Raw genomic sequence first — 60,983 nt, forward strand, 5'->3', positions numbered from 1 at the left:
CTAATAGTAAACACAATGAATTTCAGATGAAAGAAGGCTTAGAATATTTTGAATATGTCTTGCGCGTATATATGTTTCTTTTTCTTTTCTTCTAGCCGCTTCTTTCAATCTTCAGCCTCTATATATACTCCAAGGATTAGGGTTGAGCGTTGCATGGGAAATGCTACCGTTGGAGGGCAGTTCTGAAAAATCCAGCTTCTGCTGTGGCTGAGAACGTTAGGTAGGTCGTCAGGAAGGTACACTTGCTTTTGTACTTGGATAGCGACTTGACCTTTTAACCTAGGAGACTTCTGATCAGGGGAATACTTCATATTGGAACTTGTGAAGCCGGTTGATCAGAGTCAGAGGGAAAGCACAGATCCTCTGACCATTGTATCTTCTGATTCTGAACTCAGAGGGAAGAACATGGCCTTCAGAGTTTCTTGCTTCTGGACTTCAGAGTTTCCACTATTCAGCTTCTGGATCTTCAGAGTCTTCTACACCATCAGAACATCTGAACCTTCAGTGTTTCTTGGTTATCAGAACTTCTGGATCTTCAGAGCTTCTAGCGACTGAGTCCACATCAGAGTTTGTATTGCTTCAGAACTTCTGAAGCTTTTCCACTGTTCATACTGAACATGGTGAATGCGAAAGCGTTGCTTGGGTTACCCTTTATACACAGTGCTTCTGATTTGTGTGAGATTGAGTTGAGGTCAGAGCCTGTAAATAGCACACTCAGAAAAACACGTTAGAGTACCACAATTGTTCATATCAAAAGGTTAACTTGTAATCATCAAAACATAGAGTTGTACTACTAGATCAAAACTTGATCTTACAATCTCCCCCTTTTTGATGATGACAAAACTAAGATTTTTGATGAACAATTCTTAAACATTAAACTGAATTCACTCAGAGTTTAGAGATATATAATAAGACTTATCCTGATGTGAATAGTTTATCTTGCTCATTCTGAATTCAAGTCACTGCTTGATTCTGAGCTTAGCTCCCCCTGAATCTAATACTTGATGAAAACGTTAGTAAAGTCTAGATTCTGAGCTAAATGATATAAGAGTTCAGAGTGAAAAACTTATGACATAGATGAAAAACGAATAATCAGAGCGCATAAGTAATCAGAGTCATGGACAAGGTATCAGAGTCTTGGGTATCAGAGTCAACTTAGAATCACTTCAGAAGAAGTGAAATGTATTCCTTGTATTTGCCCAGTGACACATCTATGGTCATGAAGGTGGAACTCTTAAAATCTCCAAAAGAAAAATAAATCACACTAACACATCTTACACATCAAAAACTGGGTTTACTCCCCCTTTTTGTCATAAGCAAAAAGCTTGGGGTGTGAAAAACTTAGCTTGAAGTACAAGGTACTCCCCCTTAGAGAAGGTCTAAGTTTAAAGAAGATGAAAACGATGCAAGAATCAGAGTTAGGCGAAATAAATAGAAGAGTTAATGCAAGAGAAGAACGTTTACCACCGGTCAAGTGAGTAAAGAGAAGGGTCAGTTACCAAGAACTTAACCTCGAGAAACCGTAGGAGCATTAACTTTCAGAGAGAAAGTGAAGCCTATATAAAGCGTTGGAGAGAAAGGTAAGCTTCACACCGTGAACAATTTGTAGTGAAAAATGGCATCATACAACGTAGCACTAGAAGAGTTGAGGAAGAAGGCCTTTGAAGAGGACTTGTTCCTGAACATCAGGCATCCAGAGGGTACAACGACCATCGCGGAGCTGACACGGACACTGCTGGAAGAGGACCTGCGTCCAGAGTTGGAGAGAGACCTGAAGGAATTTCTTGCCTTCGTGGAGGAGGTGCAAGAACTCAGCCGGCTTGAACTCAAGCTGCTGGAAGAGAAAGAGAGTTTGGAAGAGAAGCTCAAGACTTCAGAAGAGATTCTGGAGAGGGATGAGCTAAAGATCAGGCTCAGCAACATCCAGCATGTACTGGAGCGTCTGGAGAAGGATAGGTCAGAGCAGCGCCAGGAGTGCAGAAGAATGAGGAGAGATCCTCCATTCTAGATTATATGATGGAAAGAAATATGATGTAAACACAAAGCAATTATGAATAAAACGAGTTTAGCAAACATATGTGACATAAGTATATAGTTATGCATATATAATCACAAACGGACAAAAGAGAATAAATAAATAAAAAGAAACAGAGTTTAATAAGAAGATAAAACAAAGGTAACGAAAAAGAAGGAAAAAGAAGAGATCCTAAAACTAAGGTTTGTCAGTGCGTCGCAGAAGTTCCATCATCATGTGCTTCATCTCAATCAGCATGGATTCATGAGTGTCAAGACGTTGTTCCATGATGTCGAGTCTGGATGAGCTTGTCTGAGTAGAACTGGAAGGAACATTCTGAGCAGCTTGAGGATCTGGAATGGAAGCAGAAGCAGCAGGAGTAAACACAACTGGTGCAAGTGCTTGGCATCTAAGAGCTTCAGCCTCAGCTTCAAGTCGCTCTGCCTCAAGTCTGGCTTGTTCAGCTTGAGCTGCTGCTTGACGTGCAGCTTCTTCTGCTTGTTCTTTCTTTCTCTTGGCTTCTTCAATAGCTTCAAGAAGCTTATTTCTCTGTTCTAGTTCATGAAGAGCCACCCTTCTAGCAAACCTTTGCTTTGCAGCCTCAATGCTCTGACTGCCCTCTGCATGCAGGAGCTGCATCATAATCGGAACTTGAGCCACTAGCCAAGTGCTCAGATTGTTCCACTCATCAGCCACATTTTTAGCATTCTCACTGAGATCAGTCTGACCGTGCACATTGCGGAGCCTCAAGGAGGCTTCATGATAGAAAATATTGATGCACTCAGAGAGAGATGTGGGTTGGAGGTGAGTATAGGGAATGATGGAGAGGTTGGTTTCAGGAGAGGCTGGGTGATTGCTGCTATGAGCTTCAGAGGCACCTTGTGGAGAACCAATGTGAATCATGGGAGCATTGGGTTCAGAGGTTCCAAGGTGAGGGTCTGAAGTTTCAACCAGAGGGTGAGGTGATCTAACCGAGGATTGGTTAGACACTGATTGTTCGGGTTCAGGGTCTGGTTGAATGGGCTCTTGTTGGTCAGGGACAGGGTGAACTTGTTGAACTAAGGGGTCTGCCTCTTGGATAGGATTGGCCAAGATAGGTTCATCTGGGTCAACTAGACGTTCAGGTCTAGGGCCAGAATATCTCCTAGGGCTTGGACACGTAAGGTAATATTCCTCTAAGGTAGACTCCTTTTCTTTTCTAACCTCCATGAATTTTCTAATAGATTCGGAGTTATTGGAGGGAGAAGAATCAGCAACATTGGTTGGAAAGGATACAGGTGTAAAGGCTGTTGAAGAGTCTGTATCCGTGGGTCTGACAGCAGGACGTTCTGATGCTCTGGGAACAGAGTGATCAGACGTTCTGGGTTGTGGTTCTGTTTGGTTTGGCTCGGGTTGGTCATGGATGATGGGTTCAGAAGATAATGGGTCGTATGGAATGGTAATGAGAGAGGTTGGATCTTCTGACCTAGAGGGTTGGTTCTGAAGCAAATTCCAGAGAGGTGCTTCAGTAGGGGAAGGTTGAAAGAAGGAAGATCTTGGGGAATATGGTGGAGTGGTGGTTTGTGCGGCTGGCTGGGATTCAGGAATAGGAGTGAGGGGATTTGAGGAGTGTTGAAGCAAGGCAGAAATAGGAAGTGCATCAAATAAATTCAAATCATCATCAGAAGCAAGTGCAGGCTTACTTGAATGTGCTGATGATCTAGTCACTCTGGCAGGAGGTTCAGTCCTTCTGACTACTTCAGCAGCTGGTTCCACCCGAGTAGGCTTCACCACGATTCTGACCTTCTTCTGCTTCTTCTTAGGAGGACCATCCTCACTATCACTATCATCACCATCATCAGGCTTTCTCTTCGTCTTCTTGACCAGAGGGACATCAGATTCTTCAGAGGATTCTTCCAGAACCATCTTCCTCTGAGCTTTCTTCTTGGGAGGAGAAGGAAACTCTGGAGCTGGCGGCAGTCTGCTGAAGAAATCATCAAGATCAATCTCGAATCCTTGAGCCCTGAGGTATTCAACATAGCATCTGATGGCTTCAGGATTGTCTGCTTGAGTCCACAGTGGGTAGTCATTCAGAGGCATCCGTCTGCTTCTGATCTCAGAGGATGTGTCTTCACGAGCAGGAGCAATCTTCTTCTGGATCAAACCCATCTTCTTCAGAGAGTTGGCAGTGAAGACATCGCTGACCATTGTACTCAAATCCTCTGTGCAACCAGCATTGATCAGGTCTTGAATGAAGTCACTCTCAATGAAGAGATCAGACAGCAGTCTCCCAAAGGGGATATACTTGATTGCTGACTTGATTGAGGCAGTAGTCCTAGACTTCCGGATACACTCCTTCAAGTAGGAGAACAGGAAGTAGGGAAGGCAGATCTTCCTCTTGTCTTGAATGAAAAACAGCATCGCCTTCTGGTTGAAGTTGATGTAATCTGGGGAACTGCCCTTCGGTCTCTGATTGATGCAGTTGAGCAGGATCTTGTGCCAGATCCTGAGTTTGGGGTGAAGGTCCATCACCTTGTAACTTGTCTTGCCCGGATTGAAAGTGGTGTACAGGGCCTGGTTGGTTTTGTCTTTGGTGCTGGGTTTCAGCTTCGACTCAGTGAATTGGAATCGAAACCCATAAGCGGTGTCTGCACCTAGCAGATTCACGAATGACTTCTCCGTGATGATGATCTTCCTGCCAAGAATATGAGATACCACTTGAGTATCATCGCAGTCGGCGTGCTTCCAGAATTCCTTGACCAACTTCTCATACACCGGTCCTCGAAGTCGGTTGAAGTAATTTCCCCAACCTTGAGCTTGGACTTCAGGACGAAGATCATACCCATTTGCAGCCAGGTTGTCGAGGTCGAATCTCCATTCTGCCAGGACTTGAAGTTCCTCGGGAGCAAATACGCAGTGAACGGCACAGCCCCGTTCTGCAATTGGAACGATCTGCTCTTGAGCTTGAACTTGTTCTTGTGTCGGATTCTCAGAGCCCCTTTGACCCGTTGCTAGACCAACTACCATGTGAGGGAACTGAGGTGCATCTGCAGTAGATCTTCTGGTTTGTCTCACCATTTTGAAGTGGTTGAAGGTTTGAGGTAGAAGATGAAGGTTGAAGGATGAAGAGAGATCGAGAGAGAAATCAAGAAAGAGGCGGTTTTGAAAAGCAGAGAGAGCGAGAGTGAAAACCGGAAGTGAACGAGAACGTGTGTGTATAGTGGGTTTTATCAAATAACCGTTGTTGATTCAAAAAGCATTTTAAGATCAACGGTTGAAGATTAAAGATAGATAGTAACAGTAAAATACACAATCACACACAGGAGATAAGCATATCTACACGCAATCATAACAGACTGTCACACGGGCACAAGGAATTATGCATCAGAAATTCTGACACACGTGTTGTTGTCTCAGCTTCAGAGTCAGTACCAGTGGGCACACACACTCTGATTGAGTTACCTTCTGGACTAGACATCTTCTGATCAAGAAGTATCATAGTCAGAGGTTCTGATCCATCTTCACTCTGGACAAAAGTCCATGTTTAGATTTTTCAGAATAAAATTAAATCTATCCTCTGCTAAGGGCTTTGTAAAGATATCTGCCCATTGATGGTCAGTATCAACAAACTTCAGAAGAAGTACGCCCTTCTGTACATAATCTCTAATAAAGTGATACTTTACCTCAATGTGCTTTGCCCTTGAATGCAAGATAGGATTCTTACTCAATGAGATTGCAGCAGTGTTATCACAATAGATTGGGATATTGCTCTCAAGGATCTGATAATCCTCCAGCTGATGTTTCATCCAGAGCATCTGAGTGCTGCATATAGCTGCTGAGATATATTCTGCCTCTGCAGTTGATAGTGCAATGGTTGATTGCCTCTTGCTTGCCCATGAGACTAGATTGCTTCCCAGAAATTGACAATTTCCAGAAGTACTTTTTCTCTCTGTTCTATCTCCAGCATAATCAGCATCATAATAACCTGAAAGCTTATACTCTGATGTTTTCTTATACATCAAGCCAAGGTTAGTGGTGCCTTTCAGATACCTTAGGATCCTCTTAACAGCAGTTAAGTGGGTTTCCCTTGGATCTGATTGGAAACGAGCACACAAGTGAACACTAAATAATATGTCTGGCCTAGATGCAGTTAAGTATAGAAGTGAACCTATCATTCCACGATAGAGCTTCTGACATACTTTACCACTTTTATCTTCTTTCTCCAAAATGCATGTAGGATGCATTGGAGTCTTGGCCACTGTAGATTCCAGCATATTGAACTTCTTCAGAAGTTCTTTAGTGTACTTGCTCTGATGGATATATGTTCCTTCTGGTGTTTGATCAACTTGTATTCCCAGAAAGTACTTTAATTCTCCCATCATACTCATCTCAAATTCAGCCTGCATCATCTCAGAAAATTCTTTGCATAGAGATTGATTAGCAGAACCAAATATAATATCATCAACATAAATTTGCACAATTAAGATATCATCTTTATAAGTCTTGCAAAAGAGAGTTGTATCTACTTTACCCCTTACAAACTCATTCTCCAGAAGGAATGAGCTAAGTCTCTCATACCATGCTCTGGGAGCTTGCTTCAGACCGTAGAGTGATTTCTTCAATTTGAACACATGGTCTGGTTTCTTTTCATCTTCAAAACCTGGGGGTTGATGAACATAGACTTCCTCTGAGATATAACCATTTAGGAAGGCACTCTTTACGTCCATCTGATGTAGAACTATGTTGTGATTTACTGAGAAGGAGATCAACAGTCTGATTGCCTCCAGTCTTGCTACCGGAGCAAATGTTTTAGTGTAGTCTATTCCTTCCTGCTGGCTGTAGCCTTGAGCAACTAGCCTTGCCTTGTTTCTGACTACATCTCCTTTCTCATTTAGCTTGTTTCTGAATACCCATTTCGTTCCAATAACATGGACATTCTCAGGCTTCTTCACTAAGCTCCAAACATCGTTCTTGGAGAATTGATTTAATTCTTCTTCCATGGCCAGAATCCAATCCTTGTCCTGAAGAGCTTCATCTATGGACTTGGGTTCAATTAAGGACACCAATCCTTTCAGACTCAGCAAGGTCTCTTCAGAAGGTCTGAAGGCAGATCTGGTTCTGACTGGTTCATCTTTGTTGCCCAGAATCAATTCCTTAGGGTGAGCTGCAGTGATTCTGCTCTTCTTCCGAGTTTGTGAGTTAGAGGGACCAGCTTCTTCCTCTGGTTCATCTTCCTCTGGCTCAACTTGCTCTGGAGCTTTGCCTTTGTTAGAAACATTAATGCTTAAATCTGCAAACTTTTCAACTAGCTTTGACTGGTCAGAGTCAAGCTTATCATCAAATCTAACATGAATAGATTCTTCAATAGTCTTAGCATCAGTATTATAAAATCTAAAACCTTTAGATCTATCAGAATAACCAAGTAATAGACACTTAGAAGACTTAGCATCAAATTTATGCAATCTATCCTTAGTATTGAGAACATAACAAACACAGCCAAAAGGATGAAAATAAGAAATGTTGGGTTTTATGTTCTTCCACAATTCATAAGGAGTCTTATTCAGAATTGGTCTCACAGAGATTCTGTTCTGAATGTAACATGCTGTATTTACTGCCTCTGCCCAAAAGTGCTTAGCCATGCCAGTTTCTTGGAGCATGGTTCTAGCCATCTCCTGAAGAGTTCTGTTCTTCCTCTCAACAACACCATTTTGTTGAGGAGTTCTGGGACAAGAGAAATCATGTGCAATTCCATAGGAATCAAACAGACTCTCAAACTTGTCATTCTCAAACTCTCCACCATGGTCACTTCTGACACGCACAATCCTACAAGCCTTCTCGTTTTGCACTTGAGCAATGAAGGTAGAGAACACAGCATGAGACTCATCCTTGCGGGTTAGAAACTTTACCCATGTCCAGCGGCTATAGTCATCAACGATAACCATCCCATATCTCTTGCCACCTATAGACTCAGTTTTCACTGGTCCAAAAAGGTCTATATGCAAAAGTTCCAACGGCCTTGAGGTTGAGACAACATTCTTTGCCTTGAAAGGGACTTTTGTGAATTTTCCTTTCTGACATGCTTCACAAAGAGCGTCTGAAGCGAACTTCAGATTGGGTAAGCCCCTGACAAGGTTTAGCTTGCTCAGCTGAGAAATCTTTCTCATACTGGCATGCCCTAACCGTCTATGCCATACCCACTGCTCTTCATTAACAGACAGAAGGCACTTCACATTCTGAGCCTCCAACTCAGATAATCTGATCTTATAAATGTTGTTCTTCCTCTTGCTGTTAAACAGAACAGAGCCATCGATCTGACTTACAGCCCGGCAGGACTTTTGATTGAATATAACATCATAACCCTTGTCAGCTAATTGACTTATAGACAATAAGTTATGTGTTAAGCCGTCTACCAATAAAACATTATCAATGCATGGACTACTATCTACACAAATAGTGCCAGTACCAATAATTTTACCCTTTTCATTTCCTCCGAAGCCAACTTCGCCTCCAGGCTTAAGTTTCAGCTCTCGGAACATACACTTTTCTCCCGTCATGTGACGCGAGCATCCACTGTCCAGATACCATGATTGGTGTTTCAGTGGAGCTATCAAGGATATCTGCAACATAGATAATCTTGTCCTTAGGTACCCACTTTCTGGGTCCTCTTTTGTTAGTTACCCCAGAGGTTCTGATCACCTTGGGTGTCTCAACATAATATTTTAAAGGAATGTTTGCATGATATTTAGTCATAGAGAAAGATCCCTTTTTAAGAGGGTTTTTAGCAACTTTAGCAGGTACAGGATCAGGCAATATGGTACCAGAGGGAACAAAGCATTCATACAAGGATTTAGCTTTAGACACAGAAGGCTCATTTCTAATTGGTTTAGAATAGCCAATGCCATGCATTCCATTTCTGCTTACGCCATAGATCATTGAAGCCATTAAGCTTCTATCCACGCTTTTAGCTAGGAATCTTTGAAAAGACTTTTCATACTTAGATTCATTTCTACAATCAGAGGCATCACAGGCAACAATTTCTTCTAACTTAGCAATCTGGTTCTTAAGTACAGAGTTAGAATTTACCAAAGCATGATTTTCATTTTTCAAATCAGAAATAATTTTCTCATGTTCAGAAGGAGTCTTGGAAACAGCAGATAAGTTCTTTTTCAACTTTTTATGCTTAGACAATAAAGAGTTATACTTATCCATGATATCAGACAAAGCATGTTTCAGTTCAGAGGTAGAGAAAGAAGAGAATACCTCATTTTCATCGTCTGAGTTAGGATCTCCTTCTGATTCTGAGTCAGAGTCAACAGCTTCCTTTGACTCTGCTCCTTTGTCTTTGACAATGGCCATGAGTCCTTGGACTTCACCATCAGAGTCAACATCCTCTGACTCTGATTCATCAAATGTCACCATCAGACTCTTCTTCGTCTTGAAGTGCTTCTTTGGCTTCTTGTCTTTCTTCAACTTTGGACAATCACTTTTGTAGTGCCCAGATTCTTTGCACTCAAAACATGTGACCTCCTTGATTGAAGACTTCTTCTGGCCTGAGGACTCATACTTTCCTTTTGCCTTTCCAGAGCCTTTGAACTTGCTCTGCCTGTGCTTCCAGATGCGGTTGAGTCTCTTGGAGATCAGAGTCAGCTCATCTTCATCAGAATCTTCTGATGCTTCTTCAGATTCTTCTTCTTCAGCTTGAAGAGCTTTTGACTTCTCAACCTTAGCCTTTTCAGATTTGGATTTCAAGGCTATGGACTTTTTCCTCAGATCTTGCATCTCTGAGCGCTTCAGCTCATGGCATTTCAAAATGCTGATGAGTTCTTCTAAACTCATATTCTCAACGTCTCTTGTGAGCTCTATTGAAGTCACCAAAGGCATCCAACTTTCAGGAAGACACCTGATGACCCTTATGACATGATCTTTTGTTGTGTAGCTCTTGTTGAGAGGTCGTATGCCAGCTACAAGCAATTGAAATCTGGAGAACATTTCTTCAATGGACTCATTTGGCTCCATGATGAAGGATTCATACTTTTGGATCAAAGACAATGCCTTTGATTCTTTGACTTTCTTGTTTCCTTCATGAGACATCTTCAGAGATTCAAAAATGCCTTTAGCAAACTCACGATCTGTAATCTTCTGGTACTCCTCATAGGAAATAGCACTTAGAAGAATTGCTCTTGCTTTGTGATGTTGTGAGTACAGCTTCTTTTGATCTGCAGTCATCTCTGACCTTGGGATCTCCTTGCCATCTGCATCAACTGGACGCTCATAGCCATCCACAATAATATCCCAGAGATCTGCATCGAAACCCAGAAAGAAACTTTCCAGTCTATCTTTCCAATATTCGAACCTTTGACCATCGAACATAGGAGGCTTTGCGTTGTAACCATCTCTTTGAGTTTCACTGGTGGTGGCAGCCATTGTTTTTCACACCGGCCCGGATCACTGAACACTGTTAGGTGTGGTAATCAGAACTTGCGCTCTGATACCAATTGAAGGTATGAAAAACGGTAGAAAGGGGGGGGTTTGAATAACGTTTTCAGAACAAAACTTCCACCTTAAAGATTTGGACAAATCTTTCGAGAACTTAAGTGCTAAAGATAAGAGATAGAAAAGCACACAAGGATTTTATCCTGGTTCACTTGATAAATCACTCAAGCTACTCCAGTCCACCCGTTAAGGTGATTTCTTCCTTCTTAGAATGAAGGCAATCCACTAATCAGGTAAGAGTTACAACTGCACTTGAAACCTACAAGTGACTAACAATTACACTGACTTAGCTCTCACTAAGATTCACTCTCTTAGTCTTCTCTAGGATCCGATCAACCTTGATCTCCTAAAGGAACTAAACAAACTGTTTATCAAAGAATTGTTTACAAGAGATTTGCTTCTAAAAAGCTAATAGTAAACACAATGAATTTCAGATGAAAGAAGGCTTAGAATATTTTGAATATGTCTTGCGCGTATATATGTTTCTTTTTCTTTTCTTCTAGCCGCTTCTTTCAATCTTCAGCCTCTATATATACTCCAAGGATTAGGGTTGAGCGTTGCATGGGAAATGCTACCGTTGGAGGGTAGTTCTGGAAAATCCAGCTTCTGCTGTGGCTGAGAACGTTAGGTAGGTCGTCAGGAAGGTACACTTGCTTTTGTACTTGGATAGCGACTTGACCTTTTAACCTAGGAGACTTCTGATCAGGGGAATACTTCATATTGGAACTTGTGAAGCCGGTTGATCAGAGTCAGAGGGAAAGCACAGATCCTCTGACCATTGTATCTTCTGATTCTGAACTCAGAGGGAAGAACATGGCCTTCAGAGTTTCTTGCTTCTGGACTTCAGAGTTTCCACTATTCAGCTTCTGGATCTTCAGAGTCTTCTACACCATCAGAACATCTGAACCTTCAGTGTTTCTTGGTTATCAGAACTTCTGGATCTTCAGAGCTTCTAGCGACTGAGTCCACATTAGAGTTTGTATTGCTTCAGAACTTCTGAAGCTTTTCCACTGTTCATACTGAACATGGTGAATGCGAAAGCGTTGCTTGGGTTACCCTTTATACACAGTGCTTCTGATTTGTGTGAGATTGAGTTGAGGTCAGAGCCTGTAAATAGCACACTCAGAAAAACACGTTAGAGTACCACAATTGTTCATATCAAAAGGTTAACTTGTAATCATCAAAACATAGAGTTGTACTACTAGATCAAAACTTGATCTTACAGTGTCGTCACTCCATCTTCTCCCTGTACTGGCTCTAAGAAATCAACAGGCAAAGGTTTTGGCTTATTCTTGCTACCTTTTGGGCGTCCCCGTTGCGAGCTTTTTTGTAAAGAGTTTGTATTTGGATATTGTTCCAAATCCGGTGATACAAGGACAGTTGATGCTTCACGTTCAGGGGAACTTACAGGTAATGTGAGTTATATATGTATGTATGAGTTTTATTAAAATTGAGTGTTGTTAATCGCGCACCGCGAAAACGGCGGAAATCTAATATTCTATGTCAAGCCCCCCATAGGGGTAAATATAGGATAACATTGTGCCCTCAGAGCGGTACGTTACATCCGCTAAGTGATAGCACATACACGATCACAACTACAAATTACCTATCAAAATGCACAACTCATTGTAACTTAATAATTTTCTTTCTAAAGTGCTCCTATGAGTTAAAATCTTGAGAGACCGAATATTATGCATCGTGATGGTCCTACCAATAACCTACTCATCATAATCTCAATCTCAATCATAACATTGGAAAACGTTAGACCACCCAACATAACCAATACAATGATATTCCAGTTAATTTAAATTTCGAAAACTATACCCCAAATAAAGTTACATCCAGAACCAAGATAAAATCCTAAGCCATATCAGTAGTTATTACTTCAAAGCCAATAACATCAGGGGAAAAAAAGTCAATGGTATAACCATAACTTCAATTTTCCTTTTCATGGTTTCTCCTACCAGTTCCGCCATGGAAGGAAGCTGCGAGGGTGCACGTTGCACTAACCCACCCATCTCCCTCACCAAAACAAAACAAATTGAACTCATTGCAATAAAAACATCATGGTTTGAAAGACGTAACTTACATGGATGTTGTCGTGTCTCCACTGTTATAGGCCGAAGAAGAAGAAGAAGAAGAAGAAGAAGAAGAAGAAGAAGAAGAAGAAGAAGAAGAAGAAGTAAAACCATAAATCGAAACTCTTTTGCTTTTATAAGTTTTAACGGGTTAAGTTGCGGGTTACCCATTCAACTATTTAACAAGAATATATTAATTGAACTGAAAACACCATAACCCAATATAATAACTTTCAAGCCCAAATGTGCTATCATTTTTTTGCTATGAATGAAAATGTTAGAACTAGGCTTAACACAACTAATAGATGGGCTACGCCCAAATTCTATGGATCAATATTTTACAACTTAGCAACTGCCCATAAGCTCGTCCATAGAAAAAAAACAACAACTTCCCAAAAGATATAACAAGTTCTTTTCAAAATAAAATATTTACAAATTTTTTTCCAGTGTTAATCATGTATTCCCACAGACCTCCCTCACCAAAATGAAAAAAATTGAACTCATTGCAATCAAAATATCATGGTTTGAAAGGTGTAACTTACATGGCTGCTACCGTGACTCCACTGTTATAGGCCGAAGGAAAAGAAGGAGAAGAAGTAAAACCCTAAATCGAAACTCTTTGTTTTTATCAGTTTCAACGGGTTGAGTTGCGAAATACTCATTCAACTATTTAACTCGAATATATTAACCTAATTAAAAACATTGTAACCCAATATAATAATTTTCAAGCCGAAATTTGCTCCTTTTTTGCTACGAATGAAAATGCTAAAACTAGGCTAAACACAACTTATACATGGGTTAAGCCCAACTTCTATGGACTAATATTTTACAACTTAGCAACTGCCCAAAACCTCGACCATAGAAACAAAAAACAACTTGCCAAAAGATATAACAAGATCTTAAAATATTTACAAATCTTTTTTGGTGTTAATCATGTATTCCCACAATCAATAAGATCAGAGGCTAGCCAATGAGTTATTTATGGTCGCAAGAGTTGAGTAATACATGGTCTCGCAAGAGTTGAGTCATTGTGGCTCACACCTCAATGTTAAAGACATACATGTCCGTACTGCAACCATGAAGACTTTGGTACTTAGTTTTCCCTTTGTGTGCTGTGAATTTCCAATGTTATTCTATGCTTATTGAATACTTGCTTACGAGGTACTCTTTATTTTTTTAATAGTGTGATACAAGGGTTGGGATGATGTCCACATCAAACAAACATGAGACCGATTTTTGCAGAAAAAAGTTGACTTCCACTCATGGCAATGGAAGGAACCAAGGGGTATACCAAACACTGGAAGCAGTGAGGATTCAGCTTTGTGGTTACTTAGTTGACTTGAAATGGAGATTACATTTAATCCCAGCAGGTTTGGAATAGTAAGACCTTTCCTTGGAAACATGAGACTTCTTTAAACTGTTTTTTATTAGATTTAAGTTATATTTTGTGGTTCCTAATTCAATTCTATATGTATTATCACATAGCCAAAAGAAGAACTTGTGCGGATGAAAATTGCAACAAGTTTGTTACGTGGGGAGCACAATGACTTGCGAAGAAGCTTGGATGAGAAGGCAAGTGTGTTATGCAACACACTTATTTCCGCTGTTGTGGTTGCTGATGTATCACATTTTTTGTCTATTGATGTAGTTCCAACGGAATGTGGCTAGCAATATGAGGCCACAACTCTTGAATGGATTCCAAATTTGATTGAATGTGCAAATTGATAATCTAAAATTTTGATATGTAATTATTAACACTTTTATTTGTTGATGATATTAAGACTATGCTACCACATGAATTTATTGTGGTAACTCAATGCTCTTATCTTCTTGTATAAGGAGTTGCATTATTTAACTGTTTTCAGAAATCTTTGTTGTATTCCAATTCTAAGTATCATGGTTGAACTCTGCTTATATACCCCAAACTCACTCTGCTTATTTTCATCTACTGAGGTGTTGCTTTAATTTTGGATCATTACCGTATACATGGGACATGGAATCCAGTTTGTCCATGATGTTGCAAAGGTAAAATGAATTTTGCTACATATCTTTCTTACTCTTTGATCATCTTCACCTCATCTAGTGAAATTCAAGTTTTATCAAAAAATGAATATGAAATTAATAAATTCCATTTCTTTGAATGCTACTAGAGAATTATTAATTACGTAACTGATTGGTTTGTTGGATCATACGATATTAAATGCCTTTTAAAACATGCCTAGTGGCTAACATTCCTGACAATTTGTTTTATGCAGATTTTCCACTTTTGTAGATCCAAATGCCACAAGAGCTTTAAAATGAAGAGGAATCCTCGTGAAGTAAAATGGACCAAGGCATATAGGCGAGTACATGGAAAGGATATGACAAAGGTAATAGGCATCTTGGTTATAGATATATGTTTGTCTGGATTTGTTCAAACTTCATAACTTGTATATTTTGCTTTAGGATTTAACATTTGAGTTTGAGAAAAAGCGAAATAGACCTGAGAAATATGACAGGAATGTTAAGGAGGATGTCCTCAAGGCCATTTCTAAGATTGCTAAGATTAGAGCCACCAGGGAGGAAACACACCATAAGAAAATTTCGTTCTTTAACTCAACTTTTAAATACATGTGTGTTCGAAAGCTTTACAAAATGTGTTGTCAACCTTTTTTCCTTCATGATCTTTGTGCAACATGCAATCAAATACTGCTGGAGTTTCTTCAGAATTACGATTATGCATTTCAAATATGTCCAAGATCTCTCCCATATGATAAAAATACTAGCGTTGGATTGTACCACTTCTATGCCAAGAAAATAATGCATCATACTAAGATCGGACATTTCAAATTCATCCATCATAGAATTCTTAAATTTTTTAAACATGGCATCATAATTTCTAGTAAATAAAAGGTCATCAACATATAAGGAAACAATTTGAATTTTCCCTTCATCCCTTGTTTTCATGAAAAGAGTATGCTCATAAGGGTATTTTGAAAAACCATATTTAATAAAATAGGATTCAATCCGACTATGCCAAGCCCGAGGGGCTTGTTTTAGTCCATAAAGAGCTTTCTTCAATTTTGTAAAATTTTGCTCACTTCCAATCTTTACATAACCAAGGGGTGACCAACATATACTTGTCCTTCCAAGTATCCACGCAAGAATGATGATTTGACATCCACCTAAGAAATTTGCCAAGATTTTTGTGGTACCAACGCAACCACCAATCTAATTGTGTCAGTTCTAGCAACCGGGGAGAACACTTATGTGTAATCGATCCCATATTTTTGCTTGTATCTCTTGGCGATCAAACGAGCCTTGTACTTGTCAACTTCACCTTTCTCATTAAACTTGGTTTTGAAGACCCATTTCACACCAATAGTTTTGTGTTCACTTGGAAGATCACACAACTCCCATGTGTCGTTCCTTTCAAAAGCATCAATCTCATCATTCATGGCTTTGCACCATTTTTCTTCTTTGACAACATTCTCAAAAGATGTAGTGTCATAATCAACAAACAAAGAAAAATGAGTAATTGGATTCTGAGTTCCAGATACATCATAATCTTCCATCCACGCTGACCTTTTTCTAACAAGGGGATGAGATTGAGGTTCTTTTTCATTGATGCTAGTGATTGTAGGTCAAGTTGCAGCAACTGTAGTAGTTGAATTTGAGGAATTTTTGGGCACACAAGGTGCTAATATTTGCTCATGTTCAGCATCATTATCATAAATGACTTGACTAGGTTGCTTCCTATCCCAACCCCAAGTGTTTTCTTCATAAAAAAACAACGTCCCTGCTGGTCACAATCTTCTCCGTTAATGGATTAAATAATTTATACGCTTTTGAGACATCACTTACACAAAGGGAGACACATTTTTCAGCCTTGTTATCCAGTTTCATTCTTTTAACATCTGGTACATGAGCATATGCTATGCATCCAAAGATTCTGAAATGATCTCATGTCGGTCTTCTCCCATTCCAAGCTTCTTCTGGCGTAATATTTTGAACATAGAAGGTTGGACTTCTATTCAAAACATGAATGCTCCAATTTACTGCTTCCGGCCAAAATCACTTTGGGACATTTTCTCTTGCTAACAAGCTTCTCACCATGTTGAAAACGGTTATGTTTTTCCTCTCCAACACACATTTTGTTGTGGTGTATATGCAGTTGTAAGCTCTCTTCGAATACCATGTTCTCCACAAAAATCTTCAAATTCTTTGGAACAATATTCACCACCACGATCTGTACGAAGAGTCTTAATGGACTTTCCTGCTTCATTTTCAACACGGGCATTGAGGTTTTTAAATGCAGAGAAAGCTTTTGACTTTTGCGGTAAAAAATAACCCCAAGTGTTTCTTGAAAAGTCATCAATGAAGCAAATTAAGTATCTTTTACCTAAATTAGAAGATGGATTTATTGGACCACAAATATCGAAATGCAGTAGCTCCAAGACACCCTTTGCTCTCTAAGACTTTTCTTTGGGAAATTAGGATCCATGTTGTTTGACAACAACACATTCTTCACGAACTTGGGAAGGAATGGTAATTTGAGGAAGGAATGTCACCATATTTTTCTGTTTTAGGGTCTTAAATCCGCTAAAGCTTAAGTGGCCATAGCGAAAATGCTACAACCATGATGGATCTGCCTTATCAGCCATAAAGCAAGTCTGAATACTTTCAATCTACAATGGAAACAATCTGTTTGAACTCATTTGGACAGTTGATATGGCACCTCTAATAGGATCATAAATTTCACAAGCTCCCTTCTGAATGGTGATAACATAACCCTTCTCTTGTAATGGACCAGCACTCAATAAATTACTTTTTAAAGCAGTAGCATGCATCACATTTGATATTGTTTCCACAAAAACATTCTTGGTTTTTATCTTGATATCACCTTTTTCCATTGCTTCTATAGAAGAGGAGTCACCAAAACTCATAGTAGAATGAAAATCTTCATTTAAATAAGAAAAAGAAGACTTACTTCCACTCATGTGGTTACTGCAACCTGTATCCAAATACCAAATATCTGACCCAGTTTCTTCCGCTAGAGTGGCCATCAACACTGCTTCCTTATTTTCAATAAAGTTTAAACTTTCTCCCTTTTCTTTGTCGTTAGGCAGCCTAGAGTAGCATTCAGAAGCATAGTGGCCAAATTTGTGACATCTAAAGCACTCTAGCTTGGATTTGTCCCTCTGCCTTTGCTTGTAATATTTGCCCTTGGATTCTTGTCAACATCTCTGTTTTCATGTTCTCCTCTTCCTCTACCCCTACCTCTTTCCCTTTCTCTAAAATTTGAGGAATGAGTATTAGTATTGGAAGAGGCCTTCAATGCTTGCTCCTCCGTTGTTGAACTTCTGTTTTTTTGTTTTGTTCATGAACCAGCAATGAGCTTTGATGCTCATCAAGGGAGAGTTCATCAGTGTCACTGGATTCTTCAATTGAGCACACCACATAGTCAAGTTTTGGTGCGAGTGAGCGTATAATTTTTTCAACGATAAGGGTGTATCCCATACTTTCTCCATGAACTCGCATGTTGTTTGCAATTCTCATGACCCTTGAACAATAGCTAGTAACTGACTCACCTTCCTTTATTTGTAGAGTTTCAAAGTCCCTTCTTAAAGCTTGAAGTTGAGCACGTTTGACTTTTGTGGAGCCTTCGTATTTGTTCTTCATTGAACCCCAAATATCCTTGGAAGTTTATTTGCAAATAATGGTTTCCAGGATAGAGCGATCAATGGCTTGAAAAAGTAATTTTTTGCTCTCAAGTCTTTCAACTTCATCGCATCAAGCTCTCTATGCTGTGTTGCAGTAAGTTGTACGCCTTCTTCTGGTGTTGCTACACCATTTCAACTACTTGCCAATACTCCTTAAATCTTAAAACATTTTCCATCGGCATGCTCCAGTGGTCATAGTGACCACCAAAATCGAGGAATTGTAGTTGTAATGGAAGACTTCTGTAGAAAAAATGAGGAAAAGCTCTTTTCCTCTCTTTTACGTATTTTGTCTCTCTCACTTTGGCTCTTGATACCACTGTTTGAACGTGTAAAACATAAACAAAAGAATAATATTAGAAGATTTGAAACTGAAACTTATCATTCACTCAACACTACAACAGGTATTTAAAAAAAACATAACTAAACACCTACTAAATAAGAGCCACTATTCCCATGATTTGCATAATTGATCAGTTACCTACTATCTCCTAAAAACTAGAGCATATATTTAACATATGACAAATATTTCCTCCTGAATTTCTACTTAAGGATTAATCACTGTTGTTAAATATCGGCCATGCCGTTTTTCTATGGCGGGTTTTCGACATACCACCAAAAACAATGTGTGGCATTGCGGTTCGGTTATGGTGGAAATAACGGGAAATGACAGAAATTCCCCAAATCAATATCTATCTATATAATATACTAAAGGAAGGTTTTTTTCTAGAAGGTTTTGCCACGTGTCACCCCCATATCATCTCAATAAAAAATATACAAATTTTGTTTTTCAATATTAAATCCTCATAAAAAAAACAAATTTTGTTTTTCAATCAATCACAGCATATAACAAATTTGTTTAGTAACTTTGAATACATATTCAATATTTTTTTTTGAAAGGGAATACATATTCAATATTAAATCTGTAAGATTTTATTTTTTCTTAACTTTTAATACATTTTCAATATTAAATCTGCATTAAAATAAAATATGTGTACACCCCCATCCATCCGTAAATATTTTATTTTTTCTTAACTTTGAATACATATTCAATTTCAATTTGGTTCTTAATTTTTTGAACATGGAGTTCTTCAATATTATATTTTATAATAACCAATCAATATATTTTAAAAAAACATATCCCTGTGATCACACTTTGGATTACATGTTTTTTTAAAAAAATTAGTAAAAAATACAATGTATTTGACCAAAGCATAAAAAAAAAATTTGGTTACACCAAAGCATAAATTTTAAAAACCAATCAATATATTTTTTAGAAAAAACATATTCGTGTGATCTCACTTTTTTTAAAACAATTTAGTAAAAAAAAAACATATCCATAAAGTCTTATGTAAAAAACTATAAATGCATTCTAAAAACATATCCGTGTGATTACACTTTAAAAAAAAAAAAACAGAAAAAAATACAACGGATATGACCAAAACATATCCATGTGATTACATTTTTTTTAAATAGTAAAAAAAAAAAACCTAATGGACCAAAATCATATTCGTGTGATTAACAAGCAATTAGCTTTTCAAAAAGAGGGCAAGGATAAGCTAGCAGGAAATGAAAAACACGAAATAAATAAGGAAGAAGGATTTACCAATCACACGGGCGCAGTCTAAAACCGGAAGTCTGGCCAGGAAATCGATGACAGCTTTGTCTTCAGGGGTCAGGGAGTCCCCGGGCGGGTCGATTACTTGGCACACTTCCTAGGTCCAGTAGAGGGGAAATCAGGCAGTGCCATCCCTGTGGGTGAAAACCTCGGGATACTCGGGGGACACTACGAACCTGAAGAACTTCCGAGCCAAGCCAACGGTAATGGTGGGCCAGAGAGGGTTAAAGCGTTGGCGACCCTCTCTGGCTTCCAGGGAAACCCAGCTGCGTGGTGGCGACGGTGGAGCAGACACACGGTAGAAATAAAAGAAGTGGGAAGGTTCAGGATCTTGCTGAATTGCATCGCAAAGGATCTCGAAACATCGCAAAAAAGCCCAACTGTTGGGATGAAGTTGACTAGGGGCAACATTGATGCTATGGAGCACGGAGCAAATGAAGAGGGAAAAAGGAAATTTGATGCCCAAGCTCGTGAACATATACCCGTACGCGTAGAAGAAATGGTCAGCACCCACGTAGTTGTCTTGAGGACGGATCCAAGGGCGTTCAGAGGTTGTGCAGACACCGTAGTACATAAGATTGTCAAGGGGTTTTTCGTGGCAAAACCCGCCAGATTCTGAAGAAATTTCCCAAATGGATGACTCCTTCTCTATGCTGGATCGTTGGTTAGGCATCGTTCCGGCGGGCAAAGCCCTTATGGCGGGAGTTTTCAGCGATTCCCAGGTCTTCGTCCGGAAGCCAATGATTTCTTCTTCTTTGAGGGGAGCCCCTCCCGGAGGGGGCGAGACGACGGGAGGAACGCATCGCAGGGGAGTGGCGATAGTAACTTTGCGCTTAGGATTTTTGGTCTGACGTTTTGGTGTCATTATGAAAAGGGTACGAGGGGTGAAGGTTATTCTGATGTGCGAGGGTTAGCCGAAAAAGGGATGATGAGCAGAAAGTCGCAAAAGCCACAGCAATGAACTATGGAGAGAGTTCGCGCAAGGAGCGGGAAACAAAAGATCAACACCTTTTTAAGCGAGGAATGACGTTTGGAAGGAAACGTGTGAGGAGAAGCTAAGGGAAGTTGTTGTGAGACATGGAGGAAAAGTGGGGAATCGTGCCCCATGACGTCAGGAAATGATATGATGGCAGTTGCGGGATTTTGGGGAGTGGGAAGGACGCATTAAATGAAAAGTTACCATAGTTGAAGCCTATTGGTTTAAATTCAGGTTGTTAGGCTTCGCAAAGATTCGAAGAGACATCTCAAAGGCAGTAGTTGGGATTTGGGGGATTTGCTGACCTTAGCGCTACTTCAAGGCGCGACGCGTGGCGAAGACTCGACACATGTCAAAAGTGTCACGATTCAAAGCACGTGCGTAGCAGTGATGGGGCGAGCGGACCAAATGTCATTGACACAATACTGCTTGTGGACTCTGCTCGCCCGGGAAAGGGGGAACACAACAAGAAGTCTAAAATATAGATTTTAAAAGCTTTACTCACCAGGCCATGTTGGCTACTGTTGCTCATTTTGCTAAACGCTTTAGGTTTTAGCATTGGTTAGTTTCTTATGGTTTTGGCCTTGAGTTTTTTCTGCTTAAAGACACACTTAGCTCTCATGCTTCGAGCTCGGTGTCTTGTGGACTGGGCAAGACCCCAAGGTCCCTCGCCCAGGGGCATTTGGCCTTAGGCGGGGAGCGCGCCAGGGACTTGGGCCTCTCTCCCCGAGGCCCAACTGGCCCATTAAGATACATTAGCAGTGCCAAGCCCAACTCCACACCTATAAATAGGGGACGGTAACCAATTGTAAGGGACTCTTGGCTCATTTGAGAAATATTCAGATTGAAATTCAGTTATTCTCTCTCTCTAGCGGTTAGAACTTCTCTCTCTCAAACACTCATATCACTTTCCTCACACTTTAGGTACTCTACCCCCATTCAATGTTCTTAGGATAGAACAGCAATCCTTTCAAATTCTGCAACTGTTATTCTGAATGCAAGTTTAGGATGGTATGAATCATGAATTTTTAGTTGGAGATGATAAGTTAATCACCGTCCTAAACGTGATGATAAGTTAAATCAAAACATTTGCCAAGATTTCATATTTGTATTTTTAGCGCGCAGCTTCTTTTATTTACTTTATAAGTTTTAGTCCCATTCACTCTCACACTTTGATTGATGTAATCAGGAAAAGAGGTAAATTTTGATGAAGTGGAAGTGATCAAGACGCAGTTCTTTTTGTTCAAAAGATAAAATACCTCTAGAAATCCAGAAGTCAAATCCATCAAAGCCACTCCTTTTCCATAAGGATCTTTCTGAGAGAATTCTACTGCTGTCATGAAGCAACTTTCCTCTTCAGTTCTACTGGGTAAGAGAAAACTTAATTTAGATGGCATTATTTGATTAATGTATTTGTTGGAAGCTACTTCTTATTTGTATGTTTGATTCTTCATTATACCTAATAAACTCTGTTCTGCAGCCAAATATTGATTAATTATGATGTGAGTCTCAATAATACTTGATTTCTGATACAAAGGATTATAAGTATTGTTGCCTCTTGGAACTTGAAAATTTGATTCTGCATTTTTTTTTTTGCATCTTTTGCAAGAATAGAATCCTTGTGCATGAGTTTTACAATGAATTTTGCTTACTGCATTAATAGATTAATAGATTTACAACCTTCTGCTCCAAGTATAAATCAATAATTTTCTTAATGGAGTAAACACTTAATAGATCCCTACTAGATGTAGAATGTTGATCACACAAATTATTAATGATTGAATGCTCTCATAGCTAAAATTTTGTCTTCTGCAGACATGTGACCTGCACAAAATGTACTTTTTTCTTGGTTTTGTGGAAGTGTACTGCTTAAAGATAGCATTAGCATTACTTTACTTGAACTAATAGTGACTAAGCTCCAAGATAGGCAACGAGATACAACTGAATTAGAGGATAAAGTGAGATCTCAAACTGATTTGTTGGTTGCTAAAGACCAAGGTGGGTATTGTGTGATTCTTTGTGCAGGTTCTACTTGGTGATTCTGATTCATTATTCTGAGAAAGGGAATATTGTATAGCCATTGTAAGGGATTATGCTATCTCATTCTCCCTTTTGCATGTGCTGCAGTAAACTATTGGTTATTTGTTAATTTTGTTTTCTCTTGATGCTTTGTTATGAAATGGATGATTGAAAATTCAAAATTATATCGTTGTGAGAGTGTAGTGACTTCTCCAAAATCTTGCTTCTATGACTTTGGATGTCTAGGATTTAAATGTTGATTCCTTTTTATCTCTTTATCAGGTATAGATAAAAAAAAATCATCATGCAACTTAAGAAGATAAATATAAGGAGACCAATATCAAGTGCTTCAACAATTGGAAAGGAGAGAATAGTTATATCTGGAATGGTATAGCAGAAGAAGAATTGAATCTTATTCCCATAAATCAAGTAAAGTTAAACATCTCTTTTCTTTTTACTTCATACTTATCCTAAGCTTGCAAAAATCACTGTGGGGTAGTTTATTTTACTCTATAGTTCCAATATGGGTAATTCTAATATAGGTATGTGCTCCATGTGAATACTTCTTAGCAACAAAATATTTACTACTGTAACACAAAGAATCAGATGCAAAAACAGTTCAATTTCTCAACCAATAAACTAAGAAGTTCAAATTAATTCCCGTTATACTCACCCTTTGTTTGGCCTGTCCTTTTTATCTTTTCGACAGCAGCTGAATGACTGTGAAGAAGATGTTGGATAAAGTGGATGATCTTGACATGGACAAAGTGATAGAGGAATTTGAGAGGCTTACAAAGGATGCTGATCTGGTTTAGAATACTTATGGATCTCTATTCTTGGCTTCCCTTCAGGACTTTTCTTTTTACTTCATTGGATTCTAATATAACTGATAGAGATTCAATCTATAAACAATTTTAAATATGAACGCTTCTGTAATATAAAAGGAACGGAGGTACCATTAAGAAGAGAATGAAATCACTAACATGGATGTCATAAGAAATGATATACATTGTAGTTGTTCTCTGAAATTGTCTCCCGTACGAAAATAAGTCCCTGAAATTTTTTTTTCCGATTCCGAATCCCTGGAAATTTTTTTAATCAAAATAAGTCTCTACTCGTGTTTCCAGCATATGTGGCACAATTTTTGCTGAGTCATTTATTCCACGTGGCTTTTCTATTTTTTTTAAATACATATGGATTAAAAAAATAAAATTAAATATTTCAATTTTAATTTAAAATCTTTTTAGGATTAATTAGATTTAGGGATTTAGGGTTAATTAGGTTAATAAGATTTTAATTTTAAATTTAAACATTTAAATTTAATTTAAACATTTAAATTTAAAAATAAAATCATTTTAGGGATTTAGGGTTAATTAGATTTAGGGTTAATTAGGTTAATAACATTTTAATTTTAAATTTAAATGCTTAATTTTATTTTTTTAATATATGTGTATTTAAAAAAATAGAAAAGCCACGTGAAATAAATGACTCAGCAAAAATTGAGCCACATATGCTGGAAACACGAGTAGGGACTTATTCTGATTAAAAAAATAATTTCAGGAATTCGGAATCGGAAAAAAAAATTTCAGGGACTTATTTTCGTACGGCATACAATTTTAGAGACCTCCATAGTATTTAAACCTTATTATAATGCTAAAAGATATAGTTAGTTTGCTTTTACTAAAGGAGTGAGAGATGATTGTTGTGCTAAAAAAAGATTTTCACCTCTATAAATATAGAAGGGTTTATGGCATGATAGGTTCACACCGGATTTTTTATCGTTGCATGACAGTTAATAAAGAGACTAACCACTTACCAGCAAGTTCTTTAACAAAAAAAGGAAATAAAAATGTATAGGTTGATAATAAGGTAGCTGATCGATGGGTTGCTACTGATTATCCTTCTAAAGTATCCTTTAGACAATTGTGTTTTCCCTTATGAGAATAAGATCTTCTATTGTGTACCTACCCCATAGATCTCAAAGGCAATAGAAAGATTTGGTATGAGGATGCACACAATTTTGTGTGGACGATGGTAAAGGAGAATGATATAATGAAACGTTAACATTTAATTTAATCTCTTTTCATTTGTAACATGTAACTTTATTTGCTACTTTGTTTTTATGATGATTTTAATTTTTAATCTGGAGATTGATATTTACTGATCTAAGTTATCTATGTGTATAATCTCTTTTTTTTTTTTTGAACGTGTGTATATTCAAAGTTTGCTACTTTTTTATTTGCTACTTTTGTACATGACTTCAAATGAACAAGAGGTAGAATCCATTTTTATTCAAAGTTATCATCCATTTTCAAAAAAAAAAAGTTATGATTGTATTAAGGGGTGGAATCACGTTGTGGTAATAGGGCCAGTCGCTACCCTTAGCCAAAAAATTGTTACTTAATTTACTATAAAAGATACTAAACTCCCTATGTATTTCAGCCCTCAACCCTTAAAAGACAAACTTCACTTAGACTAATCAATATATATCTCTTACATATTTTATTATTATATGCAAGTAAAGTAGTAGCATCAAACTACTAATAAAAAAAAAATTTCATTACACTATTACGTATTATATTCAATTAAAGAATGTTAGAAATATGCATATGGAGTGTCTTTAAATTAGCTTATGTAATTGTTCCAGGCTAAACGTAGTTGAGATATAAGACTGTTCACAATTTAATCTTAATCTTATTTTAATTAATTTAATTTTCCATGCTATTAATTGTTTATTTGCTCCATCGGAAAATAATTTTTTATTTGATGCATGATGTAGATCTCCAAATCGACGACAATAAGCTGATGAATATGTGCCTAATTGAAATCGAAAAGGAGCTACAATGCAATGCTATATCTCTTAAAGATTTTTCATGTTTGCCATATCCTACTATTTCTGAAATTATAAATTTTGAAAATAACTTTGTTGCAAGCGAGCTCAATTACAATAAGAAAGAGATGAAAAAAATTCATGTAGAGTTGGTTGGCTCACTTACTATAGAACAAAAGGGTGTATATATGCAGGTGTTGGATGCAGTTATGTCTAATAAGGGAGACTTCTTTTTTCTTTTATGGTTTTGGAGGAACGAGTAAAACTTAGTCTGCTGCGGTGCGACGAAAACATGAGATTACAGAATGTTTCATCCTCAACGCCTGCTGTAGAAATAAGAGAATTTGCGGAATGGATTCTTAAGGTGGGCAACAGAACAATTAACACTATCGACAAGGCTGAAACCACAATTGAGATACCGTCAGATTTGTTGATTGGACAAGGTCTTGATCCTCTTATTGAATTGGTTAATTTTACTTATTCGAACTAAGTGGTGAACTTGAAAAGTGATTCATACTTCCAAGAAAGAGCAATTCTCACCTCGATCATCGAGAGTGTCGAACAAGTCAACAACTTTATGTTGTCAAAGCTTCCTGGTGTTGAGAGAGAGTATTTGAGCTATGATACTCCATGTAGATCAGATGAAGATTCTGAGCGTGATGCAGAATGGTTCACCTCTGAGTTTTTAAACGATGTGCGATGTTCAGGAATTCCAAACCACAGACTAATATTGAAGATAATTCCACTGATACCCTAAAAAGAGTACGTGATACTGATTGAATGAATTTGGAGAGGACAACGGTAAATAGTAACGAAATCATGAGCATAAGGGTGTAATTACTCATGCAATCATTTTAAAGTGAATTTTTTTAAAAATAATTTAATTTATGTTTATTTACAAATGCAAGATTGTTTTTCACTTTAAAAAAAATTGCAAAAATAATTGATTATTTCAAAAGAAACTAAAAACTGGAATATAACAAAAGTCACCCGTGCTTTGCACGGGTAATTCCACTAGTATATTAGAAAAGAAGAACTTCCTCAGGCTGATTTAGTGACGTGTCATTCTCACGTTAACTCTTGGTGACGTGTCGTTCTCACGTTAATTCTCATTAAAAAAATTCCACGTGTCATTCTCAGGTTAATTCTCATAAAAAAAACTATTTTTAAATTTTAGATTTGATTATGATTTAGGTTGTTTATTTCTTGATTTAATCTTAATTTATTTTTGATTTTTTTAGAGCATTAATTAATTTTTATGGTATTTTTATTGAATTTTCGGATTTTTAATTAATTCACGATTTTATGAGTTTTTATTGTGATTTGCTAGATTTTGATAGTTTTTATCTATATTTATTTAGTACCTTAAATGAAGATTTTTTTCTAGAAGATTTTGTCACGTGTCACTCTCATATCATTCCAATTCCCTCTATATAAAAAAATATATCTATCGGTAAATATTTTGTTTTTTCTTAACTTTGACATACATATTTTTTTAAAAAAATTATATCCATTGTTTTAACACATAATTCATATGTACCAAAAAAAAAACACATAATTCATAACTTTTTTATGATTAACTAGTACTTTTACCCGTGCGATGCACGGGGGTTATTCATTTGTGTTTATCGTGTATATTTTTTCTTTTTAAATTTGTGTTTTTTTTTATGTTTATTGATAGAAAATTTATTATGAGTTAAAAGAATAAAATTAATTTTAGATATTATTAAACATAAATTTGTATTCTTTTTCAAGTGATGAATGTATTTGTTTTTATTTTGTAGAAGCCGTACATTTTTTTTTTGGTTTTTGTCCTGACTTTTTTTGTATGAGCTTGGATTAAATATGTACTTACCACTACGTTGCGTAATAAGTCTTCGTCTATATGTAAAATATCATCACTTAAATACTCTCAGGTTTCTTTCCATACAAATTATGCCCTTAAAAGCAGATATGATAATAGTAATGTAGCAAAAAGTTTTATAAGATTGTTTGTTGTGCCGCAATGCAAAGTTTCTGTTACTTCATCAATGTATTCTTTATCATCTTCAAGTAAACTCATTATAGCACACGTCCTTGAATGTGTCATATATAAATTTATATACTTTTCTTATTCTTTGAAATGAATGAGTCCCTTTGTAAAATTTAGCAATAACCTTAGATAATATTAACTTTTTTATAGCCTATAATTTGTCAAAATCTGTGTTAATTTTGTTACATTTATCAAAAGAAATTATGAATTAAAAGCTTTAAATTAAATTTAGATATAAAAAATCATAAATTTGGAAGTTTTGTTTTATCGTGAAAAAAACATGAAAATAAACCTATTTGTAAACCATGGAAACTGTCCAATATTAAGTAGGATGGAATCAATAGGAAATCATTACAAAATTAAAGAGCAAGTTATAGCACATTTAGACATTCTAAGCTAAAAAATCAGTATCTAGCCTCTGGGTATATGCACTTGCAAAATGACTAAAAGTTCGAGCCTTAATTCATTGCAAATATGTTAACGCAGACTATATGAAGTGCACATTTTGAATGAGCGTTGCTGCTAATTTATATAGTTGTAGGGCCGGTTAGTGGAAAATTTATTTTTTAGAGTGATATCATATTTAGTATTAAAACCACCACCTTTAATTTTTATATTCTAATATTAATATTAATTATTAACTGCTTAATAATTCTCTAGATCAAAACATATTAATTGTGACCTATGGAATTCCCTAAAGTATATGAACTAAATAGTAATGAGCTAAATAATAATACACTCATTTACAAAAATTTCAAGGTAAATAATTAATGTTTTAATAAAATTAAAAACCATTAATTTAATACTTATATAGTTTCAGGGAAAAGGGATAATGAGAAGGTTGTTTTCTACATTGATATGATATTAAACCCACTATCTTTATCTTTTATGGATTAATATTAAGATTAATTTTTATTTAACTAATAATTCAATAAACCAAAACTAACTTTATGTGCTCTATGGAATTTCCTAACTCATATGAACCAAATACTAATAAACACTTTTTATATATTTTAAGGTAAATTGAAGGATATAGCATGACATTAATGAGAGGATTGAAACCGTTAGATAATGAGAAGGTTATTCTTTCATCGATATCATATTTAATATTAAAATCATCTCCTCCAACTTTTAAGGATTAATATTAATATGAATTATTGTTTAATTAATTATTCTATAAATTAAAACTAATTATGTGTGTCTATTTAAATTTGTAACTGATATTTATTTGGCGTGTAACTATTATTAACTATGATCCTTTTTTAGGTAAAGCTCATAGACTTTTATTTAATTACTAATATAGTAATATTAACTATGATCTTAAAAATAAAGTTTGGTGAAAGTGAAAGGTTATTCCAATGTTTGTTTTGGCATTCATATCAAATATAATGTTAAAAATCATACCTATAATTGTTAAATATTAATAATACTTAAAATATTCTATAAATAAAAACGTATTTACAATGTCCAATGAAATTATATAACTAAAGTTAACTTATTTTATTTAGTGTGTAATCAAAAAAAAAAAATTTGTCAACATAAACTCATATTAGTGTGTAATCAATATTATGTGAATGGAATCGCAGAAGTGCAAAAATCTGTGGATTAAATTCTTTATTTTTGTGTTATCATCAGATACTTTGAGGTGAGATTTAAATTCAATCTTTAAAGTATATTTTCTAACTTATATATAACCCCTATAGTATATTAATGTGTTTTCTTTAATCTCCCTGTGTTTTTCTCCTCCCCTGTACTTAAGATTTAACTTTTGGATGTTTTATTGAATAATATTTCCTGATAGAGACTAAGCATGTTAATGAAATATTTTTCAATACAAAAGCAATCAGTTTATTCCATTTTTATTTGTATATATAAGAATTTGACTCTGAAAAGAAAATAGGACCAATATCCTTCAATTTTTGGTCTAGAAAATATCATTAATAAAAAAATTGAAAATAATAAATCACTTATTATGAAAATCTAACTTGAAGGTTAGAAGTTCTTTTGTCATATAATTGTTCAAAAAAAAAATGCCTTCATGTTAGATCTAAGTGAACTTTTTTCAAAAGCATAAACTTTTATTAGGTAGTTGGCTAAGAAGAGTAATGATATAAAGAAACTATATATAAGATGAGATTTCATAAAGTTTAGGTAGTTAGCTACCTTGAGATGTACAACTTTTTAATGGCTAACACCAAATCTGGCATGAGAAACTTAACATCGGTTACATTATACCTTAGAGAGTAGATCAACAGCAACAACTGACCTCAGATAAGAAGATATTGACTTCAAATCTTGGATTGGTTTTTGAACCATGAAGAATGCATATTGGAAACATACTGACACAAAAATAAAAAAATAAATCACGCAAAAATGAAATCGATAAACATGAAGTCATTGTTCAGGAAATCGTGATCTTACATCCTTATATAAAAATCTAAGGAAAAAATAAAGAACAAAACAAAACACGTACACAATCTAAAAACTACATTGATTTTTGGTGCAGGATTTACAAAACTTGAAACCTAAAACATAAGCTAGTAGCTCACCAATTTCATAACAGCAAAGAAACCCTGCATAGAGTTATGATTTGCAGTCACTGGTAACTCTTGAGCCCAAAAATGTAGATGACGTTAATGGAAAGATGTAGACAAATCAAACAAATGAAGAGTATTTATACCTAAAGACTCAACTATGAAGGATATGAAAAGCTCCAACAATTTTCTTCCACATTCCATTCATTGAATAATATTCATTTTAGAATCAATTAAAATTGGAGGAGAAGTTTTGGATAATAAAAAGTCATGAATCATTAATTTAAAAAAGTTGAAACAATTAGAATATTGAAAGATCAAGAATTATTTAAAGTATTAAAATCATTAAAGTGTTCTCAAATTTTTAAATCAATTTCATAAGAGATGAATTAAAAATATATATTTTTTAGGAAATGTATAAAAAATATAAATAGTTGATTTGACAAATGGCGAAACTGAAAGAGAAATAAAACTACATAAATTCTAAAAATTTAGAATAAATTAAAAATTATGTGGTAACAAAATAACATATTTGTATATCGCTCAAAAAATCAGATAATAAATAAAAATATTTTTTAAAAAAAGTATGCATGATTGTTAAAGAATTGTTGATTAACCTAATGGAATATGAAAAATCAATGTTATTAAAAACCACACATTAATTCATGTTTAAATTTAAAACGTTAAATTTGATATTACTTTTTTATGTGAATATGATTGTAGAATTTGAAAGGTTCTTTTGACATTATTTGACACTTTGAAGTTGGATCAATTGTTCTCTTTAAGGTTATATGGAATGAACGGCTGAGATTCAATCTATGCAAAATAAAATGCATTTTTACTAAAATATCCATGTTCATCTTTCACAGTTTGTAGAATTAATTGTTGAATGACATATTTGCCCCCAAGGTTGCACAAACTCTCCCTTTATATATAGTATAGATAGATAGATAGATAGATAGATAGATAGATAGATAGATAGATAGATAGATAGATAGATAGATAGATAGATAGATAGATTGTAAGCTTCACTAAAATCCCATTGGGATTCCATGACTTTGCTAACTTCCCTATGTTCTAATTTAATGAAATCATTTGCACAATAATTTATATCAGTTGCATTTTTTTTTAATATTTTTTTAGCAGACTTAATATCTTTTAATTTTTGTCGTAAAAGAAAAACTGGAACGTGTAAAACAAAGAAAGGCATACCCATAGGTTAAAAAGTTTAATAAAAAGTGAAAGTATGTATACATCTAGCACCAGATATAAGGCACAAAAAACTACCATCCAACAATATATATTGAAAAAGTTTATCGTAATATGAGTTGTTTTCGAGCCCCATGTCTTATGCGAGCATCTGTAACTGCAGAAGGCTATTTATAAGTTGTAAGTTAGGAGATTCCAAGAAAGCATAAAGGAAAAAATGGTTGATTTAGTAGACTCTGTTGGCAAATGAGTGCCTTATGCAATAACTATTCCGCAAAGAAACTCCATGATATGTGATGATTATATAAGGGGGGGAAAAGATATTTATTGAAGCACTAAGTGAACAAAAATAGGTAATTAGGAACAAATAATTATTAAATAAGGATAGGTATTACATATATGTAAGAGGCAATAACTTATTACATACAAAATAAGCCCTGATAAAAAATAGCATGTGATAATGTAACATATGACATTCACCAATGTCATATCACTTTTTAATGATAAATAAACATGGATCACTTTAAAATTAATGCTAGCTTGATTTCACATTCTCCTGTCACAAAGAGGACTGTTTGAGGCCCTTCACTAAACACATGCAATTGCACATTCTCTAGGCTCTTGACTTGGTACTGTATTTGATGTTTCCAGGAGTGAGCTTCATGATCCTCTTGTGAATGACTCTTCCATTGACTTCTTCTTGGCACAACCTGCACTGTGCTCCGTTCTTCTCTCAGCCAGCTCTAACCTAGGCAGAACCCATTCATAAAGGATACCTCTGTGAGGTTCTTAACTTCAAGATGCAATGCAGATTCTCTCTTCTTCCATTCAGCTTCTCTCTTGCGACAATCAACACCTGAGAACATAATTGGCATATATTTTCTTAACCAAGAATGAAGGAAATATAACATAGTCTATTCAAGGATAATCCAACCGTCACAAAGGCAAGAAGAAATGCTTCGATAAATATAAAAGCTATGGGAAACACACTTTTTTCAAACCATGATTTGGGGCTTTGGAAACGCCAAACAAACATGCATGTCAATATGACGATACCTTTCTTTCAAGGGCACCTGCTCTCTTCTTCCATTAAGCTTCTTTCTTCTTCAGTTGACAATCTCAAGATCAAAATTGATTTATTTTCTTAACCAAGAATGATGGACCTATATATTCAAGTATACTCCAACTCACACAAAAGCCAAGGAAGAAATAATAGCAATATTATTTTAATAGCTTTTAGGAAAAAGCTTTTTTAAAATTGACAGTTTGAGTTTGCGAACGCCAAACATAACATTCAATGTCAATATCATCATACTTTGCTTTCAAGGACAACACATTTGTCCTCTAACACATCATTCGATATTATTGCAGCTTCGGTTTTCAAGCACTGGATTTTTGCTTCAATCTCTTGCTCAAGTCGCTTGACATTATAAGCTCCAAAATCTCTGTTACTCCGTATTCATGGTAAAGCATGAAGGAAATGAGTGAATGCATCATGTCAGAATCAGATAAAAGGATAGTTTAGCAGCTGCATTTAACAAATAGAATAATAGTGTTATATCTGAAACTTTCTTTTGAAACTCAACCTGTAGCTTAGCTCGATATTCAACAAATCCCTTTTAATTTTACCCTAGCCAAGAAGGCAAATATAAACTAATCCAGTATATAGCACATTCTTTTGCCAATGATGGCCATTCTCCAATGTCATAATCATCCTTGAGTTCCAAATGACAAAATGGCTTTTAGTTATATACCATGAGAGAAATGAAAAAGGAAAACTATAAGCACAAAGTAATGAGAGAAATGTAAATTTAAAACTTTTCAAAGATATCACTCAGTACCCAACTTGCACAGTTAAAAAATAAAAGCAACACTATTTACAGAGATAGAGATTGAAACACATAGATGTGGGAAGAAGCCAAGCAAGCTAGTGCACAAAAAACCACTTAACTAAGAACGAAATTGATCGTCGATCTCATCAGAAGGAAGACCTTGACGACGTAATCAGATGGTGGGCTTAGCTGAGCGGCAGAGGAGAAGAGGTTCTGAATGGCAAAATGAAAATGAGTGTCCAAAGTTCTGTACACATCATTGTTCAACCTGTGGAAGAAATGCAGCATGAGTTGCATTGTACGAAGAGAAACACACAGAGAGTTTGTAGCAAAAGCTAAAATGTAACTGCAAAGATACAAATTAGTGAGGAGGAAAAATAGGTCTTACCTGATTGAGGATCTTCTCTCAATGGAATGGGGCTGCAGAAACTCATTTCGCTGGTCCCGTTGCATTTCGATCCAGCCATCCCGTCTTCCTTCGCGCCGCTGCCACTCATTCAGACCCTCACCAATTAAATTTACATCTGCAACTACAGCTTTTTACATGAAACATCTACAATGCTTTCCAAATCAATGCTACAATTCACATGATTTCATAAACAAAAGTTTCTTAGCATGGCACTTTTGCCCTGTTGTTACAACTTACTTCAATCATTCAATTTTAAAAGTGCTATAACTAACAATGTCAAAAAATGTGGTTTCATCATAAATTCTTTAAACACATTTTTTTTTAAAAAAACCTTAAAGTTTAAAGAGATGGGCCGTTAATGAATTATATTGGCAATAAGAAAATGACGCTACCTGATTCAACTCAACGTGTCCTTAAATGGTAATGATCCTCCATTTCACATCATCTTCTGAATCAGTGAAAAACACAAAACAAAGTTAAGTTACAGAATTTGGATCATAAACTTTTCTGGGAAATCTTGAAAATTTCCCAGTAATTTTGATACATCAGGTTCTGCTAAGCCAAACCAAACCCATTATTCACTGACCCTTGATGATGGTTTAAACAAATCAATCATCCTTGACTAATTATGGTTTGAGTTTGTGTTCCATATTGGAGGATTGATTGAGGGTGTGGTGTGGTGAATTGAGCTTGTTTGTTATGTAAAACTGATTTATTAGATTGGTGGAAGCAACATTACGAAGCCTAATATACAATCCACACCAGGAAGCTCAGGGTATTTGGATTTGTATCCTGGAAAAGTAACAATTATACACTCTTTTTTTAACAGTAGTAACAATTATACTCAGATTTTCAAAGAATTGTAAGAGACATAATTAATTTGGAAATTAACTAATCTAATTGAAAGAGAACAACATAGTACAAAAAGGGAAGAAAAAACCTGAAACAATAAAGAGAAAGAAAAGAGTTGAAGCGCTAGACCTGGACGATGATGACGGATTGACGGAAATGACATGCTCTGGTTCAGATTAATCTGAAACAATAAAGATGGATAATCGAATATAAGTTAAAACGTTGAAAGATCAAGGATTCAGATGATAGAGAACAAAACATGCAATGGTAGTGGGTGAAAGCTGAAATTAGCAAAACGAAAACATTCCTGATGATTGAAGGAGCGGCAGAAACCCTAAACACCATATCATTCCACCAATTTCTGCAAGAAGCAAAGACCCCTTAAAAAAACAACAATCAGAGACCCACAAAGATCAGAAAAACGAAAGAAAAGAAACGAAAAGAAAAGAACCAAAGCCCAGAAGATTGAAATCCGCCTTCAATCTCATCTGCTTCGCCTCGTTCGTGCTCTACCTCGCCTCGCTCGTGCTCTGTTCCGGTTCTGCTGACACGATCGAAGGAAAACGGAGAACGTGCAACGCGATTTAAAGCGCAAGAAGAATGAAAACGGATGGAAAAGGAGAAACCAAAACATCAGTGAAATACAGAAGGAGATCAAGATTGCTGGAGGACTTCGACAGCCAAGATTTGATCCATAAATAATAACTTATTGTTAATCAATGGCTGGGATTCAATAATAACTTATTGTTAATCAATGGCTGGGATTCAATCAAACTGAAATAAAATGTATTTTTACCTAAATATCCATGGCCAAGCTTCATTGTCATTGAAATTATTTGTTGATTGACATATTTACCCCAGGGCTGCCAAAACTCTCCCTTTATATAGTTTATAGATAGATAGATAGATAGATAGATAGATAGATAGATAGATAGATAGATAGATAGATAGATTTTAATAAAAATAATCAACTTTTTTATAAAATTATGCACTTTTTGAAATCATGCATATTGATACGTAGATTCTATTTTAAATAATTCTTTTTGAATTATTAAATCATTAGTAATTAATAAAGAAAAAATTATAAAATATGAGAAATGTATATTTGAAAATTATAAAAATGACTCAAATATAATAAACCTTTAGAATATCATTTATATTTGATGGACTAAATAAAAGTTTCATGGAATATAGGTTAAGCTACAGTAAATGAAATCTATATTTACTATTTAACTTATTTTCTAATGTATTATAACAATAAAAAAATTAACAATATTTGATACAAAAATAGTAGCCACGAAATAATTCACCATTGATGTGCGTGAACATCAATATAATAAAAAGAAGTTTTGAATCACCATCAATATATTTCAAAAAAATTTAATAAAGAACAAATCATCAATATAATTAAAAGGATTTTCGAATCATCATCAATATTATTATTTTTTAAAATTTTAACATATCTACTTGAGATCTTGGATGTAGATAACATGAAATTTATGCATGCAACTATTTTGATTAAATAATAAACCTTTTTAAAAATCAAAAAATTGAAAATAAATAATTTTAAAGATTAAAATTGAAACACTTATTCAAAAATGACAAAATCAAAAATAAATTATTTCAAATATTAAAAATAAAACACATATTCAGAAATCACAAAATAGAAAAATATGATACATGAAAATATCACATATTCGAAAATATTAAAAATAATTGGAGTTTTTTTATTTTTTATTCCCTTTGGGTATTTTCCGCAATGATCTCATTATACTAAAAGAATATTTTTTTAGATATAGATAATAGATGAACATGATTTTGTATCAAAATAAAATTCTCATCTCTTTAATTATAGTAATTTAAGATAAAATATTTTAAATTGACAATGAGTTTTTAATGTTTTTTTATTATGATGCTATAAATTATGTACATATAATTTAATTATAGTAATTTAAGACAATTTTTTTATAGATTGACCACGATATCAATTTTTTTTATAAGAGGGCTATAAATTGTGTCAAGCACTGAAGTGTGCAATATACAGTGTGAGGAAGAAAAAAAATGGGTCATACCAAAAGAGAGAGAAGAGATTTAGGTGTTTATCTTCTATTGAGTAAATTTTTTCAACAGATGACCCTCTATCACTCTATTTAATTTCTTATCCTATTTAATACATGATTGTATATATATTTTTCTCTCATAACATGAAAAAAAGTTCTCTTCGCTGCTCATCTTTTCCCCATTAACATGCAATGACCAAAGGTTTGTTCCTTATATACCGTCATCTTTACAATTGAGATTTTTTTTCTTCTTTTTTTCTAATGCACAATGTTCTATATATTTTTTTTCTTCATCAATCTTCTTCAAAAATGTCTTTGGTTCAAAGGTTTGTTATTTCTGATCTTATACCACATGCAACGGTACAGTTATAGTTGTTTTCTTTCTTATATTCACTGTCAATGTTTTTTTTTCTTTTGCAATTATATAATATGACTATTTGAAAATTTCTATTGTATATCCTGATTCACTTTTTTTTGGGAGAAACACATGAATTTTAATTTCCATCAATTAAAATTAGCTTTTGCAGGAAAATAAGGATGAATGTCGCAGGATAAGGAAATTTTAACCAATGATAAGTATTTGTTTGCATAACATTCATACAAATTAACATTTTCCATAATTTTCACCAATGTTATTGGAAAGAACCAAGTGCCAAGGGCAGAGGAAAAATAGCCTGCATTTTAAACCAAACGCCCAACAACTTGAAAAAAAAAATGGTAAATAAATGACCTCAATCATGCATGATTGTTCAAATTGAAAAATAGTTTACTTTAATTAAATGTCTAATTCATAATTTTATATTCACCCATTTATATTTTTAAAGTTTAAGTAAGATATAATATTTTACCTACAAATAATTTTGAATGATTAAATTTTTTTAATTTCATATTTATATTAATATATTTAATGTTATTTATTACTATGACATGAAATAATTTTAAATCTCCATAAAATTAGCAGTTGAGTTTTTTCACTAAAAATGTCAAATATTTCCTGCAAAAAAATTGATCACATTTAATAGGTTATGATATTTAAATATAATTAAAATATTCCCAAATATTAAAAAGAAAAATGTAACGTGAATGCTGTTTCTTTAAATATATGTAAAAATATGTATTTCAAAGTTTAGAAAAAAAATTAAATGCAGATTTCATAGTGTTTTAAAAAATACGTATTTCAAAGTTAAGAAAATTTTTTTTAATGCAGATTTAATAGTGTTTTAAAAAATATGTAATAAAAATATTTATTTCAAAGTCAAGAAAAACAAAATTTGTATATATTTTTTTGGGATGATATGGGGGTGTCAGGTGACAAAACATTCTAGAAAAAAATCTTCATGCAGATTTAATATTGAAAAAAAAAGTATTAATTAATTTTTATGGCATTTTTATTGTATTTTCGAATTTTTATTTAATTCAGGATTTTATGAGTTTTTATTGTGATTTGCTAGATTTTTGTAGTTTTTATCTATCTTTAATTAGTACATTTTTAAATTTTATATTTGATTAGAGATTTAGGTTGTTTATTTCTTGATTTTATCTTGGGTCTTTTAATTTATTTTTGATGTATTTTTAGAGTATCAATTGATTTTTATGGTATTTTTATTGAATTTTCGGATTTTTATTTAATTCATAATTTTATGAGTTTTTATTGTGATTTGCTAGATTTTGACAGTTTTTATCTATCTTTAATTAATACTTTTTTTAATTTTAGATTTGATTAGTATTTAAGTTGTTTATTTCTTGATTTTTTCTTAATTTATCTTATTTTTATTCAATGTTAATTCTAGGAAAATGGAGATGATTGTAAGATCAAGTTTTGATCTAGTAGTACAACTCTATGTTTTGATGATTACAAGTTAACCTTTTGATATGAACAATTGTGGTACTCTAACGTGTTTTTCTGAGTGTGCTATTTACAGGCTCTGACCTCAACTCAATCTCACACAAATCAGAAGCACTGTGTATAAAGAGTGACCCAAGCATCGCTTTCGCATTCACCATGTTCAGTATGAACAGTGGAAAAGCTTCAGAAGTTCTGAAGTTATACAAACTCTGATGAGGACTCAGTCACTAGAAGCTCTGAAGATCCAGAAGCTCTGATAACCAAGAAACACTGAAGGTTCAGATGTTCTGATGGTGTAGAAGACTCTGAAGTTGCAGAAGCTGAATAGTGGAAACTCTGAAGTCCAGAAGCAAGAAACTCTGAAGGCCATGTTCTTCCCTCTGAGTTCAGAATCAGAAGATACAATGGTCAGAGGATCTGTGCTTTCCCTCTGACTCTGATCAACCGGCTTCAGAAGTTCCAATATGAAGCATTCCCCTGATCAGAAGTCTCCTAGGTTTAAAGGTCGCGTCGTTATCCAAGTACAAAAGCAACTGTACCTTCCTGACGACCTACCTAACGTTCTCAGCCACAGCAGAAGCTGGATTTTCCAGAACTGCCCTCCAACGGTAGCATTCTCCATGCATCGCTCAACCCTAATCCTTGGAGTATATAAGAGGCTGAAGACTGAAAGAAACGGCTAGAAGCATTCACATACGCAAGACATATTCTGAGATTCTTCTAAGTTTTCTTTCATCTGAAATTCATTGAGTTTACTATTAGCTTTTTAGAAGCAAATCTCTTGTAAACAATTCTTTGATAAACAGTTTGTTTAGTTCCTTTAGGAGATCAAGGTTGATCGGATCCTAGAGAAGACTAAGAGAGTGAATCTTAGTGTGAGCTAAGTCAGTGTAATTGTTAGTCACTTGTAGGTTTCAAGTGCAGTTGTAACTCTTACCTGATTAGTGGATTGCCTTCATTCTAAGAAGGAAGAAATCACCTTAACGGGTGGACTGGAGTAGCTTGAGTGATTTATCAAGTGAACCAGGATAAAATCCTTGTGTGCTTTTCTATCTCTTATCTTTAGCACTTAAGTTCTCGAAAGATTTGTCAAAATCTTTAAGGTGGAAGTTTTATACTGAAAACGTTATTCAAACCCCCCCTTTCTACCGTTTTTCATACCTTCAATTGGTATCAGAGCGCAAGTTCTGATTACCACACCTAACAGTGTTCAGTGATCCGGGCCGGTGTGAAAAACAATGGCTGCCACCACCAGTGAAACTCAAAGAGATGGTTACAATGCAAAGCCTCCTATGTTCGACGGTCAAAGGTTCGAATATTGGAAAGATAGACTGGAAAGTTTCTTTCTGGGTTTCGATGCAGATCTCTGGGATATTATTGTGGATGGCTACGAGCGTCCAGTTGATGCAGATGGCAAGAAGATCCCAAGGTCAGAGATGACTGCAGATCAAAAGAAGCTGTACTCACAACATCACAAAGCAAGAGCAATTCTTCTAAGTGCTATTTCCTATGAAGAGTACCAGAAGATTACAGACCGTGAGTTTGCTAAAGGCATTTTCGAATCTCTGAAGATGTCTCATGAAGGAAACAAGAAAGTCAAAGAATCAAAGGCATTGTCTTTGATCCAAAAGTATGAATCCTTCATCATGGAGCCAAATGAGTCCATTGAAGAAATGTTCTCCAGATTGCAGTTGCTTGTAGCTGGCATACGACCTCTCAACAAGAGCTACACAACAAAAGATCATGTCATAAGGGTCATCAGGTGTCTTCCTGAAAGTTGGATGCCTTTGGTGACTTCAATAGAGCTCACGACAGACGTTGAGAATATGAGTTTAGAAGAACTCATCAGCATTTTGAAATGCCATGAGCTGAAGCGCTCAGAGATGCAAGATCTGAGGAAAAAGTCCATAGCCTTGAAATCCAAATCTGAAAAGGCTAAGGTTGAGAAGTCAAAAGCTCTTCAAGCTGAAGAAGAGGAATCTGAAGAAGCATCAGAAGATTCTGATGAAGATGAGCTGACTCTGATCTCCAAGAGACTCAACCGAATCTGGAAGCACAGGCAGAGCAAGTACAAAGGCTCTGGAAAGGCAAAAGGAAAGTATGAGTCCTCAGGCCAGAAGAAGTCATCAATCAAGGAAGTCACATGTTTTGAGTGCAAAGAATCAGGGCACTACAAAAGTGACTGTCCAAAGTTGAAGAAGGACAAGAAGCCAAAGAAGCACTTCAAGACGAAGAAGAGTCTGATGGTGACATTTGATGAATCAGAGTCAGAGGATGTTGACTCTGATGGTGAAGTCCAAGGACTCATGGCCATTGTCAAAGACAAGGAAGCAGAGTCAAAGGAAGCTGTTGACTCTGACTCAGAATCAGAAGGAGATCCTAACTCAGACGATGAAAATGAGGTATTCGCTTCTTTCTCTACCTCTGAACTGAAACATGCATTGCCTGATATTATGGATAAGTATAACTCCTTATTGTCTAAGCATAAGAAGCTTAAAAAGAACTTATCTGCTGTTTCCAAGACTCCTTCTGAACATGAGAAAATTATCTCTGATTTGAAAAATGATAATCATGCTTTGATCAACTCTAACTCTGTGCTTAAGAACCAGATTGCTAAGTTAGAAGAAATTGTTGCCTGTGATGCCTCTGATTGTAGAAATGAATCTAAGTATGAAAAGTCTTTTCAAAGATTCCTAGCTAAAAGCGTGGATAGAAGCTTAATGGCTTCAATGATCTATGGCGTAAGCAGAAATGGAATGCATGGCATTGGCTATTCTAAACCAATTAGAAATGAGCCCTCTGTGTCTAAAGCTAAATCCTTGTATGAATGCTTTGTTCCCTCTGGTACCATATTGCCTGATCCTGTACCTGCTAAAGTTGCTAAACATCCTCTTAAAAAGGGATCTTTCTCTATGACTAAATATCATGCAAATATTCCTTTAAAGTATCATGTTGAGACACCCAAAGTGATCAGAACCTCTGGGGTAACTAACAAGAGAGGACCCAGAAAGTGGGTACCTAAGGACAAGATTATCTATGTTGCAGATATCCTTGATAGCTCCACTGAAACACCAATCATGGTATCTGGACAGTGGATGCTCGCGTCACATGACGGGAGAAAAGCGTATGTTCCGAGAGCTGAGACTTAAGCCTGGAGGAGAAGTTGGCTTTGGAGGAAATGAAAAGGGTAAAATTGTTGGTACTGGTACTATTTGTGTAGATAGTAGTCCATGCATTGATAATGTGTTATTGGTAGACGGCTTAACACATAACTTATTGTCTATAAGTCAATTAGCTGACAAGGGTTATGATGTTATATTCAATCAAAAGTCCTGCCGGGCTGTAAGTCAGATCGATGGCTCTGTTCTGTTTAACAGCAAGAGGAAGAACAACATTTATAAGATCAGATTATCTGAGTTGGAGGCTCAGAATGTGAAGTGCCTTCTGTCTGTTAATGAAGAGCAGTGGGTATGGCATAGACGGTTAGGGCATGCCAGTATGAGAAAGATTTCTCAGCTGAGCAAGCTAAACCTTGTCAGGGGCTTACCCAATCTGAAGTTCGCTTCAGACGCTCTTTGTGAAGCATGTCAGAAAGGCAAATTCACAAAAGTCCCTTTCAAGGCAAAGAATGTTGTCTCAACCTCAAGGCCGTTGGAACTTCTGCATATCGACCTTTTTGGACCAGTGAAAACTGAGTCTATAGGTGGCAAGAGATATGGGATGGTTATCGTTGATGACTATAGTCGCTGGACATGGGTAAAGTTTCTAACCCGCAAGGATGAGTCTCATGTTGTGTTCTCTACCTTCATTGCTCAAGTGCAAAACGAGAAGGCTTGTAGGATTGTGCGTGTCAGAAGTGACCATGGTGGAGAGTTTGAGAATGACAAGTTTGAGAGTCTGTTTGATTCCTATGGAATTGCACATGATTTCTCTTGTCCCAGAACTCCTCAACAAAATGGTGTTGTTGAGAGGAAGAACAGAACTCTTCAGGAGATGGCTAGAACCATGCTCCAAGAAACTGGCATGGCTAAGCACTTTTGGGCAGAGGCAGTAAATACAGCATGTTACATTCAGAACAGAATGTCTGTGAGACCAATTCTGAATAAGACTCCTTATGAATTGTGGAAGAACATAAAACCCAACATTTCTTATTTTCATCCTTTTGGATGTGTTTGTTATGTTCTCAATACTAAGGATAGATTGCATAAATTTGATGCTAAGTCTTCTAAGTGTCTTTTACTCGGTTACTCTGAGAGATCTAAAGGTTTTAGATTTTATAATACTGATGCTAAGACTATTGAAGAATCTATTCATGTTAGATTTGATGATAAGCTTGACTCTGACCAGTCAAAGCTAGTTGAAAAGTTTGCAGATTTAAGCATTAATATTTCTGACAAAGGCAAAGCTCCAGAGGAAGATGAGCCAGAGGAAGATGAACCAGAGGAAGAAGCTGGTCCCTCTAACTCACAAACTCTAAAGAAGAGCAGAATCACTGCAGCTCACCCTAAGGAATTGATTCTGGGCAACAAAGACGAACCAGTCAGAACCAGATCTGCCTTCAGACCTTCTGAAGAGACCTTGCTCAGTCTGAAAGGATTGGTGTCCTTAATTGAACCCAAGTCCATAGATGAAGCTCTTCAGGACAAGGATTGGATTCTGGCCATGGAAGAAGAATTGAATCAATTCTCCAAGAACGATGTTTGGAGCTTAGTGAAGAAGCCTGAGAGTGTCCATGTTATTGGAACGAAATGGGTATTCAGAAACAAGCTGAATGAGAAAGGAGATGTAGTCAGAAACAAGGCAAGGCTAGTTGCTCAAGGCTACAGCCAGCAGGAAGGAATAGACTACACTGAAACATTTGCTCCAGTAGCAAGACTGGAGGCAATCAGACTGTTGATCTCTTTCTCAGTAAATCACAACATAGTTCTACATCAGATGGACGTAAAGAGTGCCTTCCTAAATGGTTATATCTCAGAGGAAGTCTATGTTCATCAACCCCCAGGTTTTGAAGATGAGAAGAAACCAGACCATGTGTTCAAATTGAAGAAATCACTCTACGGTCTGAAGCAAGCTCCCAGAGCATGGTATGAGAGACTTAGCTCATTCCTTCTGGAGAATGAGTTTGTAAGGGGTAAAGTAGATACAACTCTTTTTTGCAAGACTTATAAAGATGATATCTTAATTGTGCAAATTTATGTTGATGATATTATATTTGGTTCTGCTAATCAATCTCTATGCAAAGAATTTTCTGAGATGATGCAGGCTGAATTTGAGATGAGTATGATGGGAGAATTAAAGTACTTTCTGGGAATACAAGTTGATCAAACACCAGAAGGAACATATATCCATCAGAGCAAGTACACTAAAGAACTTCTGAAGAAGTTCAATATGCTGGAATCTACAGTGGCCAAGACTCCAATGCATCCTACATGCATTCTGGAGAAAGAAGATAAAAGTGGTAAAGTATGTCAGAAGCTCTATCGTGGCATGATAGGTTCACTTCTATACTTAACTGCATCTAGGCCAGACATACTATTTAGTGTTCATTTATGTGCTCGTTTCCAATCAGATCCAAGGGAAACCCACTTAACTGCTGTTAAGAGGATCCTAAGGTATCTGAAAGGCACCACTAACCTTGGCTTGATGTATAAGAAAACATCAGAGTATAAGCTTTCAGGTTATTGTGATGCTGATTATGCTGGAGATAGAACAGAGAGAAAAAGTACTTCTGGAAATTGTCAATTTCTGGGAAGCAATCTAGTCTCATGGGCAAGCAAGAGGCAATCAACCATTGCACTATCAACTGCAGAGGCAGAATATATCTCAGCAGCAATATGCAGCACTCAGATGCTCTGGATGAAACATCAGCTGGAGGATTATCAGATCCTTGAGAGCAATATCCCAATTTATTGTGATAACACTGCTGCAATCTCATTGAGTAAGAATCTTATCTTGCATTCAAGGGCAAAGCACATTGAGGTAAAGTATCACTTTATTAGAGATTATGTACAGAAGGGCGTACTTCTTCTGAAGTTTGTTGATACTAACCATCAATGGGCAGATATCTTTACAAAGCCCTTAGCAGAGGATAGATTTAATTTTATTCTGAAAAATCTAAACATGGACTTTTGTCCAGAGTGAAGATGGATCAGAACCTCTGACTATGATACTTCTTGATCAGAAGATGTCTAGTCCAGAAGGTAACTCAATCAGAGTGTGTGTACCCACTGGTACTGACTCTGAAGCTGAGACAACAACACGTGTGTCAGTTTTTCTGATGCATAGTTCCGTGTGCCCGTGTGACAGTCTGTTATGATTGCGTGTAGATATGCTTCTCTCCTGTGTGTGATTTGTGTATTTTACTGTTACTATCTATCTTTAATTTTCAACCGTTGATCTTAAAGTGCTTTTTGAATCAACAACGGTTATTTGATAAAACCCACTATACACACACGATCTCGCTCACTTCCGGTTTTTACTCTCGCTCTCTCTGCTTTTTCGAAACCGCTTGTTCTCGATTTCTCTCTCGATCTCTTTTCATCTTTCAACCTTCATCTTCTACCTCAAACCTTCAACCTCTTCAAAATGGTGAGACAAACCAGAAGATCTACTGCAGATGCTCCTCAGTTCCCTCACATGGTAGTTGGTCTTGCAACGGGTCAAAGGGGCCCTGAGAATCCGACACAAGAACAAGTTCAAGCTCAAGAACAGAGTGTTCCAATTGCAGAACGGGGCTGTGCCGTTCACTGTGTATATCCTCCTGAGGAACTCCAAGTCCTGGCAGAATGGAGATTCAACCTCGACAACCTGGCTACAAATGGGTATGATCTTCGTCCTGAAGTCCAAGCTCAAGGTTGGGGAAATTACTTCAACAGACTTCGAGGACCGGTGTATGATAGATTGGTCAAGGAATTCTGGAAGCATGCCGACTGCGACGATTCTCAGGTGGTATCGTACATTCTCGGAAGGAAGATCATCATCACGGAGAAGTCCTTCGTGAATTTGCTTGGTGCAGACACTGCTTATGGGTTTCGTTTCCAACTCACGGAATCGAAGCTGAAACCCAGCACCAAGGATATAATCAACCAGGCCCTGTACACCACTTACAAACCGGGCAAGACGAGTTACAAGGTGATGGACCTTCATCCTAAGCTCAGGATCTGGCACAAAATCCTGCTCCATTGCATAAACCAGAGACCGAAGGGCAGTTCTCCAGACTACATCAACTTCAACCAGAAGGTGATGTTATTCTTCATCCAAGATCAGAAGAAGATCTGCCTTCCCTACTTCCTGTTCTCCTATTTGAAGGAATGCATCCGGAAGTCTCGTACCACTGCTTCCATCAAGTCAGCAATCAAATATATCCCCTTTGGGAGACTGCTCTCAGACTTTCTCATTGAAAGCAACCTGGTGCAAGATCTGATCAATGCTGGATGCACAGAGGATCTGAGCACCATGGTCAGTGATGTCTTCACTGCAAATTCTCTGAAGAAGATGGGTTTGGTCCAGAAGAAGATTGCTCCTGCTCATGAAGACACATCTTCTGAGATCAGAAGCAGAAGGATGCCTCTGAATGACTACCCTCTGTGGACACAGGCAGACAATCCTGACGCCATCCGGTGCTATGTTGAAGACCTAAGGGCTCAAGGATTCGAAATTGATCTTGATGATTTCGTCAGCAGACTGCCGCCAGCTCCAGAGTTTCCTTCTCCTCCCAAGAAGAAAGCTCAGAGGAAGGTGATAATGGACGAATCTTCAGAGGAATCCGATGTCCCTCTGTTCCAAAAGAAGAAGAGAAAGCCTGATGATGGTGATGATAGTGATAATGAGGATGGTCCTCCTAAGAAGAAGAAGAAGAAGGTCAGAATCGTGGTGAAGCCTACTCGGGTGGAGCCAGCTGCTTAAGTGGTCAGAAGGACTGAACCTCCTGCCAGAGTGACTAGATCATCAACACATTCAAGTAAGCCTGCACTTGCTTCTGATGATGATTTGAATTTATTTGATGCACTCCCTATTTCTGCCATGCTCAAACACTCCTCAAATCCCCTCACTCCTATTCCTGAATCCCAACCAGCTGCACAAACCACCACTCCACCACATTCCCCAAGATCTTCATTCTTTCAACCTTCCCCTACTGAAGCACCTCTCTGGAATTTGCTTCAGAACCAACCCTCTAGGTCAGAAGATCCAACCTCTCTCATTACCATCCCGTACGACCCATTATCTTATGAACCCATCATCCATGAACAACCAGAGCCAAACCAAACAGAACCACAACCCAGAACGTCTGATCACTCTGTTCCCAGAGCATCAGCACGTCCTGCTGCCAGAACCACGGATACAGACTCTTCCACAGCCTATACCCCTGTATCCTTCCCAACCAATGTTGCTGATTCTTCTCCCTCCAATAACTCTGAATCCATTAGAAGATTCATGGAGGTCAGAAAAGAAAAGGTGTCTACCTTAGAGGAATATTACCTCACCTGTCCAAGCCCTAGGAGATATCCTGGCCCTAGACCTGAACGTCTAGTTGACCCAGATGAACCTATCTTGGCCAATCCCTTACAAGAGGCAGACCCTTTGGCTCAACAAGCTCACCCTGCCCCAGACCTACAAGAGCCTATTCAACCAGATCCTGAACCCGAACAATCAGTGTCTAACCAATCCTCGGTTAGATCACCCCATCCTCTGGTTGAAACTTCAGACCCTCACCTTGGAACCTCTGAACCCAATGCTCAACTGATTAACATTGGTTCTCCACAAGGTGCCTCTGAAGCTCATAGCAGCAATCACCCAGCCTCTCCTGAAACCAACCTCTCCATAATTCCCTATACTCACCTCCAACCCACATCTCTCTCTGAGTGCATCAATATTTTCTATCATGAAGCCTCCTTGAGGCTCCGCAATGTGCACGGTCAGACTGACCTCAGTGAGAACGCTGAATGTGTGGCTGATGAGTGGAACAATCTGGGCACTTGGCTAGTGGCTCAAGTTCCAATTATGATGCAGCTCCTGCATGCAGAGGGAAGTCAGAGCATTGAGGCTGCAAGGCAAAGGTTTGCTCGAAGGGTGGCTCTTCATGAACAAGAACAGAGGAATAAGCTTCTTGAAGCTATTGAAGAAGCCAAGAGAAAGAAAGCTCAAGCAGAAGAAGCTGCACGTCTAGCAGCAGCTCAAGCTGAACAAGCCAGACTAGAGGCAGAGCGACTTGAAGCTGAGGCTGAAGCTCTTAGATGCCAAGCACTTGCACCAGTAGTGTTTACTCCTGATGCTTCTGCTTCCATTCCAGATCCTCAAGCTGCTCAGAATGTTCCTTCCAGTTCTACTCAGCCAAGCTCATCCAGACTCGACATCATGGAACAGCGTCTTGACATTCATGAATCCATGCTGATTGAGATGAAGCACATGATGATGGAACTTCTGCGACGATCTGACAAACCTTAGTTTTAGGATCTCTTCTTTTTCTTTTTTTTTTCTTTAACTTTGTTTTATTTTTGTTAAACTCTGTTTCTTTTTACTTATTTATTCTCGTTGATTCGTTTGTGATTATTTATGCATCTATATATATATATATATTTGTGTCACATATGTTTGCAAAACTCTTTTTATTCATAATATTTCTTTATGTTTACATCATACATTCTTTCCTAAAGTCTAGAATGGAGGATCTCTCCTCATTCTTCTGCACTCCTGGCGCTGCTCTGACCTATCCTTCTCCAGACGCTCCAGTACATGCTGGATGTTGCTGAGCCTGTCCTTTAGCTCATCCCTCTCCAGAATCTCTTCTGCAGTCTTGAGCTTCTCTTCCAACCTTTCTTTTTCTTCCAGCAGCTTGAGTTCAAGCCGGCTGAGTTCTTGCACCTCCTCCACGAAGGCAAGAAATTCCTTCAGGTCTCTCTCCAACTCTGGACGCAGGTCCTCTTTCAGCAGTGTCCGTGTTAGCTCCGAGATGGTTGCTGTACCCTCTGGATGCCTGATGTTAAGGAACAAGTCCTCCTCAAAGGCCTTCTTCCTCAGCTCTTCCAGTGCTACGATGTATGATGCCATTTTCTTTACTGAAAATTGTTCGAGGTGTGAAGCTTACCTTTCTCTCCAACGCTTTATATAGGCTTCACTTTCTCTCTGCAAGTTAATGCTCCTACGGTTTCTCAAGGTTAAGTTCTTGGTAACTGACCCTTCTCTTTACTCACTCGACCGGTGGTAAACGTTCTTCTCTTGCATTAACTCTTTTATTTATTTCGCCTAACTCTGATTCTTGCATCGGTTTCATCTTCTTTAAACTTAGACATTCTCTAAGGGGGAGTACCTTGTACTTCAAGCTAAGTTTTTCACACCCCAAGCTTTTTGCTTATGACAAAAAGGGGGAGTAAACCCAGTTTTTGATGTGTAAGATGTGTTAGTGTGATTTATTTTTCTTTTGGAGAATTTAAGAGTTCCACATTCATGACCATAGATGTGTCACTGGGCAAATACAAGGAATACATTTCACTTCTTCTGAAGTGATTCTAAGTTGACTCTGACACCCAAGACTCTGATACCTTGTCCATGACTCTGATTACTTATGCGCTCTGTTTATTCATTTTTCATCTATGTCATAAGTTTTTCACTCTAAACTCTTATATCATTTAGCTCAGAATCTAGACTTTACTAACGTTTTCATCAAGTATTAGATTCAGGGGGAGCTAAGCTCAGAATCAAGCAGTGACTTGAATTCAGAATGAGCAAGATAAACTATTCACATCAGGATAAGTATTATTCTATATCTCTAAACTCTGAGTGAATTCAGTTTAATGTTTAAGAATTGTTCATCAAAAATCTTAGTTTTGTCATCATCAAAAAGGGGGAGATTGTAAGATCAAGTTTTGATCTAGTAGTACAACTCTATGTTTTGATGATTACAAGTTAACCTTTTGATATGAACAATTGTGGTACTCTAACGTGTTTTTCTGAGTGTGCTATTTACAGGCTCTGACCTCAACTCAATCTCACACAAATCAGAAGCACTGTGTATAAAGAGTGACCCAAGCATCGCTTTCGCATTCACCATGTTCAGTATGAACAGTGGAAAAGCTTCAGAAGTTCTGAAGTTATACAAACTCTGATGAGGACTCAGTCACTAGAAGCTCTGAAGATCCAGAAGTTCTGATAACCAAGAAACACTGAAGGTTCAGATGTTCTGATGGTGTAGAAGACTCTGAAGTTGCAGAAGCTGAATAGTGGAAACTCTGAAGTCCAGAAGCAAGAAACTCTGAAGGCCATGTTCTTCCCTCTGAGTTCAGAATCAGAAGATACAATGGTCAGAGGATCTGTGCTTTCCCTCTGACTCTGATCAACCGGCTTCGCAAGTTCCAATATGAAGCATTCCCCTGATCAGAAGTCTCCTAGGTTTAAAGGTCGCGTCGCTATCCAAGTACAAAAGCAACTGTACCTTCCTGACGACCTACCTAACGTTCTCAGCCACAGCAGAAGCTGGATTTTCCAGAACTGCCCTCCAACGGTAGCATTCTCCATGCATCGCTCAACCCTAATCCTTGGAGTATATAAGAGGCTGAAGACTGAAAGAAACGGCTAGAAGCATTCACATACGCAAGACATATTCTGAGATTCTTCTAAGTTTTCTTTCATCTGAAATTCATTGAGTTTACTATTAGCTTTTTAGAAGCAAATCTCTTGTAAACAATTCTTTGATAAACAGTTTGTTTAGTTCCTTTAGGAGATCAAGGTTGATCGGATCCTAGAGAAGACTAAGAGAGTGAATCTTAGTGTGAGCTAAGTCAGTGTAATTGTTAGTCACTTGTAGGTTTCAAGTGCAGTTGTAACTCTTACCTGATTAGTGGATTGCCTTCATTCTAAGAAGGAAGAAATCACCTTAACGGGTGGACTGGAGTAGCTTGAGTGATTTATCAAGTGAACCAGGATAAAATCCTTGTGTGCTTTTCTATCTCTTATCTTTAGCACTTAAGTTCTCGAAAGATTTGTCAAAATCTTTAAGGTGGAAGTTTTATACTGAAAACGTTATTCAAACCCCCCCTTTCTACCGTTTTTCATACCTTCAATGATCTGATGCTAAGGGTCCACAAAACTATCATGGACACGCAGAGATTTGATGGTTGCTAGGTGAACTTGGCAGAATTTCTCATTAGTTGCGGACTGCGGTTGATTCTATATTGTTTCCATTTATCATATATTAAATACTTATTTAAAATTATTGTTGCGGAATGCGAGTATTTTTTTTTACGGGAATAAATATCATAATAAATGTCATTCAGATTTTTTTTTTGAGAATAAACAAGTTATATATTAATAATAAAGCATGAGCGGTTAAAACCACCCAAAGCACCGTACAAGCAAGCAGCAAAAGCCCATCACTAGCAAATACAAAGAAAACAAAGACAATACAACTAGAAAAGAAAAGAAAGATAACACAACTACTATAACTGGGAAACGAAAAGAACATTAATAGCATTCAGATTTAAGCGAGTTTTTTTTTTTTGGGTTAATAATATACTACTACTTTGCACTATTTAATTAGACAGTAATTTTTTTTACTCATGTTTCAAAAAAATCTTTTTTTACTCCCTAAAAAATGATTTCTATAATATATTGGTTCAATAATTAATTAATATATTTGTAGATTTAGTAAAGGGATTACACACACATAACACAACCCTATTTTAAAATAATACTATAACCCAATTATTTTTAATGGAATAATTAACTCAACATTTTTAAAAAATCCTTGACATTTTTTTAACGTCCAAACATTTCTTAATTCATAGCAATTATTATTTTTTTTTTAAAATGAAGCTTGATAGATTCATGTATGATTTAAGAAAAGGAAAAATATTCAGTGCTTTTGATGCAAGGTATGTCGTATTCACGATTTTTAGACCTTGACTTTCCAATAAACAATTTTACTAATAACCTTCGAGTTTTGTAGATAATGAGTTGTTTTTGAGATTTTATATTTTTTTTAGAAATGTACACCATTGAGTTCCAAAAGAGAGGTTTGTCACACGCACATATCCTTTTGTAGCTGAAACCACAATATAAAATCAAAACAAGAGTAACAAAATATAAAACCCACTACCACTGCTAAAAAAAGTAAATTAGCGAGGAACAAAATCCGTCGCTAAGTAAGGAAAATTCCGTCGCTAAAAATTTAGCGATGGAATTAGCGACGAAATTGTATCCGTCATGCAAAGTGGCCTCGGTAAATATTTACCGAGGAATTAGGTTGGGTAAAACAGATTACATTCCAAGAATAACCTTAACACCTTCTGACTCTGGTCTTCCCTTCAAATTCTCTCTAAGGCAATTCCCAGTGACTTTATGCTTCGCAATGACTATAAACAAGAACCAGTGTCAGACACTTTCTCATGTGGATTTGTACCTTTCGAGACATGTGTTTACTCATGGACAGTTGTATGTGGCTCTCTCAAGGGTGAAATATATAACAAGGGGTGGTTTCAAACTCCACGCGCAATGTTGTCTACCAAGAAATTTTTTAGAACATATGAGTGGAAACGAACACGCATAATCGCGTTCACTGTAGATTAACTCAGCAATTGTTTATTAGCCACCATTAAACCGTCCCTTATATATTTTGCAGTATTTGAGATTTCGTTAACCAATCTTTTATTAGTTAATCAATTGCACGAATTTCAATCTATGCAACAAAGTTTCAATTTAAGACGTTTTGACTACTTTACTTAGCATTTCAGACTCTTCTATTTCATCTGTTGTTTAATATGTTGGTAATTCCTTATATCTATGATTTGTGCTATTGTCTTCTTCATGTTTATGACGAATGTCAAACGAGTTCCTGTTGATCTGGATCAGGCTTAAAAAGAAGTCATTTTGTCCACTTTGCTTCGCATTTCAAACTCTTCTATTTCATCTGTTGTTTAATATATTTTAAAAATCAACGTATTAATTGACGTATAAAATACAATAGACATATTCCCCGTGCAACGCGCGGGTAAAAAAACACTAGTTGTTTGAAAAAAAAATCTGTGCAAAGGGCCCATGAATTTTAATGGCCCAAAGTCCATATTTAAGCCACTAATCCCCCAAAAAAAAAAATAGGAACCCTAATTCCACCGAATTTCTCTCAGTATCTCTCACCTTCACTACTCCCATAGCTGCTGCCCAAACCACCTCCGGCCACCTGCAGCCGCGCGACTACCGGCGACCGCGTCTCAATCTCTCAGGTGCTTTGCAATTTTCTCGTGTTTCTACGTCCTCTGTTCACAGTCACTTTACACGACCCTCTCTCTCTCATCTCCCAAAGGCTATCTCATATCTATTGAACTTTGTGTTATATCTATGATATTGATAACACTGGGATTAATTCGTGTTTGATCAGACTGTATGACTGATATATTTTGTTATAGTTAATTAAAACATGACTCTTATTGTCAGTTTTATGATTTATTTTTGTTGATTTTCTGTAAATTCTACTTTAGGGGATAGGGTCTATTGGGTGCTATTTGTCCACTAATTGATTTCTGGTGCATGTGGTAGTGGTTTATATTCTTTGATATTGTTATTATGCTTCCAGTAATTTGATGATATAAGTAGATGCTAACACTATGTTTCTTCTAATTGCTATAATACTTTATACCTTACTATCATTTTCTTTTTCTTCTAGTAAAGTGCTGTTTTAGTTTGGAGGCACAATGAGGTTGGAGAAATGCTGGTTTTGTTCTTCAACCGTATACCCTGGACATGGAATCCAGTTTGTCCGTAATGATGCCAAGGTTCACTACATAACTTTGTTCAACTTTTATCTAAAAATAAATATCAAATGAATAAATTCAATTCTACCTTCCTTCTGTCTCTCATCAATGCTGTTCCATTTATGCGAATGCTACTTGAGAATTAGTAATTTTGTAAAATTAATTGCTTTGTTGAATCAGATGAGATCAAATGCTTTATGAATGTCAGGCCCATATCACATCCTTAGTGGCTCAGAATCCATTTTTTGTGCAGATTTTTCGGTTCTGTAGATCCAAATGCCACAAGAACTTTAAAATGAAGAGGAATCCTCGTAAAGTAAAATGGACCAAGGCATATAGGCGAGTGCATGGAAAGGATATGACAAAGGTGATGGGCATCTTGGTTATAGATATCTGTCTGTCTGGATTTGTTCAAACTTCTTAACTTGTATATTTTGCTTCAGGATTCAACCTTTGAGTTTGAGAGAAAGCGAAATAGACCTGAGAGATATGACAGGAATGTTAAGGAGGATGTCCTCAAGGCCATTCCTAAGATTGCTAAGATCAGAGCTATCAGGGAGGAGACACACCATAAGAAAATGTCGTTCTTTAACTCCACTTTTAACACGTCTGTTCGAAAGCTTTACAAACTGTTTTCTTTTGGCTTTCTCTGCTGACATTTTGTATAAACTTCAACAGGAAGCAAGGCAAACATGAAAAACTGCGGAGGGAGGCAGAAAAGGAGTTGAAGCAGGGCATCAACATGGTCAAAGCTCCTTCTGTTTTTCAACAGGATCCGTCCTACACTTTACCGGCAATCAAGGTCAAGGTTTCCCAACAGAAATCAGTGGAGAATCATCCTATGGAAGAATGATTCTACCAATGCTGCACTTATATGTATGTTTTTCCAGTTTAATATTTGTGGCTAGATTAGTTGCCTCTAAGGTCCAAATTACCAGCCGCTTCGGGATCATTAATGTGAATGATATGATTTTCACACAAGATTTTTGGGCAAACTTTTGGTGTGTTGTCTAAAGACGTTGGTTCTGTTAGATTACAAACTATTTTTAATGAAAATTAGAAAGTTGTTGTCTAAATATAAAATCTCCTTGGACGCAGCATGTTATTTGATGTCCTTGCTTTACTTCCTAATGTATGGTAATGAGTTCATTTCTTGACCCTGGAATTGCTGATCCTGATTAGCTGTTGCTGTTTGATGAATCAGCTATCATGGAGTTAAAATCCATAAAAGATATACACATTGTCAGTTTTTCATTGTTAATCTGAAATTAGCTAGTGCATGTTTGAAAAAAATTCCATTAAGTCTCTGTTTCAGTAATGCGAGTTAGTATGTTGACGGAAATTGCACCTTAAGCAATTTTGAATTTTTGCTTCATATACTTGAGGATGCTTCTTGACGATGTCGTCGGTGGGTTGGTTCAAAAGTGAATCACAGTGATACAGTTACTATTCCCCACTTAAGTTACTAAAATACCCATTTTGTCTTTTCACTTCCCTTCTTTCTCCTTTACTCTCAGCCTCTCCTAGCTAGTATCCAGCGACATGCACCGCCGCAGCCTCCAACCCCTGCTCCAGCCTTCCACAGTCTTCATTCCTTCTGTGGATCCTCTCCCCCACCTAGCCATTTCACCATTTGTAGCATGTAGATTTTGCACATAGTTGAAGAACCCTCCAAAGTTGAAGCTTCCACGAAATGTCTTTTGAGAAAAGCTGGCATCCGCTAAAAGAAAGTTGAAAACCACACGGGCATGATTCTAAAACTCTGATAAACAAAAGCACTCAACAACCAAATGCTTAATATCTTAAGAAGGATAACTAGACATTGTTCCTGTTCTGAATCAATTTTCCAAACATGGTCAACCCAAAACAATGAATCACATCGAGCTTGCTTTCCAGAAAAAAAAAACAAGAGCTTTAATTCCTTTTTGTTTAATTCTAATTCTCTTTCAATTGAGTAGAGAGAGAAAAACTACACAATGGGCATAAAAATGAAGCCTTTATCATCAAAATGTAAAAGAAAATAGTGAATTTTCAACGTTTGCTGAAAATAGCCAGAATTGAGGCACGCAGAGAGAGAAGCATGGAGAAAAATTGAAACTTTATGCAAAGAAAGAGGGGGATTGCTTGCACAGTTATAGAGAAAAAAGAAAAGGAGAAAAGGAGGAGGAAGGAGGGCTGCGGTGGCAGCACCATGGACCAAACAATGGTTAAGGACGGTGGTTCGGCGGAGGGTGAGAGTTGCACGGTGGTGATTCAGTATGGTGGGAAGGAGTTGCGGGTTGGGGATTTAACGAGAGGGAACAATGGTTGTTGGTGGCTTCGCCATTGAGCTTGAACGACGGTGGTGCTGGGCAAGGAAAATGGGATCTGAATCCTCTCCAGCTGCTGGACCCTCCAGTAGTGTATACCACACTTAAAAAAAATTAGTGTTCAAATTACTTTTTTCACCTCAACACATCTCAGCAATTAATTATTTGAGTAAAATACACTCACCCCCCTCAAGGTTTGCCAGAATGACACTCCACCCCATTCTTTTTTTAAATCTACACTCCACCCCATTTTTTATAAAGGCAAAATTTAGTGACGAAAACAAATTCGTCACTAATAAAAAATAATTACTAATTAGTTAAAATTTAAATAAGTTTAATGCATATACACTATCATACATTAATTTATGAAAATAATTTTACTGAATTAAATTTAAAAAAACAATCCACTCTGTCTGTTAAGTCCACGTCCCATCTGTCTCCAAATCATATTTCTCACCACAAACGGTCACCACCAAGCCTTTGCTCCCTTTAACACGACGGCCACTGTCCCAGAATGTGAAACCCCATGGCACCACCATGCATCAAAGTTTTGTTGCGACCTGAACCACAGAACATGAATCGCACATTCCCAAAGCTATATGTTCAACTACTTCTTGTGAACTTCACCCCCTTTAAGTTGCAAGCGAACGCTCTGTTGGTTTAAGATGTCGTTGGATTTTGTTAAAAAAGGTGCTCCACCGCATCGTTGGGTTCTAATAACCTCCGATCCACTTCATATTTCTTAATTTTGTTTCTCTATTTTCTTCACCCATTTGTCTTGCTTTTTGGGTCTACAATCCAATTTTCAAAATTTGAGGTATAAAGAGATTATTTTGATTAAAATTGAATTATTACCAAATATGAAAACACAAGCATGTTTCCCTATGTTCGAGATATGGTTTGTAAACCGGTCGGGTGTGCTATTGCAGAATTTGCATTTTGAATTTATGGAGGAAGACCGCGATTGAGAGAATGAGGAGGACTGTGATGTTTTCATTTTTAAATTTATTGGATTATATTGAAAATATTTTTTGAAATAATTGATTAACAATTTAAATAATAACTAATTATTAATGAAGAATATTTTTCGTCACTAAATTTGCATCTATATAAAATGGGGTGGGGTGTAGATTTTAGACAAGAATGGGGTGGAATGTAATTCTAACAAACCTTGAGAGGGGTGAGTGTACTTTACTCTAATTATTTTGATCTATGACTATAAATGAGCTGTAGAGGCTGGAGAGGATTTTGGGCTGGAGAGGATCCAAATCCAGGAAAAAGAAAGACAGAGAAGAACATTCTGGAGAAGAAGAGAGGGTAAAATTGGAAATAAGTTATTAAAGTTAGTTGTATCTCAACCGTTAATTTTTTAATTAATATATCAAAGGTGTATATTGAGCTGAACTACGGTGATTCAGTTTTTAACTGTGACACCGAAGCCAACACCCTGTTTTCTTCTGTTGTGTATCACACTTTTCCCATCTCTTGAGGGCAATAAAACTTGATGTGGGCAATGGCAAATGCACTTGATTTTGTTTTTCAAAAAGTGATCAACATGTTTAAAAATGAGTTACTACACACACACAAAGTCACATGACATTTTTAAGTGGTCACGTGAGCATTAAATTGTTTTAATCTTAATTATTCATGATTAGATCTAACAATCATGATTTATTCTTATTTTCTCATATAAGAACATCTTTCTCATTTGATACTTTTTTTTAATATATGGCTTAATCGCACTTTTGGTCCTCCACGAAAGCGATATATGTCATCAGGGTCCCTGAACTTTAAAAATCTCATTTTACCTCCCCAACGTTAACTCCGTTAACACTTTTGGTCCCTCATCACTTTTCCATCCAAGGATTAACGTTTTCTGGATTTTCCAGAAAAATTCATCCACTTCTTCCTCTTCTTCATACATCCTTCCACCATCTTCATCATCTTCTTCAATATTTTTTTCCAGAAAATCCAAATTCTTCAAAACCAAAAACTCCACAACTTTCCATCTTTCTTCATCATCTCCAAGCTTCACTAAGGACACCATAACCCCCATACCTCATCTCCACAAAATTCAAGTTCTTCAAACTCAAAAAAAATCAAATCTCATTTTTTTCCAGATTTCTTCAACTTCTTGCTCTATCTTCAAAATCTTCATCATTCTTCTATCATCTTCTCATTTTCACAAACGGTACACTGAGCAAACAACCACCCCAAAAATCCCCAAACCACAAACGCAAATTTTTTAAAGCAAATTTATTACATGGTTTGCTAAATCATGTAAAAAGAGAGTTTGATCTAGAGGTCCTAAACGGGTTTGCCTAATATACACAATTTTGTTGTTGTGCAACCTTGCACAAGCACCATTTGACATTCTATTATAGACATCTTCCAGTTAATTACTTTTTTATTTTTATTTTTTTATGCATTTCCCAAATGATTTGTTAATTATACTAGGACCCAAAATTTTGGGTCTGGAGGATTATGGTCCCATAATTCTTTCCTCTTCCTTCTTTTCTGACTGCTCACAACCCCCAGTCCCCTAACGGATCCTTGCCACCATTCCCAACCACCGCAAAAAGTGTAGCCTCCGACTATCAAAATCTGTCGTGGCAACCACCATCTTCACTGTCGACCATAGCTCCTCCTCCTCCTCCTCCTTCTCCTCCTCCTCCTTCTCCTTCTCCTTCTTATGTGTTTATGTGGCTGATTGAACGTAACCTTAATGATAAGTGCTGAGGAAGGCTTGTTATTGTATCGAGGAGGAACGACAAAGCTGTAACTGTAGAAGATGTTCACTAATTTAACGGGAAGGACGCCGATGTCGAAAATATAACACCTCGATTTATCAAGAGTTAGAATCATAATATCAAATAAGAAATAAGGCAATAAACAACAGTGGAAATTTGAATCAAAAGAACACTTCAATAAAAAGGGAGCCAAAGTAAAAATTTTAAAAATTGAACTGGGCGAGCCCCTAGAGGGGCTACGCCCAGAGGGTTGCCCGCCGAGTGGCGGGTGCCTGGCCTGTGGACTGGGCCTCAGCCAGCGAGGCCCAACCGGCCCATTAGGGGCAGTTACACTGTAAATAGGTAGCGGATATCACTTGTAAGGGACTTTTGCTCATTTTATGAATACACATATGAAATTCAGTTATTCTCTCTAGCCTTTCTCTCTCTCTAGGGCAATCATTCTACACTCTAGGTACTGCCACATCTCTCAATGTTCCTCCTCAAACTACCTTGGCAAGCTCCAATCACAGCATGAGATGCAACACATTGGCCCCATTCTTTGAACTGTACATGATGATTAATATGAATGAAATGAATGATGACAATTGCTATAGTCACTCGCCAAGTTTATGATGAAATCAGGGTATTTGAAGAAATACACCTACGATTGGATTTGCCAATCGATACATGACAGGGTATTTGAAGAGATACACCTACGATTGGATTTGCCAATCGAAAAAGATGCTGAATTACAGCGGTTACTAGGTGGGACAAGCTTGATCCCCAAAGGGCTAGCTGGAACCCTGAAGGCGGCGATTCCACAACGACCTTTGACGTCTGGGAATCGCCCCGGAAAGTTCAAAGTAACCGCCGGATTCGTTGACGATGTGTAGGGTAAGTCTCCCCAGAATAAGGGCGAGCACCTCTGACTAGGCAAAAGTCTTGGGCCATCCAAATGGTCATTGGGACCCAAGCATCGTAAGCCCCAAGCGGGCAAATCCCCTGGCAAAGTCCTCAAGAATAGAGGCGTTTTTCCTCTTTAGGGAAAGTGTTTAAAAGCCTTGGCAGGGATAAACCAAGCATGAAGTCCTAGTCAAATTTTACGCACTAAAATCGTTTAACGTAATTCAGTTAACTATTTGACGCGTGAAATAATAGCGCAGGAATAAGGTCGGCAAATGAATAAGGCGGAAGGTGTGTTATTGTGAATACCGATTGGAGGTTTCATGCCACGTGAGGAGAAGCTGGTCCACATGGACCTTGCCCGATGTCACCAAACGGGTGGCGACCTACCGCTAAAGGGTGGCGACCCTACGCTAAAAGCGGCGAGCAAGCCAAACTAATGTCTTACAAGGAAACAGGTTAAAGCAAGATGGTGATGGCGATGCGGCGAGTGAGGACACTCCTACCCCTCATGACTTGGACATGGAGTTTGGCGGACTTGTGGACTACAGCGAGAGAGAGAGAGAGCATGCATATTGAGCGGATTTTTCTCCTGAGGACGGTACGACGACGACTTCAGCTTGAAGACACATTGCGCTCTCATGCTTCCAGCTCGGTGTCTTGTGGACTGCGCGAGCTCCTTCGCTATATTAGAGAACTCACCCAGGAAGCAACTTGATCCGTAAAGGCGCTACAAGGAGCAGGGGAAAGGGGAGACTGGCGAGTGACCATGTCTCTAGGCGAGCGAATTTCTGTTCAGCGGGTCACCTCACATATGGCGGGCCATCGCGACTCATTCATCTAGTAGGCGTTTGTGCGCCGTCTTTCTAGTTCCAGCGCCAGTTGGCGGTTCATGTATTTATATATTTCCTTGCGCCAGTTGGCGGTCCATGTTTCATTTACGCCATGTTGGCGACTTATGCGCTTTGCATATTTTGTTGATCCCTCCAAGTGGCGTGGCTAGGCGATCTTTTGGGCAGGGAAGCTATTGCAACTAGAAGCTTGGGAATAGTTCCTGCGCGTTGGTCAAAACAGCCAACCGAGTAACGTCGTACCAAGTGAAAAGTGGCAACGGGCGACCTGCTAAAGGGATCACAAGGGGACAGAGATTGGCGGTCACATTTTGAAGACACACTTTGCTCTCATGCTTCGAGCTCGGTGTCTTGTGGACTTGTGGACTGGGCGAGCCCCTAGAGGGGCTACACCTAGAGGGTTGCCCGCCGAGTGGCGGGTGCCTGGCCTGTGGACTGGGCCTCAGCCAGCGAGGCCCAACCGGCCCATTAGGGGCAGTTACACTATAAATAGGTAGCGAATATCAATTGTAAGGGACTTTTGCTCATTTTATGAATACGCATATGAAATTCAGTTATTCTCTCTAGCCTTTCTCTCTCTCTAGGGCAATCATTCTACACTCTAGGTACTACCACATCTCTCAATGTTCCATCCCGGAACAAAAATACTAGGGAAAATAACGAAACTAATGTCATCCATCTCGAGTCAACACACAAGATGAAATTTCAAAGGACGCTGATGACTCTATAACAGTAAGGAAACAAAGATGGTTTAGAGTTATAGACTCAACCCCAAAGGACCAACTAAAGATCTAAGACATTCAAGACGCCCAATGTCTAACCACCATTCGAACAAGAAGAACATTTGCTCGTCCCTTGAACTCACTCTCATTCGTCTCCAATGTAACTTCTCAATGAAATTTCCATCACTAACAAGGCTTCCCCAACGATGTAGTATTCCATCTTGGTGTTAAGGTGCCACACAACA

The 60,983-nt window shown here is 37.0% G+C and overlaps 2 protein-coding genes and 1 long non-coding RNA gene across 5 annotated transcripts; 2 read left to right on the top strand and 1 right to left on the bottom strand.

Annotated features, from left to right (window-relative positions):
* The first annotated feature begins 13,569 nt into the window (after positions 1-13,569).
* On the top strand, positions 13,570-15,632 carry LOC130733550 (probable ribosome biogenesis protein RLP24). The gene is made up of 6 exons (XM_057585776.1): positions 13,570-13,653; positions 14,050-14,136; positions 14,536-14,589; positions 14,820-14,933; positions 15,010-15,149; positions 15,563-15,632. The coding sequence occupies exons 1-6, from the start codon at positions 13,570-13,572 to the stop codon at positions 15,630-15,632; spliced, it is 549 nt and encodes a 182-aa protein (XP_057441759.1).
* A 16,203-nt stretch (positions 15,633-31,835) lies between these two features.
* On the bottom strand, positions 31,836-34,761 carry LOC130734471 (uncharacterized). Of its 2 annotated transcripts, none has more exons than XR_009017958.1 (6): positions 34,704-34,761; positions 34,115-34,170; positions 33,702-33,837; positions 32,797-33,526; positions 32,538-32,644; positions 31,836-32,337 (listed from the first exon to the last, which is right to left on the bottom strand). It is a non-coding gene; the product is annotated as an uncharacterized LOC130734471 (long non-coding RNA). The 2 variants fall into 2 exon arrangements; XR_009017957.1 differs by having other exon boundaries at positions 32,797-33,581.
* Positions 34,762-52,562: 17,801 nt separating this feature from the next.
* LOC130734472 (probable ribosome biogenesis protein RLP24) lies at positions 52,563-54,304 on the top strand. 2 transcript variants are annotated; one of them, XM_057586911.1, is made up of 5 exons: positions 52,563-52,693; positions 53,134-53,242; positions 53,475-53,588; positions 53,665-53,801; positions 53,900-54,304. In XM_057586911.1, the coding sequence occupies exons 2-5, from the start codon at positions 53,162-53,164 to the stop codon at positions 54,072-54,074; spliced, it is 507 nt and encodes a 168-aa protein (XP_057442894.1). In that variant the 5' UTR covers positions 52,563-52,693; positions 53,134-53,161; the 3' UTR covers positions 54,075-54,304. The 2 variants fall into 2 exon arrangements, with proteins under 2 accessions (XP_057442894.1, XP_057442895.1); XM_057586912.1 differs by having other exon boundaries at positions 53,139-53,242.
* Positions 54,305-60,983: the final 6,679 nt, after the last annotated feature.

This window comes from Lotus japonicus, chromosome 1, assembly GCF_012489685.1.
Source record: "Lotus japonicus ecotype B-129 chromosome 1, LjGifu_v1.2".
NCBI classification, from domain to species: domain Eukaryota; kingdom Viridiplantae; phylum Streptophyta; class Magnoliopsida; order Fabales; family Fabaceae; genus Lotus; species Lotus japonicus.

Excerpts from the sequence above, each read along its gene's own strand:
- LOC130734472 (XM_057586911.1), top strand. The coding sequence starts at position 53,162 with ATGAGGTTGGAGAAATGCTGGTTTTGTTCTTCAACCGTATACCCTGGA. Across the intron at positions 53,243-53,474 it reads TTGTCCGTAATGATGCCAAG|ATTTTTCGGTTCTGTAGATC; the intron begins GTTCACTACATA and ends TTTTTTGTGCAG. Across the intron at positions 53,589-53,664 it reads ATGGAAAGGATATGACAAAG|GATTCAACCTTTGAGTTTGA; the intron begins GTGATGGGCATC and ends ATTTTGCTTCAG.
- LOC130733550 (XM_057585776.1), top strand. The coding sequence starts at position 13,570 with ATGGTCTCGCAAGAGTTGAGTCATTGTGGCTCACACCTCAATGTTAAA. Across the intron at positions 13,654-14,049 it reads CTGCAACCATGAAGACTTTG|CCAAAAGAAGAACTTGTGCG; the intron begins GTACTTAGTTTT and ends ATTATCACATAG. Across the intron at positions 15,150-15,562 it reads ACACACCATAAGAAAATTTC|GATTCAATCCGACTATGCCA; the intron begins GTTCTTTAACTC and ends TTAATAAAATAG.